Below are 72,089 nucleotides of genomic sequence, written 5' to 3'. Positions count from 1 at the left end.
AAGCAAATTGTATATAATGGTGTGGAGTTTGTGTGGGGTGCATAAGAGAAGTTTGTTGTTGGAGTTTACGTTGCACAGTTATAGGATAATAAAATGCATTTTATATGATGTGTAATGTGGTCGTGTGAGGCACAGATGTCTGTAACTGTAACCCCTCTTCCTTAGTTCACAGTTTAAGCAGTGATTAAACCAGCTTTTTTCCTTTCCATCGTTATAAACTCCTTTTGTGGTGAATCCAACATTATTCTTGTTACTTCAGTGCAGCAGCTCAGACCTTGCTGTTTGGGAACATCAGTAACAAACATAACCACTGTTAACATTGTACTTTCTTTTTTCTCCAAGAAAAGACTTAGGTATCAGAGTTGGCATTCATGATTGATTTTTAATTGTAAAGTCAGTTTCCAGGTATCTTTCTTCTTTTTTTTTTCCCTATATTTAACTCATTTTTATTGCTTGCTTTCTTCTCTTTTATTGCAGGTGGAATTGGGTATTCCCCTGAAAAGATCACAAATTTGAACTCAAACCCTGCCCACCTAGGGTACTGAGAGTTAGCAAGAAACAAGGACCCTTAGGTGAGTGTTTCCTGCAGACTTTCCTGTCTGTGCTTGGGAGCACCACAGCTTGTTCAAAGCCACGTGGCAGGGCTCTAGAAAGATGGAGTCTGTATTGCTTTTCAGCTGATGCAGTGCAGCAGTGTACATAAGTTTGTGGTTGGTTTTCTCCTTTGTTTTTTTCTGTGACTTCACCTCCTGATCTTTGGGATGGAGTAAAAAGGAATGTGGGGGTGGCTGACTCCCTTTTCCCTCATGCACAATGTTGGTGCTGGTATGAGAACACAAAGATATGGGAACAGCCTGAATTGTTAATTTCTCATAGCCTACAACTTCTGGGTTAACTGTACTGCCCAGCTGATGCACCAGGGTGTAGTGCTAAGCTTTCTCAGCCTGGGACTTCCCACAGTTTGAAATGTTCCTTCTTTTTTCCCCTGTGTGGGCCTTGGGATCTTCAGAGATTGCAAGCAGGCAATGGTTTGTTCATTTTTTCTTTTGAAAACCACTGAGTGCTTAGAATCTGTGGCACTAAGCAGAGCAGAAGTATGTGGAAAATAGATGTAGTTTGTGACTGAAAATTCACCAAGCTCTGTTTGTCTACCATACTGGTAGTTTCTCTTGCTCCAGAAGCAAACAGTACATTAACAATCCACATGTTGTATTGAAGTGAAGGGGAGACGACCATCCTTTAATGCATCGAACTCCGATTTATTGATCGATCGGTCACTTTAAATAACAGTGCTAATTAACTTCATGCATATTACAAAATCCAAGCTCATGATAGGCTAACAGAGAAAACTCTAACCACTCCTTTTGTTTTACAATACTTATGATTGTTTATTAAAAACAGAACCAGTGTTCCCACTGTGATATGAAAGGTTCCCAAAACTTCCATATCTGCTCCCAGGGTGCCATCTTTTCCCAGAGAGGGTGTTTTGCTTGTTATGGGAAGACTGTCTGAGAACCTTATTGTTTATAAAGTGATGCATGAGAGAGCCTAATTGTTTATAGAAATCAGCCTGGGAACTGCTTTTGGAACTGCTTTGCAACTACCTTTTACTTTTCTCTCCACTGTATGCCTTCATGGCCTTTTTCTTTAAGCCATGCTTGAACTAAACTCTCCACAATGTTGTTTTGTTTTTGTGCATGCAGGTCAGCTTTGGAGGGAGTTGCTGCAGGTTACAAGGACAGTTTCAGACTTACACAAAACCAGATATACCTTTGTGGTCTCAGTGCTGGAAGCCACGAAGTTGTGTTGCAGATGTGGTGTGTGTTCAGTTTTGCTTTCATTTTGAAAGGTGAGTGGCTGAGAGCCTCATGCAATGTATCAGTGATGTTCAGATTGGAGAAAATAGTCCAGCAGCATGGAGTTTGATATCCTGCTGCTGCTGTTCAAGGGCATGGGATTTATGCAAACACAGACAGCCAGACTAGCTTGCCCAGGTGCCACTGGCAGCTGTCAGGCCAGCTGAGACCTTACAGACTTTCATACAGATTATAAACAAGTTCTCATGAAGGCATAATTCAGATCCAAGAGTTGCAGTTGGGTCTCCATGGGGAACATCTGGTTACATTTATCTGCAGAGAGCAACCCAATGCTTCAGAAGAAAGCCCTGAGCACTTGCCCTTTTTAGGATGCAGTCCTGCCTAAATTTCTGCTTGGCAGCACTGAACACAAGTCCTGCCTTGAGGTTTCTCAAATAATCAAAGTGAAGCTTTTTATTCCTGACTTGCTCCTGAAAGAAGAGAGCTGGAGTGAGGAAAGCCTGGCTGCATCCATACACATCAAAATCAATGGAGGGGCTTTCATGTTTGCCTCAAAAGGCTCCTGTACCTTCCAGAAAAACCCTCAGCCAAGTCAGTTAGAGGAGGTCCCTGTGAGGCTCCAGAGCTGTGGGATGAATCATGGCTCTCTGTGTCTCACAGAAGAGTGTCTGAGAGCATCTCCTGGAGGAATTCCTTCTTAAAGGCTCTTACCTCTTACCTGAATGCCTGCATGACCTGCTGCAGCCAGGCAGATGCCCCTGAGAGGCTGCAACCCTGCCAGCTCAGCCTGCCTTGCTCTTCCCAGGAGATGCAAGGTCTAAATAGCCACCTCTTCCACTGTGCTGGTCCTTGTACCACCATGCTAGACTGGCGTTTCAAGTAGAATAAAAGCTTTTCACATGTTTGGGGCTGAGTTTTTGGAGCTATTCAGACAGACAAATCTTACAAGTGAGCTGAAAGTTGGTTTGGAGCAGTGCTCATGCTTAGCCCCGCTGGTTGATTTAGAAGCATATTTATGTGTCCTTGAAAGCACAGATTAGCCAGAGAGGTGGTGAATCAGCTTTTGTTAGCACCTCTCCCTCTGACAGTGGCTTGTCTACAGTGAAAGCAAGTCTCCACATGCATGCAGTCAGTGGTGAAAGGCTGGAGCTTCTAATCCTAACCTAATGCTATTAGGACACAGATTCTTTGTGTCCTGGAAGTGGCTATCCTCTCCATAAATCATAAATGGACACTAGTTACCAGAGTGGGAGAGAGCTCTGTGTGTGGCCCAGTCTGCTTTGAGGTGGGAAGAAACACTTAAGGTGGAAGAAACAACATTTTTCAGATTGTTCCCATACTCTATTCTGAAGTTTTCTACAAGTGGATTTCAGCTCTTTTTGCAATACTAAAAGGAGGGAGGAGACAATGGCCATTCTTGATGCCATGTGAGGAATATTGAAATGAAATGCTTCATTGGAAAGTTATAAAAAAGAAAAACAGCCTTTAAACAAGACTAATGTTGTCAAGAGACACATCATCAACAAAACTTTGAGGAGAAGGGGGAAAAAGATGGTGGGAACCCTGTGTGGCTCCATGTTTTGTCCCAAAACAAAACACAGGGTCTTGTAACAAACAGAGCAGAGATGGGAGCAAACCAGGACAGGGATCCTAGGGTCTTCTCTGTGCCACCTCCTTCTCCCAGAGGCAGCAGTTGCTTTAGTTGATTAAAATAAGAAAGCTTCTGTCTAAAGCTTAATCAGGCATTCTCTCTTTAATTTGAAGAAATGGAAAAACCTAGGGAGAACTTTACTGTTACAACACAGGCACTTTTAGTTAGACTTACCTCTTCCTCTCTGTCCATTTTGAAAGGGTTGGAAGTACAAGATGGGAAACATCCTCAGCCATGAACTGCACTCTCAGTGATATCCATGTTTTTTTTCCTTCTCCTCTGTGCTTCAGGCTATTTGATAATGCTGGAGGCTTTCTAAATGGCTAAGGGGAGGGTGAGGATTATGTGGTGAAGCTTCTTATCCTGATCCGAGAATGGGGTTGGTCACTTCTCTCCCCAGCCCACCCCTTCACCTTTCCTGCTGTCAGGTTGCTCATTCTGAAAACTCAATTGGTTTGGGTTGAAAAATAGATCCATTTATTGTTTTAAAAGATTTATAACTTGCCGGTCAAGTTTTTTGGCATGTGTTTAAAGTTCTGAACATTGTATTTAAGTGTGAAGTTTACTTTTTCAGGCATGCTACTTATTTAAAATTGCTTTGAGGCATTACTGCCAGCATTTGGTCATGGTAAAACAGCTGCAGAAAGAACTATTTTACAAATTTGAAATGCTGTTCATATTGCCTGAGTGAAAGTGTTTCTTATTTTGTGCCTGATTTTTTGTTCTTTATGATGGCTCTCCTAGCACATGAAGCATTAGTCAATCCTGCTGGGTTTTAATTGAATCCAGAATTACCCAAATCTCAGCTTGCTCTCACAAAAAGTATTTTGAAATATGTTTCAATTTGGGTTTCCTGACTCCAGCTACTGCAGCACGTTTTGTGCAGAGATGTGCTTTCTTTTGGTGTGCATAAAACTGTCTCATATTATGAAAAAAATTACTCTGCAAAATGCAAGACTCCAGTAGAGAATGGTGGTAATGACAGAGATATCTATCAAGAAAATTTCATCATGCTCAGTGTTGCTTTGCAGTTTTTTGCTAGTCTGTGAGGGAAATCACTCCTGTTTTCTTTACCTTCTGTAGTGTCATATTAAGCCCGTTTATCAGCATAGAGAAATTTAGGTTGGAAGGGACCCCTGGTGGTCATCTGGTCCAACCTCCTACTCAAAGCATGTTTGACTAGATCAGGTAAGCTTTTCCTTTTATCTAATATGAATTTCTTGTTGCCCAATTTTTGTCTATTCCTTCTTGTCCTCTTACTGTGCACCTCTAAGAGGAGCCTGGCAGTGGCATCTCTGCACCCTCTGAGTGCAGACAGCACTGAGGTTTCCCTGCAGCTGTCCCTTCTCCAGGCTGAACAAACCCTTAGGCTCTTTTACCTCCCTAAACATCTTGGTTGCCTTTCTCTGGGCCCCACAGTCTGTGTCTGCAGTTAGGGGAAGGAATGGGAGGGGATGGGGCAGCCTTGTCTGAAGAGGCAGCGGCTGCTCTTGGGAGCAGGGGTGGGGAAGTGATCCAATAGATGAGAAAGAGCAAAAACCCAAAAGCTGTGCTAGGTGTATCTCCATTAACACATTTCATCTCCACAGGTCTGTATTTGCTGAGGTGCAGGATGTCTGCCCTGAGGCTGATCTCTAACAGGACCTCCCAGCAGGCCTTGTCCAACTCTGATTACACCTGGGACTACGAGTACTATGAGTATGGACCTGTGTCATTTGAAGGCCTCAAGGCTCATAAGTGTAAGTTCAGTGGAGACACAGTTCATGCAGCTCAGCTTCCTGTGTTCCTGTTCTTCACTTGTGACTGCATATTGTACAAAAACATTCCTCTCCTAATTCCTAGGAGTCTCTGCAATTAGCAGTGTCCCTCTATTAGATCATCATTGTTGTTTATTATTCTGTATCCTTTTGTTGACTTGTACATGAGAGAACCATGGATTTGTTGGCTGTGGTAGGAATTTGTCAATACTGAGGAATATCTCACTGTCAGGGAAAGTTAACAACAACAAATGCAGATACATTGCTGCTTCTGGTGGCTACTTGTTAGATCAGTGTTGCTTTGTTTTGGTTCTATTTGTTTGTATTAATGGTAACATTTGATTCTGTTAATGGTAAAAAGGCAGTGGTGGGGAGCCTTACCTGCATTAGCTGTGTTTGGTTTTCCTGATAGAAAATAAATTTTTGGTTTTTAAAATGTTGAAAATAAGAGAAGAATTTTCTCCTTATGAACAAACTTGCCATTGGTACTTTCTTCATAGGAGGAGTGTGCTAAATTCACTTCTGTTAATACTGGAGTTGTTTTAGAGTAAAAGCAAAAAATGGAAAATGGGTACCAGAAAGATGAAAACTGTGGATTGGAACTTGGAGAAGGTGTAACTAGGACAGGCTAATACAGCTGGACTAACATTTTTCTAAAAAGTAGACAATGGATTTGATGATCTTTCCTTTTAGAGGAGATGATTGTGAAGGACAAACAGTAAAAGGGGGGGGGGAAGTAACAGAAACCGATTCAATTACCTGATGTGTCTTGCAAGCACTTTGCAGAAGAGAAAAAACCCATCCTGTTTCTTTGTTTCTGAGGTAGATACACTGTGGAACGGTTTGATTCCCAGACTTTAAAGTTCTGGGGAAGGGTTCCCATCCAGTGCTGGAGCACTGGTCCCGGATGAATTTCGTACTTTGTCTCATTTGTCCCAATGAGCATTCAGCCTGGGAAAAAGTAGTGCCTGCACTGGCAAACAGCAGCCCAGAAAGGCAAATCTCCCTTTCCTCTACACAGTCAGAAGTTTTTGGGGAGGCTCTGCAAGGGATAGAAGAAATTTGTTGAAATTACTAACATGTTTGAAAAAACAATAGAGTAGAATTTACTTTTTATTTTTTCCCCTCAAAAAAGTCTGCTGATTACTGCCTGTATTTTTACAAGTGATAGGTAATTGAAAAACGTGGGCTAGCTTTCATCATGTTTTTAATTTATCTTCCATTCTTACACTTAATCAGAGGTTAGACCTGATTGCAAAGATTACTGGTTGCAAAGATCAGCTGGAATGTTATGTAGACTTCTTCTTTTCATCTCAGCTTCTCAAACAGCATGATGGGACAAAAAGGTATAAATGACATCTGCCTCTGGATTGCAGAAGGCACAGCTGCAAGTCAGGTCTTGGATTGCCACCAAAGTTATTGCCATGCTGAGCATGGCAGCTGAGCTTCCCTGTCTGCTGTTCATAGAGCAGAAGGTCCTGAACAGGTCCTAGAGAATGGGACAGATGTAAAAACTGCTTTTCAGGTGGACTTGATGAAAGATGTCATTAGTAGTACTTGAATCAGTGATCTAGGCAGTCCCTCTAGTTAGGGTGGATTTTCTTTAGTTTTTGTTTCTTTGTTTGCTTTAACTGATAGATTGGAGTTGCCTCTGTTTCCTTCACGGTTGTTGCATGCATTCTCCAGAGGGCAGAGTTTAATCTGCTAAAGGAATAGTCTGTGCTGTGTATGGGATGATACTTCATGACGTGGTGTGTTCTTGTTCCTGCTATTGCCAGCTCAGCTGGGATTGTTGTGAAATGTGGAGGCAATGTGACCAGACGTGAACTTCTCTGAAATCCTAAACTGGGGAGAAGGACAGGAGATTAAACAAGGGTTGTATGAGGAGGGAGACCTTGAAAACTAACAAAGAAAAGGTGTCAATGAATGCTTGTAACTTGTTGGAAAGCTCAACAGGGAATGGACTCCAGCATAGGTGATTTGATTTTAATATAAAGAAATTCAGAAGCCTGTTTTCTGAAAGCAGAGAAAAATGTATTCAAAGTGACCTGTGAGAAAAAGGATTGACCAAATAATCTACCAGACCAAAAAAAAAAATGCCACAGTGATGTTTCAAATATATGACTGCAAAAGGAGAAAAAAAAAAGGCAAAAAGTATGTTCTGCTGGAAAAGAAGTGAAGGCATGTAGTGGGATAGAATATAAGAAAATAAAGATAGTGTAGAAAGTAATCTTACCCCTAAGGAGTTGCAGCTGGGCCAATTATCAAAGATTAGGAACAGGCCTGACTGTACCTGGCCAGAGCTGTAACCAATGGGAAGAAGATGCTATAAAAGAGTGGAGTGGCTGGGTATTGTAGTCAGTTGGTGGCTTTGTGAAGAATAGAGAGTCAGTGCTCTGAAGATGCCCACGAGAAACACCAAGAAGGTATGAAACTTTTGTGATAAGGAGACAATGGTATGGAAGCCCTGTGATAAGATGAGAACAAAGGCAGGAACTAGAAATCAAAAAATCTGGAAAAGTAGGGACCAAATATCTTATACATAGAAGCTTTAGAAAGTAAATAGACAAAGATAGTGAGGAGATACTTGTGACTGGCAGAGATAAGAACAAAATGACATTTTGTGCCTTTGAAAATGAGGAAACCTCAGCATGTTAGTTATGCTAGTGAGAGGAAAAATAGGTAGCAGTGATCAGAGGATTGGAACTGCTGCCAGGATGTTATGAATCTGTGTAATGAAGAAAAGAAAGGTCAAAACTGCAACTTGATAATGTAAAAGTATCGTATGAATATCTGCCTGTAACTTTGGGCAGCATAAATGTCCTTCATACCATATTTTTTGAACAAAAGTTAGGTTATGTCCTGTTAATTTTGAATAAGTGTTTAGAATTTAGTAGGTTTGAATAATTTCCACTGAAGTGAGTGAGACCTAAATCAAATATTGAAGAGAACTCAGGATACCTGCTTGAATTTTAAATTAATTCAAACAATGTAATTTATGCAGCAGAGAGTTGGAAGTGTGTCAGGGGGCACAATAAAGCAAGGAAGGTGTAGCATTAGGCTCAGTAAACTTAAGAATTCTGTTGGGAGCAGGGGCACCAAACCAACCAAAAAACAGACTTGTTATTCAGCACACAATAGCAGCTGTGATTTTTGTGGGGAGCAGTAGTTTACTGGAGCCTTGACTTTCTTTTTTTTCTTTCTTCCTTTTAGTTAAGTTTTTCAGCTTGATTGAAATAATCTATGTGCATATTTTTTTAGTCATCTTGATTGCATTTTACATTCTGGTTGTTAATGCAGCTGCATACCATCCAAGCATATCTGACTAGCTGGAAGGTACTAGTAGCTATAAATGCTTAAATGGTATTTTTTAAAGGCAGTACTTATTTTTAGATTAAATCTTCAGGTACTACCAAGTCTAGTAGGATCAGCTATTTTGTATTAGGAAGGTAAGGTACATCTTTAACCAGTGAATACAGGCTGTGCTTACAGAATGATTCTGAAAGTAATTTAGTGCGCATAATAGATGGAATTGCAAAAAAAAGCTCATGGCAGAATGCTTTAAGCAGAAAGGGGTATTAAAATCTCCTCACCTCCATCACAGAGATCTATACTCAAGCCACATTCCAGTTATTTTACACAAGGTATTGAGAGGGGAAGATATGGCATAGGAGAGATGGAATGAATATTGCAGTGGGAGACTTGAAACTTAACCTCCTTAGCTACCTAAGAAAGGGATTAAGGAGAGACTTCATTGTGATAGAGTATTTTCTCAGGGAGAAAATCTCAAGTTGCAGCAGGCATTTTGACTTTGCAGAAAAAAGAGAGAATGGTTTGAGTTGATTTCCGGTTTCCACATCTGCCTTTTAGCATGGGAGATATTCCACAGTGGGAGCATGATTAACAGCTGGGGCCAAGCACCAGGTAGGATAGCTGATTCCTTGTTTTTTCAGTGCCTTTAATTAGTCCTGTAGGAAATTCAGCAGTTCAGTGCTGTGCCTGCTGCTCTGGGTCAGACATTACAGCCAGTGAGATCTCTGAGGCTTGGTAGTGGCTGTGTCATGAGAGGTAAGGGTAGGAAGGATTCCTGACCAAGCCTTCCCTCCTGAATGTTTGTATGTTACTGTTTTTTGTCTTCTACAGTGGAAGTGTTGAATACTTGTATAGGTAAAGAATAACTAACTGAAATGACAGGTGAAAAAAACCAGAGTGCTGATGGGTTCTGGGCCAGGTAATATTGAGTGCTGGTGCTCTGTAACTTTGGTCCATGCTAATCAGTTGATTGTGTCTGGAAATATCTTTGTTCCACTTGAACCTCTCTAAATCAAATTCCTGGAAACTCCGAACAGCTTGGAGCAGCTGTGGACGCACCTTGAAGTTGTAAGTGGACATAGATTTGTTCTTAGTAGTGCTGGCAAATTGCCTACATCCATTTGCTGTAAATGAGAAGAGTAGTTGGAGTTGAGGCACACAGGTAAAAGGCCATGCTCTTCCCAATGGCTGCTGTATTTGCCTACTGCGCTGGTTTTCCTATTGCTTAACTGCTGGTTTGACTTTTTTGTCTAAATCTGTTGTGCTCCTTTGACACTGTGTTGCACTTTCCTGTACTTAAGTTGGAAACCCAAATTGAAACTTATTCAAAAACATCTTGTATCTGTTGGTTATTGATATTTATTGAAGTAGGAAAGGGTTTTATCTGTGGTTCTGTTTCTTGCAGAACCCTCTGTCTTGCCACTTAAAGGTCTTTTTAAACATATTTTGTCAAAGAATTATATTTAAATCCAGAAACTTAATGGTCTGGGGCAGAAATAACTTAAAATAGCAGGAGTTCAGTTCTACAGAGACAGAGGATTTTGAGGAAAATCAAATAATCCTCCCTTCCTAGTTCTAGCACTGGAGTTCCAAAGCTTGGAAATGGGCCTGGCATCACAGAGGGAGCTCCTCTTATTTTACTTACCAAGAGAATTGTCTTCCCTCTGTTATCTACTGTCTGGTTTGCATAGATATCAGTAAGGTTTGGTCTTGAAATGAGATTTGCAGTGGCAGCTTTCTGTTTAAAAATAGATAAAAATAAATTTGATTTTCCCTTTGTCACCCAGAAATAAGCTGCAAATTGTTTTGGGTTTGCACTCATGCTGCCTGTAGAAGGCAACTTTTTGCAAGTGCAAGTAAAATATTGATCATTTTGTTTCTTTTTCTTTCACCAGATTCCATTGTGATTGGATTTTGGGTTGGTCTTGCAGTTTTTGTCATCTTCATGTTTTTTGTCCTGACCCTGCTGACGAAGACAGGAGCACCACATCAAGAGTGAGTCTGGAAATGGGAATAACAAATCCAGGCTGCTGAGTGGCACACCTGGGCTCTTGCAGCCCCCAGACCAGCAGTGACAGTGCTGGCACTCTACCATCTTGTTACAGTCTGTTCTTATCAAACAGTGCAGCCTGTCTTCATTTCAAGAAATTTTAGCATTTTCATTGTGAAAGGATGTTTTGGGTGGGCTGCCAAACAGGTGCCTTTAGTGGGATGGTTCTAAGTAGGCTCAAGTTTTCATGGAGTGATACTGTGAATATCAACAGAGTAGGAACAGATAAAATGCAGTGCAGATGTTGAATTTGGTTGGTTTCCAAATGTTTGTTTGTTCAAGTCCCAGGATAGATTTGGGTAGTGTTTGCAAAATCTTCCCTTAACCCCTGAGACCGAGTGTCAGTTTCTGCTGAGAATTTGCAATAGATGCTGAAGTAGAGACCAGCTCAACATTTCTTTCTTTCAGGTTTTTATTCTTTCTGGCTGATAAGTATGTGCAGACCATGCCTTGCCTCAGTGGTTTATCTGCATTTGCAGAGGATGCAGGCTGTCAGTGTCCCTTCCTCTGACAAAGTGTGAACCCACATCTCCTCTCAGGCTTGTGTGCCATAAAGTGGAAATAAAAAGCCTCTCTGGAGTGTGAGATTGCTTGCAGGCAGGTAGCAATGATGAGAAGATGATTGTAAAAGGCAATTGCTGGTGCTTATCACTTCCTAAAGCAGCCTGTCTCTGCCTCCTGGAGCCCCTTTGCTATTTAATCACATGTAAACTGGCTCTGGAACTCTGTGTAATAGCACATCTCCAGGGACAGGCCCATGTTAGGGATGGCTGATGTACATCCTCAGCCTCTTCTGTGCTCCTGAAGTTTTGCTCCTGTGAGGAAAAAAATAGAGTCAGAAGAATCCAGTTTACCAGAACTGATGTGCTGGTATTTTTGCTTCCCCTACAGAGTGTTATGAAGTAGCCAGACATTGGTCCCAAACAGATTTAAAATCCCTGTAATTGTTGGTGTGCTGCCTCCTTTTCACAAAGATCTTACTTGTTAGCTGAGCATGAGTCTGGATCCCATGTGGACAATCTGAAAGGGGAAAACATGATGAAGTCAAAAATACAGTGATAGAGACTTTAGAGAGCATTTAATATGGATATTTGCCAAAAATTTTACACTTGTAAAAATTTACTTTCAGGTAACAGAGGCCTGCTTGATATCTCCCACTTTTTTCTGCTTTTTTCATCAATTTTCTCAGAACACTGTCCTTAAGAGTTTGTGAAATGTCCACATTTGATCATCTTCTACATCCAGATAATGTAATCAGGATTCAGACTTGCCTTTCTTGAGACTTCCAGAAGTCCCTTCTACACCTTATTATAATTTTTCTTCAGTTGCTGGAGTGAGACCAATTATTCCTTTTAATATTTGTTATGGATCTGTTTGCAGCTTTGGGAGCTGTGTGCCTGAGTGCTTGCCCACTTGCCATGCATGCTGAGCTGGCACCTTTAACAAATTTGAGCAGTTTTTTGACATTTGGTAATGAAATTCTCATGGTACTGAACATGGATCCTTTGGGAATATGCTAAGGGCAGGGAATACAGTTGGGTTCTCTTATTCTTGATACATGTGTGTAAAAACTGGAGAACAGCTACCTGTAAACCACTTGCTTTAGTTTGCCTGCACCTTCTATTTCCATGCCTGACTGGATTCTTCATGGCCTGGTGTTTCATTGGTGGGCTGCCTTGAGCCCTCCTAGGAAATAGAAAATAGATGTTAACAGGATTCCCAGGTCTCTGACTTCAGGAAGGCTATTTGGCTGCTCTTTGAAGTACCATTAATGTGAGAGATTAGGTGTGTCTGGGCTCAGATGGATGGATCCAAAGTAGAATACTCTGATTTTTTTTTTTTCCTAGTAGTAGGCTTTTCTTAGCTCAATATAAGGGGCCATGATAGGATGTACTTTTCAAAATTATACAAGATGTTCAGAATTAGGTACATTCTCAGACCAGAATGGACAGGGTATGGATGGGGACTGGCAGAAATTTAAAGAAGTTATGGAAATTAAGTCTGTTGCATTTATCTTTTGTTTCTTTGCATGCATGAGTATGTGTGGAACATTAGCTTGTTGCAACTGAAAAAAAAAAAATTGGCAATATCTGAATTTCCAAAAAATGTTTTTATTCATCACTAGGAGAGGAAAGCATGCCATGTTTGTTTCTGCATTTGAACACATCCTTAAGAGCACATTTGTGCAACAAATGCAAGAGATCATGCAACTGATTTGTAGAAAATAATGGCTGGTGTAATCTCAAAGCAGTAAATGTTAGATAACATTTTTTTTAAGAAATGAGTTGATCTTGGTTAAATAAAGCTGGGATTTTTGAGGCTGCTTTTCTTGAGTGGGCTGAAAAAGATACCTGCTGAGGAATTATTGCAGATTGTAATGAGCAAGACTATGCTAGTTTCTAGTCTAGTTTAAAAAAAATGTAATAAAATTGCACTCAATTTCAAAGATGGTGTTTGTGAATTTCAAAATCCAAAACCATCGCTGTATATTAGATCATGTCTTCCCTGCTCATGAACACAGGTTTATACTTCATTATATAGCCTTGATATTCTGGGGCATTGTAAAATTTATTTTACATCTTCCATTAAAGTTAGGTTGCCACTGCCAGTCTTGTGTGCCCTTCTGCATGGTCAGCCTTTGCTCCCTCACACTTCACTGGATTATGAAGCACCTTCCACACCTATGAAGTAATTCTGCTCCTGCAGTGGATGCATTCTAAACTTTCTTCTGCAGTCACTTCTTCCTGGGCTTACAGTGCTTCTCCTTCTTTCTGTCCTTATTTGCCACTTCTGTTGCCTGTGCCACAACACAGGCAATTTGCCAAATTATATATGAAACTTAGAGTGGTGCTTTTTACTGCATTATAAATACATAAATGTCAGTTGTCAGCTCAGAATTATTCCAGGCTGTTTGGCCCCTGCTGTGTATACAGCAGATTATTACTTGGTTACTGGTCAGTCTTACAGTAATTGAACATTATTCTTCTACCTGGTTCACTTTGAAATGCAGAGTGAGCCAATACAGTTTTGACAAACGAGAGAACTGCTTTGATTTCTAGGCTAGTGGAAGTGATTTTGTGAGGACAGAATTCCCCCATCATGTAATGGAAGTAAATTAGCTTTTGAGAGGCAGGGATCTTTAACTGTGCCTGAAAGACTAATGCTAGGTATCCTGTGAAAATTTTAGTGGGTGGATTTCTGAAGGTGTCATCTGAGGCACTTACCTCCCTCTGCGGGCTTGAGGAGATGAAATTTCACTGAAAAACTCTTCAGTGCTGGGTGGACCTTTAGGTGTCCAATTATCTGACTCCAGCATCATTTGCTACATCTCCAGATGTAAACAGTATGACTTATTAGTTCTTAAAAAAATTCATATTCTGAGAACATGTTTCATTGCTCATTCTCTGAATATCTCTACTAAATGCAAATAACTTGCATTTTGTGATTATAGCATGTAAATTCAGCCTGACAAAGAATGAATCTGTAGAATTGCTGTCTTGCTTGAGCTCTTCTCACCCCCAACTGCAAATGGCTCCTGCATGAGTCCATGCAGATTGGTGCTGGTTTGAGCTAAGGTTTATAAAGAAAACTGCCAAAAAACATGTTAAACTATCCTTCCTGGCTGCTGGGATTGTTAAGACTGCCAGTGTCTAAAGCAGTCTTTAGTTCCAGCTCTCCTAATTTGGAAATCTGAATGTCATTGATTGATGTCAGTGGAAAAGAGGGTTTGATGTCTGGACAAGCAAGCACTCAGTGCTCTCAGCGAGAGCAGAGCTGCCTGTGCCTCAGAAACATTTTGTCTATCAAGGACTTTCTCAAACTGTTCTTATGAGCCATTTAAAACAACTGTTACTACTTGAAATCAAGAGTGTTTATAAACTCATTCGGTGAGGTGATTATTACAGTCTGTTGATTACTGGAAGTGCCATTTAAGAGTGCTGGCATTAACTTATTCCCATGGAAAATTGTCATGACAAATGAAGACTTAACATTGCTTCAGCTGAAAATAGTAAGTAGTGCTGGCTTTCAAAGTCTGTGGTAGCTAAACTGTAGGGTTTCCTTTTCTCCTGATCATAATGGTTCCTGAAACCAAGCTACTTGATAAGAATTCAAATAGTTTTACTTTTGTGTTTACTGCATTTTTCTTTTTCCTCTATAGCAATGCAGAGCTTTCTGAAAAAAGATTTCACATGAAGAGCTTTGTGGCAGAATTTGGAAGACCTCTGGAGTCTGAGAGGGTCTTTTCTCACCAAATGGCTGAAGAATCCCAGTCACTTTTCCATTTCTGCATTAATGAAGTGGACCATATGAACAAAGAAAAAGAGAGCCAGAAAGGTCCAAGTCTGGAGGGTAACACCCACTTCCAGGAGGTTCCCAAGAACAGTGCAATGTTTGAGGAAGACCTACATTGTCTTACAAAATTTAACATTCCTAATTTTGTGAACACTGAGCAGAACTCTTCATTAGGTGAGGATGATCTCCTCATCTCAGAGCCACCAATCATTTTATAAAGCAAACTGGTTATGCAATCTTAACATTGGATCCTTGATTGAAGAATCCTTGAAGGTAAACATCTCCATTATTGTCCAGTTTGAAGCCTTTCTTGGCCTCCTGCTCCTTTGACAGAAAGCATTTCAGACCTGTGCTTTTTATTGTATGTAAGAGTGGCTGTACTGAGAGCTCACTTTAGACAAGAAGAAAGACACTGAATCCTTTATTCTGATGCCTTCTGTGGTCTAAAACTTCTGCCCAGTATTATTTTTGCTTTTTGATTTTTTTTTTTTTTTTTTTGTTTCTTGCACTGTTCTTCATTTTTTAAACAACTACTCATGACCAGCTTCTGAAGGATAATAATTCACAAGGACTGTGAAGGCTGAGCCTGGCATTGGGAGGTCTGTGAAAATTCACTGGCCAAGAAAAGTGTAAATCTCCAAGGAGACTGAAGAAAGGAATAAACAGCCCCTGGGGATGCTCTGTAGTTTCTGCTGCTCCCAATAAGGATGCCTGAAGCTGAGCACCACAATAAATCCTACTTGGGACTAACTTCACTTTCTGATCCCTAATTGCTTTTTGGTGCAGGTTAAACCCAATTTTACAAAGCTTCCAGAGGGAATACCTTGCAAGTGAAATTGTTTGGTTACAGTGTTTACAAAATGCTATCACCACCTGCTGCTGAGTAAAAAAAAATTGATGCCTGTAATTATAACTCAGAATGACACCTCAGCAGCTGCCCCTGATGACATAAATTAGTATTCTACACACAAACTGTGATTTGACTCTTTTTTTTTTTTTTTCCCTGCTAGTTGCTGATGTGAAATTCTAGTTCAGTAATTACAGGATTCAGTAGCTAAATCATAGGAAATAAGAAAAAACCTATTTTTCTTCTGCCAATAAAGTTATTACATGCAAATGGTGGTGGTATGTTAAGCTGGTGTCATGTGTTGCTAACAGGCTGAACCTCCCCATGCTTTTTGCCTTTATAAAAGGTCATTTCTTTATTCATTGGCCACTGAAGTGCTAGCAGGCTTTGAGCTGAGAGGACCAACTCCAAAAGTACAGCTAAGCTATGCCTGCTTCATCTTCTTTTTATGTTGCAACCCTAGCTGTTCTCCAGTGAAAGATTTGGTAAGGATTTGAATAGGTATAGTTTCAATCTTTATTTTTTTAGAGATGGAATTAAGTTCTGAACCTTTGAGAGTACTTAAAATTGTATTTCAGCTTTCTTCAAATGACTGAATGGTTTTAGAGCAAGCATATAAGATGCAGAGGTACCAGGTTCAAACCCTTTGCTGGATTTCGATTTGCTCTGCAGGAAGTCCTTAATTGAAATGAAAAAGAATGGATTCTGGACATGCCTAACTGGATTTTCTTGAAATTAACATGCTTTGTATCCAACACATCTGTGTTCCAGATTAGAGACCTGCTGATACATTCTTCAGTCACTAAAATGCTGATTCATTCATCCCTTCTTCACCTTACAAATAGGAAAGAGTGAATGGGTTGAGCATTTAAAGAATACAAATTGTGTAGGAAGAGTACAAGGAAATGTTTTTTGTTTTTATGTCCTGTGCCCTTATTACACACCACTTACAGCACAATTTCCTGTTTTCAAATGTGATTTTTGCAGGACTTGCTGCTGTTTAAAGCAGCAGGATTACACTTAAAACAAAGCAGACACTCTTTAAGACTAGCAGGTTATTGCTGAAAATAGTTCCCAAAGAGTGAAATGAGCCCTGCTCTGAATGAGCACAGCTCCAGTAAAATGTCTCCAGTGCAGAAAAAGCCGTGTTTCACAGGAAGTACATAACTACAACTGTGAAGGCTGTAGGTGTGGACTTTCCTTTTCCTGAATTTGGGAAATCTGTCTCTGAATATGGCATCTACTTCCTGCTGAGGCACCTCAGTAACTATTGGCTGATGGTTAAACTTTGAAGCTCAATGTTGTTCTTGCTAGCATGTTGTGGGACTTGTCCTAAATGGGGTTTTTATAGCTGATTTCTGGATGTGACCTGCCTTCAGTAATGTTTGAACTATTATTTTTCTTTTGTTTTATTTTATTTTTTTATTTTATTTTTTCCTTTGCTGTGCTTGAAAACAGCAATGCTGCCTGAAGGAAGGGCAAATCTATATGGAATCCATCTCCTTTGCAACAGAGAAATTAAGGGTATTTTTAAGCCATTTAAGACCATTTAGGTTGGAAAAAGACCTTTAAGATCATAAAGGTCCAACCATTAACTCAGCACTGCCGAGTCCCCATCTAAATCACCTCACCCTGTGGCACAAGGCTTTTCAAAGCCTCTAGGGATGGTGACTCCACTGCATCCCTGGGCAATCTGTTCCACTGCTCCACACCCCCTTGGGGGGAAAAATTCTCAAAAGTTTCAGAAGTTCCCAAATAATGCAGATGGGGTTTTAGAAAAAGAAAATGCTGTTATTCCCTGTAGGCTAGACTATGCTTTTCTTCTGCTACCTTAAATCTCAGTGGCTTTTCTTTGGGTACATAACTACTACTTTGGGGAGAAAAAGGAAGCATTCTGTGTATGGATATTGGCAATAATGCCTAGATGAAAGGTACTAGATAAAATGACCCAGAGATGCTGCCAACTTAAGTTACAACACATTTGCATAGTTAATGTCCTTCTGCAGCATGTATTAATCCTGTAGAGCTATTTAAGTGTTTGGTTCCTGCTTCTGTTCTTTCCTGATGACAGACCTACTTTTTTTCATCTTATCTCCCTTCTATATTTAAAGTCCTTCATGCTGCTTTTCTCAGAACAATAACCTGTCAGTCCCCACTGTAGAGCTCCCACGCCACTCCAGAGACACTTTGGCAGCAATATCTGATTCAGATTTTTGCTCTGCCTCAAAGCAGAGCCAAAGGCAAACGCAAAAACGTTCCGCAGTCTTCAGAAGCAGCTATTTTAAGGCTGTCCTTTCTTTTTTTCCCCTTTTAAATAAAAACACATATTTTGCCTCAGGGGAAAGGGCAATATGTAACCTGTTAAAAAATCATCTTTTCTCAGAAAATCAACTCATTGATGCACTAGAAACAGAATAGAAAGTGTTCTAATCAGAGTAATCTTCAAAAGGAGTACTTGGAATATAATGGTCTTTGAAAATGAAATTTTTGTGAGGTTTTTTCAGTGCTTGGCCTCAAGCCTCTTCTCAAAACTCAATACAAATGCATCACCTGCAGCAGATTTAACTGCAGAGAGACATAGCTCCTCTAAGCCAGCTATATATATTTGTTTGCCTAAACATGTCTTGTATTCTGGAAGAACTTACTAGGTCAAGTTATTTATCCCAGTTTTCAAAGCTAAATACTTGCAAATGATCTTCTATATAAACAAGTTTTAGTTGTGTATTAAAAAAAAAAGGCAAAACCCCAAAACCTATAATGTAAAATCAGTAAATGCCTGCTCATAGAGAAGAGAAAGAGAATGGTAAAACTGTGATTGTTTCCACTCCAATCCAGAGCCATTCAGTCTCTGAGACTACCAGGTGAAGTAAACAGGGTATATTTGTAATAAAATTAAGTATTTATGCACCTTAGCCCTGAACCTTGAATACTGTAACACTGACATTTTTGGCCAATTTTTAGCCTTGGATATTGACAGGTAGCAAGGACAGCAGAGAAGAACCTTCTACCACACATTCTGCAATGAGAGCAAGAGAGGCCTGTGCTTTCTTATTTCTGGATGAGAGATAGGTGGTTAGCTATATGAAAAGCTACTTTCAATTCAGATTTATCACTGGAGTTCTGTTCAAGAGCCAGGGCAGCACTTGATACATGACCCCTCATTCCCTGCAGAAGTGGATTTGCACAGCAAGTGCTGGTGTATTTGTCCTTTTTCCTTGTACTTTCCAGAACAGGTTAAATATGGGATAGAGGGGCAGACTTGAAAATGTATTATGTGCTATCACATAAAGTCTTCATTCACAATAACCTGTTGAATTTGTTAATGAACAATTCTGACATGTATTTCAGAGAACTTGAAATGGAATACACTGCTGCCTCAGGTGCCATGATGAAATCTGATCTTTTTCTGCACATCATGTTTCCTCTCTTGAAGCAGTGTAGGTCACTGAGTCACCTAGCCAGCTGTTCACATGATTTCTTAAAAACTTCAAACAGGACAATTCAAATTATTGTACTCCAGCTCTTTGCTGTAAACAGATGAAGTCCAGCTAAGCATTAGGCAATGTTTTACAGATACTACATTTAATTCTTTAAATCCATCCATTATGCCTCCTGGAAATGCACGATGAAACAGAATGGCACAAGAAGAGGAAAAATATACATGAGGAGTGTATAATTATGTAACTCCTTAAAAGATCACACTGAAATCCTCAGAGAATCAGTAACAACTTTAGAAGAGAACTTAAAACTTGCACCTTAGTTCTCTACAAGGACACCCTAACTGCAGCCACTGAAGCCCACAGAGTCTGTTTCTGTGCAGAGTGACCACTTCATGGTAAATGCCTAAAAACTGAAGACCATGCTTCAGTGAGTGTACAACTGCATAAATACTTGTAGGAAAATGGTATAAACCATCTCATAGCTTACAGTAATGGTAAATAACACTGTCCCTGCTCAGTAAAACACGCTCAGAGAGAGAATTTAATTCCAGCTATGTAAGAAAACAGCAATTGCTGAGAACTGACTGTAAGAATTGTAAAAAGTGTTTGAACGAACTGCATGAACATTAGGGCAACCCTCTGTTGGTGACTTAAGCACCACACACATGAGAGAGTTTCCAGTAACTAGAAATGCTTCCTCCAGGATTCCTGTCCTAGGAACCCCCATCCAGGACCTGGCCTCTCTGGGAACACAAGGCTTGCAGTAGTTGAAAAAACATCTCTCACTTCAGGTCACACAGTTTAATACAGTATTACACATACAGCAAATTATACAGGAAATAAATTAGTTGAAATGATTCAATTTTTATCCTTTTCCTTTGCAAAACAGACCCAAATCAAGAAAATCAATAATATTTATACATAGCTGATATTTTATATACAAAGCGTTTTTATATTTACACATTTTATGAATGTAGACTAATACTTTGTTAGATGGGGACAAAATAAAAATACTGATAATACCTGAACGTGAAACAATCAAGATTACCATATTAACTGGCAACTGACCATCCTTTTAAAATATCTATATATATGTGTATACAGGCTCATTTTATGTTTGTGTATGTGCCAAAAAAGAAAAAAACCTTGCACTTAAGCACTGTCTGTGTCTATACGGTATGATTTGTTGTACTCTTTTGTTTTTTATGCATGCTATGCCACATGCTTGTATGAGAGAAAAATGCAGGTTTACTTCTGGTCCCTGAAGAATATGCTACATAAACAGACAAGCACAGGCCTGAACTATTTCACATCTGATTTAAATGCTAGGTTCAACCAATACTGCAGGTGCTCAGGGATCTAAGGAGTACAGTCTAGCTTTCATCTTCTCCTTGCCCTAAGTAAGTAGAATTGATTGAGATACAACCTCAATATATGTGCTTGGGAATTCTTAAGGACTTGCAGCCACTGAAATTCAAACTAATAGTGTACTGATTCATTGGGAAAGCATGCCTTCCAACCACCAAATAGTTATCATCATCTATTTTAAATTTCCTTTATTATTTATTAATTGCTGCTTCTTGCTTTTAGCAGCAGGTTTTTCATATATGTTAAGTGCAATAGCCATGCTCATCATCCCCCCCCGGCTCCTCTCTGGAGCAGTGTAGTTCCTATGTCTTCACAGGTTCCTTGAACTACATTTCCTGGAGTGATGAGTCTTCCTTCCCTCCACTGGGTCCATCTCTTTCGTAAAAGAAGAGACCAAAACTGTAGCACCCTCAGCTACACATTTGTTACACATTTGTGCTGCAGCAGGAATTGCTCCTGTGTGCCAGCTCTACAGCACAGGTGTGTAACTGGCAGGGCCTGAGGAGAGGGAGAAAGCAACAGCCTCCAACATTCAGGGTGTTACCTGCCATGATGCCTGTCAGTTCAGCAGAAAGTTACCTCCCTGTTTGATGTTTTGGTCTGGTTTTTGGTTGGGTGTTTTTGTTTTTTTTCCTTTTCTGTTTTTTTTTTTTTTTTTTTTTTTTTTTTTTTCCTGGCCCCTTTCCTAGCTTGCTCAATATTTTAACTCTAAATTTCCCCACCTACACATCCCTGAAGTCTGAGCTTTATCCCACTGTCTTCATATTTGACTGGTCTCTTAGCCTGTCAAGATCACCTAAAGAGGTACTTACTATGTCAGATCCTGAACAGCCCATTGTACAAACCTTATCAATACAGCCTTCCCTTTTAAAAGGGACACCAATAACTACACTCACACTGTATTTTATAGGTTTTTTCTGTATGGGCCCTGTAAGAATTCAGCCAGACCCACTCTGCCATCATTCTTACCAGCACAGCTGGAATAATCTGAAAAGGAAACAAAGAACAGCTTGAATGTGAGCACCACCAGGAATGCCTGCTCTGTTCCAGCCCTCCAATCATTCACTAAAGTGGAAAGTGGTCTTAAGGGAAGGAGTATTATATGAATTGGAGGGAGAGAAGCAAATGTTGGAAAAATACACTTTTCCTGCCCTATGGAATGAAATACATCAATGAAATGTAAAAAATGAAATACATCAATGCTATACAACAATGCTATATAACTGAACAGCTTACTACTAAAATTTTCACAAAGGGAATACTGTAAGACAAGTTAGAAATCAAACTTTAAAATATACAGGCATGTTCTACAGTCTGTGAAAAAGGAAATTTTCAATGGTAGTTGAATTTACAGAATAACCTCAATATTTCTATTATTAAAAAATTATGTAAATTTATTACTAATAAAATAGAAGACATACATTATGACTAGAGTATTGCTCATTGCAAATCTGCCTCTGGACAGGAGAGATTCCAGAGAAGATCAAAATGCAATGCAATTCATACATGGTGCAATAATGATTTTCAATAACATTTCTATACCATAACTTTGAATATTAAAATTCTGCTGCTCTGTTTAACTACTACCTAATCATGCCTTCTAACAGCTGCCTGTCACTGTGAATCCAGTGGAATCAGGTGCAGGAATCACAACCCCTTGTTTCTGCAGTTCACGTAAAACATCGAGTATTGAATCCAACTCCATTCGAAATTTCTCCAGTTCCTGATTCTTCTGCTGGGCCAGCCTTCGCCACCTCTCAACCTCCTGGGTTTGCCTTACTTCAGAAATGTGCTGTCTTAGTTGGGTAGCCTGCAAATTAGAAGAAAGCATTGTGATTTCCTATGCCAATACTCAGCCAGTGCTGCCACTTTGCCAAAATCTGCCACGTCATTTTATCTGATGCTCAGTCTCAAAGCTGAATGCTCACAATTAAATGGAAACAATTTGTTCTGAATATTACAAAAATCATTCCGATAGCAATGAATTCCTTTAAATATTTGCATTAATGACAGAAGGGTAGAATTGATTATTGACTAATGAGCCCCAGGAGAATTTAATTTATCCTCTCCAAAGCAGCAATTAAATTTGAATATTTAAGGCAAAGCTGAGCATATAACATAAAACCCTCTATAAATTAAAATTAATTTTTAAAATTTCCACTTAAATGTGGTAATTAAAATAATGCTCTGCAAAACAAAATAAAACCTGAATGACATGTTGTAGCCTACTACTCTACTTTTAAAAACCACAAATTCTATGAATTATCAGAAAATGTCCTGTAATCACAAAGATCTGATGCTGCTGTAGATAAAGGTATGAATAACTTTAATGAATCCCGAACATAATCCTATTAAGTTACACAACATAAGAAGTATCATAAGATATCAAAAGCTCCACAATTAATTTTAATAGATCCTTTAAAGAGAGGTTATAATTATCATATTAATGATAGGCCATAAATTATCACATTTGCAGTTTGATACTAAGGATAACCTGTTAACTTCATGCTCATTAATTTCCTTTTCAACACTATTCATTTTGATATAATTCATTTGGGCAACTGTTCAATGCCCCAGTGCTGATGGTTAATGGAGAAAATCTGGGACAAATCAAAACCCAAAGCATAATACATAACAAGGACAGGAGCACCACAAAAAGATGAAATTGTTTAGTACTAAATATGTATACTATTATTTCTTAAAAAAAAAACCCCAAACATGACAAAATATCTTAGTAAATACCATTGGTATTCAGTGGAGCTAGATCACAGAATAGGCAGCAGCAAACACTTCACAGAAATGGTAAAGACATCCTCACATCATATAAAAGCAAATTAATAGCAAAAAATGAACTGTATTACAGTCACCTTTAGCAGGACAGAATGTGAACAAAAATAACAAAAAAAACAGTGGCAATAGGATTTATTTTTAATCCAATGACTTGTTTTATGCATGGGTCTTTTTTGAAAGAAAATAAAGATCTGATATAGGAATGTACAAGAAGAAATCCTTCTACAGCAAAAAAAATCTGTACATTAAAAGCATATTCCTTGAGATCTGGTTTTAAAATTTAAAATAAAATAAGATATTACTATACTTTTAATGTAGCTTTTCTGAATAGGGCTGCCAGGACTAGATAATCACAGTTCCATTGAGGAATATATCATAGGTTAGACTCTGCACTCCAAACTCTTTGTCAGTTTTCAGTAGCTTGCTTTCATTGTGAAACTGAAGTATGAAATAATGATATTGACTCCAAAGGTTTGTCTGGAGTCCAACCCTCTGGGACACCAAGACCTCCTCAGACCAGGCAGCAAGGAAGTTACCCAAGTAATCCTAATTAGCACAGCAGGGTCAAGCTGACCAGACCAGCACCTACACTCACTTGCATTAGAGGCAAAGACAAAACCATGGCTGCATAAAAACTACTTTCCTCCTGCAGTGTGAGCTACATAAGCCTGAATAAATACCACAAAATTACATTTAAACCAATAAATTGCTCTTGAGAAGTAAATGCAGCTATGAACTGGTATACCTTTTGAATTTCATGCTCCCTTTCTGCATGTCTGCTCTCTATATGCTTGATTTTCTTTTCCAGGCACAAGAAATGTTTCATTTCAGGACTCTGGCTCTCCCTAGCCTCTCTCAGTTCTTCCAACAATTTTGTCACCTACAGTCAAAAAGAGAATTGATGAAAATTGTTATAATTGTGTTAGGCAGTGTATAAACCAGATTCCTTTAAAAATGTATTTGCATTGTTTAATTGTTACATTCAAAAGCTGTAGAAAAAAAGACATAAAAGAGCAATCTCCTTTGTTCAAAAGCTTTAACAGGGACTCAGGGATTTATGTTAGGATTTTTCATTTCTAAGAAGTAGCTTGAGGACATGAAAGTCTAGTCCTCTCTGATAAATCCAGTGCTGTTAATAATGTTAAGAAGGGATTGTGTTCTGTCACACTTTTTACTTCATACAACAAAAGTTAACAGAGAATATTATGATTAGATGTTCTTACACTTTCCCTTCTCACACCCAAGATAAAGACCAAATATAAAAGATACCAATGTATTTCTAAGGACTAAATTAATTAGACATGCTGCTGAGAGAGATGATTACAAGCCTGCATGTAAGCTTAATAATTGCCAGGGAAAAATAACTTGACAATGACTTAAAACTGATTTCCTAATCCTCCAGAAATTCAGGGAAGTTTGCTTATAAAGCCCTACTGGTTTATTCTCATTCTTTGCCTGTTCTCAGTAACTTGATACTCCTTCATCCAAAGTATTTTTTGGTCACTCTTAATGTATATAAGTAAACTAAAGTGACAACTTTGATATCTTTATCCTTTATTATGATAGTCTTAGCTTCCCTTAGCCAATATATTTGAGAGCTGCTACCCCTCTTCAAGCACTCAGTCATCCTTGCCTCTCTGCTGTGAATTCAGGTAGCTGGCAGCTTTGTGTCTTCATAAGATGTTATCACTCTTACTGAGAAGTGACTCTGAGGCAGCTTACTATTACTTACACATTTCAAGGTGGCTTTCTAAAATAACAAGGCCTGTGTCAGTATGTTTTTGCCTGTCCATCACTCGAGCAGACAAAACTTTTCAGCCACGTTTTTCAGAGGAGCAGAAGTCTTAGTTTCAAACGATCTGTGCAAATGAGTGTCTGCTGCTTGGCTGCTGAGTTGCTCCACTGAAGGGAAGGGCTGATGTGTGGTCTCAAGTATATAATTAAACACAATTTAAAAATCATAGTGGAAAGATCTCATGAGAGGAAAAAAGCCCCAGGAGAAAAGAGGCTCTGTGTATTTTGCCAGCGACAGAACCACGTCAAATACAATGCAGTGCTATGTGCAAGCTGTTAAGGAAAGGAAGCACTCAGTTAATGGAAAACATCCATGAACAGCATTTCTGAGATTAGTATTCAAATAACAATCTTCCAAGAAGCCACAGGAAAAACTGCCTTTTTGGATGTTACCACCATTTTAGACACAGGACTCAACCCTATTACCAGTGAGGTGCTTTCCCCTATCACTGCTATTTCCATTTGCAGGTCTGGTTGTCTTCTTTTCTCAGCACAACTTATTGAACCATTTAATGCCAAAGATGTATTTTAAAAGCAGCACAGAAGTTGTGCTAGAGGGCAAAAGCAAGGCATAGATACTTCTCTCTGTACAGTCTTGCAATGATTTCTGTAACAAAGACACTCCTTTACATTTTCTTAAATACCAGCACCTTGAAGTTGGCCTCTGTCATGTGGGTCAGACTGGATGATCTCTTAAACCATTACTGTCAATAACCTGTAAAGCAGTCATAGAGGAAACAATAACATTTGTCTCATTGTACTCTTGCTCTGTTTTTCCAGGAAGAAGTATTACATAAACTGACACCACTGGAATGAAACAAGCTTTGTAAGGAAAGCCAACATCTATATGAACCCAAAGTCTCAGCCCCTATTCTGCAAACATAGAACTTGTTTAATAGGACATCTTTTTTCTCCCCATACAGACCCACAGTTTTATAGAAATACTTCACAACAGAGGTGGAATTTTGCACATGTAAGAGAAATACCTGGATGAGTTTAGCAAGATTAGGATTAATCACTTTTAATAACCCTTGCAAGTTAAAGTATTACCAAAATTAAGTTAAAATAGTGATCTTCATACATCAGGGAGATGGTGAATGAAGCACAGGCAAAATGCTGAGACAGGCTACATCCTCCTGGACAGGAAAGGGCAACAAAGACTGGCACTACTTCAAGAACAAAAAATGCATAGCCAGTGATTCTGAAAGCTTGAGCTAAAAGGTGGACAGCAATTTGATCCAACATTAACCCAAATGCAAAGATAGGAACAAGTGTAAATTTTAGATTTGCTATTGAATGAAGTAGAAGATTAGAAAAAAAAATCAGCCTATATACTTCTCTCAAAACCCATTGAATTTCACAGATTTTATAGCTAACTCTCCCTTCTTAAGACACATTAAGTTTCAGAGATAGCAGAGGAGAAAGCCAAGAATACAATTGCCTAAGTCAGTTTTACAGCAATGGAGGATGAAAAAAGAAAAGCTTTTGAAAACAGTAATAAAAAATCCCCTTAATTAAGAGGAATAAAGAATAAGTCCTGTGGTCTATTTACCACTACCCACCATAACTCTCAGAGGATATGAAAACCTGGATTAACCTACTGATCAAACTTCATACAAATGTCAGACATTTCAAACAAAATAATAATAAAAATATTAACATCAGAAAAGGTCAAAGTTCTGCATTCTGTTCTGTGTTGTTCTCCTGGTCACACTAGAAAAACTTTGCATTCTCAGGGATAATTGATGTAGAAGCAACTGACAAAGATTTTGTTTCTAAGACTTATTTTACTACATATTATTTCAGGCTTGACATGAATTATGATGAAAACTCTTATTAGACTAAGGTGCCCCCATTGAAATTTAAATATACCTCTTTTTGCAGGAGTTGCTCTCTTATCTGTGAAACTAAAAGAGCTTCTTGATGTCTCTCTTGTTCACCAAGTTGTTCTTGAAGATGTTTGATTAATATCTAAAAAAGGTTTAAAAATACTTTGTCATTAGCATATACCCCCATGACAACATGTGAAAACCAATGCAGGAGAAGTACAGAAAAAAATAAGCAGCACTGAGAAAGTTGGGGCCATTCAGCCTGGAGAAGAGAAGGTTGTGTGGACACCTCATAGCAACCTTCCAGTATCTGAAGGGGCCTACAGGGAATCCGGAGAGACTCATGATCAGGAACTGTAGTGATAGCACAAGGAATAATGGGTACACATTAAAATGGAGGAAGTTTAGGTCAAATATTAGGAAGAAATTCTTTATTGTGAGGGCAATGAAACACTGGAACAGGGTGCCCAGGAAGGCTGTGGATGCCACAAACCTGGCACTGTTCAAAGCCAGACTGAATAAGGCCTTGAGCAACCTGTTCTCGTAGGAGGTGTCCCTGCCCATGGCAAGGGGGCTTGTGAGTATGATCACAAGTACGTTCAATGATCTCTGAGGTCTATTGAACCCCTTAACATTCTATGATTCTGTGATTGCAGCACTGCAGGTGTAAGTGCTGTATGCATTAACAACACTGCCTCCAACACATGTGTGTGCATGGGCTGTTAAATAGCACATATATACCACATATGTAGTATGTGAAAACAAGCCTCAATCTTCAAGTTACTCTCCTCATTTTTAAATGTTAAATAATCTGAATGAAACAGCTCTTTCTACCCTTTATACCATGTGTGAAATAGCCCAGAGAAGTAGTGGAATTACCCTCCTTAGACATACTCAAAAGCCATCTGGATATAGTCCTGGATGATCCTCCTGAGCAGAGCAGTTGGACAAGATGACCTTCAGAGGTCCCTTCCAACCTCAGCCATTCTGGGATTTTATGAATACTGTGGCACAGGATGATTTTTGAAACAACAGGTCCTACCTCCAAGAAAGTAAGTTTATAGTAATACAGAATGAAATAACTTTTAAGATATATCTATATGTAAGTAATGTATCTACTATATCTTACCTCCTGTGCTGAAATTCTGTTCTTTAGTTCAGCTACTTTAGAAGTAGAATGTTCCTTTGCATGCTGGCAAACAATCTTCTCAACTTCCCTCTGGTGGGAAGCTTTCAGAGATGCAATGTATTCTGCTGTGTCTTCCTGTATCCTGAACAGAGCAAGAGAAAAGTGAGATGTAGTAGTGCAGCTACAGACAGTTCTTCAAAAATGCAGCAGCTTCTCACTTGAACACACAAAATAACCAAAATGTTAAAGGCAGCAGATATTGTATATTTCATAACAAAACCTTGCGAGACAGGATCACCATTACTTCTATTGCTCTGAAGGGAGAAAAGGGTGGGAAACCTACAGTGGTGGATATGTGCATCATCTAACTAGAGGCAGTGAGGATACAAAAAATTCAGTCAATCATCTTTGCTGGTTCCTCTTATTAAAACAGTGGCAAGAGAACACCTGCTTTTTAATCATAATGCAGCTACCTTCTTTCAGATATCTATTTTAGAAAAGAATGTGTTGTAATCTAAATTGCATGTCCATTTCTTCTGCTTTGATTGTCAAGGGATGTAAGGGAGACTAGGTAAAGTATAAGGTTTCTACTGTTGGCCAAGTAAATTCCACTGAAAGCACACTCCAGGTTTGAAGGAAAGAACATGGACCAAGTATTAATGCCGTACAACACAAAGCATGTAAGATATGATGATTTAAACTGAGATATTTTCTTAAAAGCGTAAGAAATTGTAGCATTAATAAAAGCATTAACATAGGTTTGCCTGTGGAAAGAACTGGGACAGTGCACTGCTTTTAAAAAAACCCCAAAGTCACAAAAGAACTCCCAAAACCCCTCCCAAAGCCAGAAACAGCACAAATGAAGGTAGAAGCAACCTTCACACATGGCTGAATGCTAATATGCTACTTCAATCCTATGTTTGCCAACACTTTAAGAAGGTTTTTAAAGGAATATATTGAGCATTTACCTTCGCATGTTGCTTTCAGAATAAGCTAGAGCTGCCTGAGACTTCACCCGCTGCTGGCTCATTTCCAGGGACAGTTTCTCCAGCTCCTCTTTCAGATGGGCATTTTCTTGCACAACTTCCAAGAGATGAGAATCAGAGAAGGTATGTGGTTGCTGTGTTTTGTCATCATTGAAAATGCTTAGACAGGCTTCAGTGTTGTTGGAATTCCTTCTATCTGCGGCTGAGGTATTCTTTTTCATGACCTCTGTAGAATTTCCATTAGTGTTTGTTTTATTTCTCAAATTATTATCAGACAACATCACCATCCTTTCTTTTTGAAGTTTCTCAACAGTTTTTGTGAGGTCTTGTATTTCTCTATTTTTGGTGACCAGTTCTTCGTTTAGTTTTAACAACCTGTCTTTTGTGCTTCCTTGTTTCATCTTAGAGTCCATGGAATCTAAGTCTTTATTATAATTTTTGCTTCTGAGTTTTAATTGGGAATTTTGACTTTTAAGATTTTCAATTTCTGTTTGGAGGTTTCCAACAGTGATCTGATGGGTCTTCTTTAGATTCTGAAGCTCCTGCTCAAGTTCTGCAGAAGTGGCTTTATCACCATTCAGTTTTGGTGGTTCATTCATAAATTCATAGGCAAGTAGTTGCTCAAGCTCTGCAAGTCTTTGTTCATACTGTATCTAGGAAGGGAGTAAAAAGTAGGGACAAAAAAGCAGTTTTGTAAGTGTACTGTTATTATTAGCTCTTCCTATTATTCTTTAAAGTTACTGCCCTTCTGAAGAAAGACTTCAGAAGACAAAATACAAATCAGGATTACTAACAAACTACTCAATCAGTTCAGAAATTAGTGAGTGAAATAATTAAGTCTGCTGTAAAATAGAATTACTTGAAGAATTTACTACAAAAGACTCTAATCACTCTAATGGATGCAAGTAATTATGGGATAGACAATTATACTGACAAGAAAATATTTCATTTCTATGCAATTGAGTTCTCTTCAGATGCTACCAATGTTAATTTTGTCATTATGTACTTGGTATATGTCAGCTGGCAAACATTCATGTCACATGTTCAAAGCTGTATTTCACATTTTTCAAAACATCCTAAATTTTAACAGAACAGATCTTTCTTTTTATGTATTTCTAAGTATGAAGAAAGAAGTATGAATTCAAAGAGAGACACAATCTTTCCCCCTAATGAGCTGAGGAAAACCTAACCTTCTTAATAGCTTGGATGGCCTTTGAGGAAAGTATGATGAGTGACTTATGGAGAAAAGGTGGAACAGCTGGCCAATGCTTTCTTTTCTTGCTCATTAAGCACCTGTGCAGTTCACCTTTTCCTTAAAGTAAAATTCCAGACTTCCAGGCTTCCTAACCCAAGTCTTTAGGCTCACTATCATGTAATTTTTGGACATGCGTAGTGGTTCTCAATGTTCCCTGCAGAAATGCTCAGTCAGTAGACCTCTGAAATCACAGCCTTTGGTACAACAAGGAATTAGAGAAGCAGCTCTACTCTGACCCACAGGGTGAAAACTACTTATCTTAATTGTAAGAATAAAATTATTATGCCTTGAGAACATGTCCTCTTCATTTCAACACTACCCTAACAATTTCAATGCTATTTTTATTTATCTTAGGTGCTGAAGGTACCGAAATTCCGGTTCTGAATTCTTTGAATAATTTTTTTCCCTTGAATGTGGTCTTTGCCTTCAGTTTTAACCACTACCCTCTGTTACACTTAGTTGACTTGTGACTGTTACTTGCAAAGCGGACTACTCAACTTTTACCTTTATTTTTTGAAACTGTTGTTCCATGGCACGAAGGCTTTTCTTAGCTTCTTCATCTTTACCTTCAAGTTCTGTTTCTAATTTCTTTATTCTTCTCTCTAAAAATTCAACTGTGTTTGTTTTAGCTGAAAGATCATTTGCTTTCTCAGCAGCAGCAGCAGCAAAAATCAAAGCAGGCAAAGAATTTGGATACCTTCTTTTTAGAATTCCTTCCATTTCTCTGATCTATTCATAAGAAAATTAAGTCAAAGGTTAAAAATAATAAAGTTCTAATAGAAAGGGAACAAAAGTAAGTGACAGAATGTTAACAAATTTCATTCCCTTAAGGTGGAAGAATGAAAACCGTAGATGCATATATTGAGAATTACTTTATATTCCTCCCATTTATGGTTTTGTTTACAGAAAAGCAAGACTCATTGTCTCTTACTGACTAACTTACACATGATCTTAAACAAAATATTGCTCGGGTCTTCAGATTACCTTATATCAATAGTCTAAAGAAAGTCAAAAAACATGATTTAAGAATGGCTTTTAATGCTGTGAATATGCTTTTTTTCCTGGATTTGCATTCACATTCTACTTTTCCAACTGTTAAGGATATTTCATAGCAATATTGGAATTATTCTCCCAATAACACATTATAAGTCTTTTATTTTGTAGTATGCAATCATGTAAAACTAACACTTTGCATGCAGCATTAATAACAAGTCCCTCTCTTATCTGTAGATAAGATATTCATATCAGAATTCTGCAAAGGCTCTTGTCCATGACTCCCACATCTCTAACCAATGCAACTGCTACCTCCTAAAATTCAGGAAGGCTCACTTCCACTTGATGTTTTTTTAGTAGAAATATGGATTTTAAGGTTTCCACTCCCCCAGTTTTCATGAATCTTGTATGAATCCAGCAGAATTTAAACCCCTACTCTTGAATCAACTTGGCTGAAATTCATCATACTGTTAAGGAATTACTGAATGTGGACAGGAGTCTTAGCAAGCTTTGGCTTTTGCCCTCTTGCCCCTTTTAAAGAAACTCTGAACAGTTATTTTAAAAGATTTTAAAAGGGATACCAGCTTGTTGAATATAGTAGCAAGAAGATTTACTTAGTCTAAGTAAATAATTACTCTTGTGTTGATGAGTGTCCAATAACATGAGTTACTTTATCACAGAACTTCATGCTATCCTTTATCCTTATCAAGGCACTGAGGTTTTAAGAGACTTTATCTGAAACAAAATTTAAATGAGAGAGAGTTCTTTTATTGCATACTTGTCGCTCAAGATCCTGAATTCTTTTAGCATCTGTTGCTCTGTCTCGCAAACGTTTCTTCTGTTGCACACACTGATCTCCTGCATCAGCTCTGAGCTTCTCAACCTGTCCAATTTATGAGAAAACAAATTGAAACATGTATTCAGAGACACTGTCCTGTAGTACAAAAACATTTCAAACACACATAGTACAATGGAAGTATGCTGCCCTTTCAAAACTCGTAATGGTAATTTCTGTACTAACTGATTCTTCAGACTCTAAACCTCCATGACAGCTTCCTTCTCCAAAGCAACTGAAATTAGAAAATGAAATCTAAAAGAGAATTTCAGCTCTGGGACACTCTTGTCTTTATACCAGAAATACTGGTCCTTTCTTTCATACTGCCAGTATACAGGCTTAATTAGTAAGCTGTCATATAAAGAGCTACTGTGCATTCCATGATTTCAGGATGAGTTTAGGAAATGGTTTGTGATTTGCAATGCTACACTATGCCATGAGATACAGAAACAGCCAAAAGGCAATGTTATGTTGTGCCTAAATAAAAGCTGAGTCCCAGCTGAGAATCAGGGCCTGGCTAACTCATGTTCCTGCATTCCTGTGATGCCTGTTCATGAGGACTCAAAGCTATAATCTAAAATTGAATTTCCTACCTTTATTAGCCACTATGATCTCTGTACAGGGATATTATATCCTGGATATTTAAAAATATTCCTATCTTGAATTCTCTCCCAGATTGGTAGTATTACCAAGTCATGCTAAGTCATGCTTTTATGCCAGCATTTTATAGTTTGACTGATTTGATTATTCCTGTGAAGTCACAGCTTATGGTACCAGAATTTTTAGACACCAGTCCAGCCCAGAGAAAATGCCAATAAAAATATTTTCTTTCACAGGAATGGTATCTTGAACAAAGGTTGATATGGTGGTGTCTGTCCCTGGCTGCTCCTTCAGAAACATCTCCATTCATCTGTGATCTCTCTAATAAAAGATCATAAAAGATTCCAAGATCAGTTGTATTTTAGCACTGGTAAAATGTCTGGTTTTTTTGTAACTCCCAAGTCTATTGTACTGACAAGTAGACAATGCAAATCTCACCAGTATCCAAGATTCATGTATTAATTTTGTTTAGATTTCAAGTGTTTTGGGTTTTCCCCCCCTGCCACAGTAACCAGGGAGCTTTTCCTAAGAAAGAATTTAGAACTGGTACTTAAGAGAATAAAAAAGTGTTGTCTAAGTTACTATGGAGAAAAAAGGAGGAAAAGAGAATGAGAAGAAGGGTGTTCCTGGTTGTTAACATAACAATATTCTTTCCCTTAGGTCAAGAAATGTGAAGACTTTAGGGAAGCATGTTACTTTTGTTCCCAGAAGCATTGGCAAGATGTCCAATAGAACCAATCTAATATACCAAAAAAAGTAATTATTATGAATAATTACATTACACTCATCACTGGAAAAAGAAACAATTTTCAGTTCCAACTTCTTACATAAAGCTAGATATTATCACCTCTAGTCTTAGTTTCTCAATTTCTTCTCTTGCATCTCTAAGACGGGCTGCATCTTTATCCAGAAGATCTTGATTTTCTGCATACCACTGAAGTCTTTTTTTTAAATGAGTAATTTCCTGTTTGTACGATTCTTCCATAACTTTAAATTCATAAGACTTCTCACCTACAAGAATAAAACATTCTCAGAATTGTTTTATTAGTAATTATGTATTGAAGAAGTAATTAGTCAACACTGTCTTCCTCAGCTGATTTCATACATTTACCATTTTTAAAACACTGTTACTGCAGTAGTTTTAAAACCAGATCCTAACTGGGATTTTAAAAGCAACAGTATTTGTAAAAAACCCTGTATTTTTCTCATACACAGCAGTACTCAATGGCTTACAGTTCACTATAGAATGTATTTAAGACAGAATCTCAGGGAGATCTGTTCTTGATTGTGCTCTAATAAACAGACCTTCATCATCAAGATGAATGACAACATAGAATATATGCTTTGATGTTTATTGATCATACTCCTCCCATTTAGGGATCAAGCATTTTCAGAAGAGACATGGAGGTAAGTATTACTGCACTTAGCATTTGTGATGCCTGACACTGGAAATGGGAGAGTCCAATTTTGAGCGTTCTCTCATTAATTCAAACTGGAAAAAGCTCTGATAAGAATGCTGAAAAAAGTCCCAAGGTGTAAGTTATAGGCAAAAAATGGGGAAGAACTAAATAGGAGACTAAGATGTAACACAGTAAATCTTTTCTTTTGAACAGAGTTGTCACATAATTGAAATAATTTTTTTTTCCACATCCAGTGAAAGATTGGCAAGAAATCAAACCTAACAAATCACAACAAAGAGTTTGGTTGGATACAGGAAGATACTTTCTAACAGAGTACCAAAAGTACTGCAGCATGTCCTTCACTGTATGCTTTCGTTAGAAGTTTAGACAGTACTTGTAAATGGTCTAGATGCATTTCACTAAGTAATACTTTAATAAGAACAAGCTTTTGTTACATATTTATTTACTGAAATGCAAAGTAAGCAAAATTATTCAACAAAATGAAGGTGCTTTACTTGATGCAGATGCAATCTGGACTTTGGCTAAATCTCTCTCTTTCTTGGCTTGTACCAAGTCTACCTCAAGAGCTTGCTTATCTTGTTTTAGACGTCTTATCTCTTCTTGTAATTTAGCTTCTTCTTTCTAGGTTATAAAGAAAACAGTAAAACATGAAAAACTAAACACATAATATCACACAAAACCCCTGAGCATGCTTTTTCATCACACAAAGATTAAATCACAACAGTGTTACATCCAACCACAGCAACAATAAGGTATTTTAATTTTGGTATTATTGTCAGGCCCTGCAATAGAAGACCATGGGAAAACATAAGCTAAGCATTAAAAAAAATCCAAACTCCAGATTTTTTAAGCCTTACTTAACTGTCATAGAAGTAGAAAATCTCTGTCTTTTGAAAGGGTCAGTAAAGAAAATGGCTTGACTTACTTCTGAGACTGAAGACTGTAGGATAAGTGGTCAAATGTATTGTCCAACAGTTCACCCTACTACATTCTACTTCTTGCCATTTTCTGCAGGCAGTCTCTCTTTTTGCTACACACAAACACTAGGAAACTTCAAGACCAAGTAGGACAAAAGGTCTTGGTGCCAGAACCACCTCTAGAGATGGAGCCCCTTGGTCCTAGGTATGCACAGGTACAGCAGAAACCAGCTGGGGGGGGCTGAGATTTTGGGAGCAGCCAGTAAACAGACCGAGTGTCTAGGCATGTACATGTAGGTATGTCACTGCTAGTGAGCTCCTATCCTGAACTGCTAAGCAGGCCACATCAGGCTGTGTGCATTGGGCCACACGTGCTCCTTGTGTTTCCAGTGGTATTAGTTGTATTTGTGTGCTACATGCAAAGGCACTACACTCTGTTATCTTACAGGCTTGGTATATACCTACCTGTGCTACTCGAAGCTCTGAAATCAATTCTGTGAAACTCTGATTTCTGGCTGGTTCAGAATCCTGCATGACTCGTGACTGGTTGTTAATCTTCTCTAGCTTTTCTCTAAACAACAACAGAAAAGCAGTTATGCAATGTGGTGATTCAGCATACTATCAGTGGCCACTGAAAAACAAACACAATCCCCTGCCCCCCAAACAGTAGCACACAGTCAATCTGGGCAGGTTCAAAACAAAAAGAGAAACAAACATACACAATATTTATACACAAACAAAATTCACTGTACAGTGAAGTCTTCTCACCTCACACAAACTAGTTTATTTGGACTAGGAAGGAAAGGGAAGGAAATAAAGTTCTACCCTGCATCAGTGGAACTCATTTACAGGCCTCTCCATAGCAAAGATCTGTAGATTAGGAGTACACACAATTGCTAGGTTGTTTCTCCTTACTAGCACAGGATGCAAATCTCACAGGACCAACAATGCAGGGAATAGAATTGTTTCTCCACTAGCAGAACCTCTTGTGCCCCCTGATTTACTGTGTGTCTTACAACAGCATCAAAACATCTTAACAACATCAGCAGAGCCAAAATATCAGAACAAGTGCAGTGTAATGTATTATGTATTCTGATATGAATAAGAACACTGAAATATTTCCCAAGTGGAAGTCTCCAGTCTTCCCACAGGTTTGCAACACCATCAAGAAAACAAAGAATTAAGCGCCCATAATCAACACAAATCAATTCTCAAAAGAAGAAACAAGACCACGAACCTGAGGAACACCAGAAAACATGCCCCTGATAGACTCTGCAATGGTTCTTCATTAAAAAAAAATAACAGCAGAAAATTCTAGAGATTTTAGGTCAGATATGCAAACGAGCCTACCTTAACTGTATTAATTCAGACTTTAAGCACTGATTCTCCTTAAACATTCGTTCCTCATTTTTTTTGTTCTGGATTTGTAGCTCTTTCATTTGTTTGTATAACCTCTCATTTTCCTAAGTTGAGACAGACAAAGTTAAAGAATATTCACAGATTACTGTTTTCTTCAGTTATAAAACAGTTTTCTATGAATCACATAGTTTACCTGCTGAAACAGTGGAAGAAAACACTGAATATTTAATTACTGAGCTTCTAAAATGGATATCTACTTTCACTATCTGCAATCTCATCCAAGTGTCTGCTCCCTCTGCAGGAAGGAGCTAAGACAGATCCTCTGCTCACTACCCCAACTATATTCTAGAAATGTGTTCAGGGGTGAGTGTTGATAGATCAGAGCTCAGCCTGCCCATGCTCCAGTCCTGGGGACACAAATCATCATTGTCTGGGATGCTCACAGACATATGTTGGCAAGACACTGTGTTTATATCAGGGAATCATGCTGAGCAACAGCTGGAAGCTGGTTGAGCTACCCACTGGATTTTTACAGCTGCAAGTATTCAAAAGGATTATTAAGCCTGAATTATCTATTTCTCCACTTGACTAAGTAATACAAATCAGGCATGCTAATAAGGTTACCTTGAAATCTGCTGCTCAGATCTTGAGAAAAACATTTTAAAAACCAATTTTTTTCATATTTCAAATGCTGATTAAAAATACTAATTTTCAGCTACTTTTGGGAAAAAGTTTGTGGTTCTCACTGACCATAAAGTTCTCAACTGTAAAGTTACTGATTTTTACAATTTAGAACATTTACAGGGATCTGTGGAAAAACTTAGTCCAAACTAGACGTGTGAAAGACTTTTTAAATCTGCAATATGTTTGCCTTTCACACCCAAATTCCATCCACTTTTCAGAAAACAAGATACTTTTTTTCAACAGAAAAGTAGTAATCATTAAACAATTTTGTTTCTGAAACTGGATAGAACACAGGTCAACATATATGTTGATATGTGGTGTTACCTGTTGATAACCTTGAATAATGACCTCTTGATCTTCAATCTCTTTTTGTATTTGGGCCAGTTTTTCCTCAGTTATAGAAATTGTTGCTGCATGGGTCCACCTCTTTTCTTGGGTAAGCTCTTCCATACTTCTTAGCTTTCAGAACACACAAACAATAAGAAAGTTTTGTTAGCAACATCGACTTTTCTACAAGACTTACAAGACTGTGGTCTCTTCATTATGGTATGAGAGCAGACCAACGAGTGGCTCTAACTGGAGTTTTACAGAAGCATTATGAAAGAGAGAATGTTTGGGAAAAGCTAGAAGTTTCTGTTCTTATGTCTCTAGACAGGAGGGTATGTTATGATGCAGGGAGTTATTCTCACTAAGGGTAGAGTGGAATAAGTCTGGGAGTATTTCATACAGACAAAACACAACACTGAAAAATGCATCAAGAACTATAAACAATATCTCAGCATACAGTACTTACCAGTAACAAGTGGTATCTGTGGGAGTGAATCAAATCTGCAAAAACTTGCAGCAAGACTCTCAAAATAACAAAGTAAAGGAACTCAGGATAACATGGTTTATCTCCAGGAAAAAAAAAATCATGTCTTACAGGCACTAAATGTAACAGCAGGTATGCATTACAGGGTGTCTGTGTAAATTTGGATTTTCTCCTCATCAACACCTCATCTGAAGTAACATTGATTCAATTTTCAGAAGCAATGTTTCCTCTCTTCTATAGGCACAGGATACATGATGATAAAGTACCTTACTCTGAAGAACATAGTTTTCCTGACCCAGACGGGACAGCTCCTTTTCATGCTGTGTTTTCAGTTCTACTACCTTGGCCTCCATCTCCTTCTCTTTTTGTGAAAGCTTGCTGGCCAGCTGCTGAATCAAATCCCGAGCTCTGCTCAGGTCCTCCTCTGCTGTTTGTAGTCGTTTTAACAAATACAGCTCTCTATCACAGCTTTTGAAAGGGGAAAATGATAAGTCCTAGGGCAGACAATTCAGGGAAACATTACACTGAGCTGATTGTTTACCAGAACTCTGCTCATCAGCTTTATTTAACTGGTTTGTCTAGCTCTCAGCAACAACACAAGGCGCTTGAAAGAACAACCCAAAATACAACCCCCCCCAACACTTCAATAGCAAAACATCCTATATTCATTTTAATGAGTGACCTCATTTGCAAAATATATATGAGGAAATCAAGACAAAAAAATCCAAAAAGAAACAAATACATCTCATACGACAGCCACTATATTGCTACCATAATTATTATATTATGCATCATCTTATTTTTAGAAAAGCAGCAATGCTTTAGGTATTCAATGAATAGCTTTTTTATGCAGTTGATAAGGGAGAAGGAAAAATCATTATGGTACTGTAAATTCAGTCATCTTGAGAAGTCAGAAGGTACTATTAAATATTTAATGCAATGAAAATAGGAAAAATCCCTGAACAGTAGTACTGTTTAAACATTCATAGCAGAATATTATAAGTAGAAGTTATATTTAACCTTCTTTTACAATTAAATAGTAATTCTTAGAATTTAATAAGAGACTTTAATTATATAGACCCATCAAAGCAACAGCACTATCCAAGCAACTGAAAAGCAGTATAATTATATTTGCATATTTTAAAAGCAAAAAGTAGTATTCGACAAAAGGGAAGTCTTCAGTCACTGTTTCAGTATTTTCCAACCTTGTGATAATTGTTAAAAGCCTTGAAAAAATAGGCTTGCAAGCCAAGTTGTACATGCTAATATTAAGAGCAACACTGGTTATTACTCACATGATGATATTGCCTGTTATAATCCTCAGCCTGGTGTCCAAGATTACTAACAACTGATTGGCCAGACAAAACTCTGTTAATACTTCCCTCCAAAGTTGGTTCATTTGCTGCAGATCTTATTATCCTAGTAGCAAATAAGGCTTCTTCATTTAGGCAGAAAGTAAAATAGAACAAATTATAATCAGAATTTTATTTCCTTTAGGAAAAATATGTATTCATGTGATCCAGCCTGTAGGTATATAAATTATTCTACAACCTGAATTTTGAATGAAATATAGAAAGTTGAGAACACTGATATACTACGGAAAAGCTGGAGGGTTTTTTTTTAAGTAAGGAACTGATGACAAGATGAACAAAACCAAAGAGAACAACTGAAACATGCAGCTGGATAATAAATCCTTCACAAAACAAGGTTAATCTCACTCCTCCACTTTGGAAGCAGCCAGTTATCTAAGTATATATAAACACAAAATATTTCAAGCTACGGGGAAGATAAGACACAGCAATTTTCAAAACAGACTTTGGAGTGCAGACAGTATAGAAAGAAATGCAACATTTATTTGTTGCATCAAATAAATGTTGACTGGAGTAAGAAATCAGGCAAGATCCCTCCAGAGTCACTAACATACATGGAACTGTTCACATCTCAGCCTTCTGACAGTAACTACAACTGCCATTTCAACTGCTCCTGCTTAGGAATGTTACACCTGAATAAAAACCCCACCAGACAATGACTCTTTTCCAAATCTCATGCCTTTTTAGTGTCACACACCCCTCAGAAAGGTACTCCCTTAGCACTGATGACTTGGCAATTGCTTGATTCAATGCTATCCTCCTCCTAGCTATAGAAGAGGCCCCTGCAGAATGCAGCCAGGTGAGATTAATTTTCTAAAATCACATAAAATTGAACTATCACGAACACTTATAGCTAGAGAGGGAAGAGCAAGTGTGAAAAAAGCCTGTAGTCTTATTTTCTCAGTACTTGTCATTCACTTTACCACCTTCACCAGGCTGAGACATCTTCCTCAGGGAGAGACACATCAACGTACTGAGGAACTGAGGTCCCTCAGTTCAACAGCTGCCACTGAAGCACCTCCCTAAGACAGGTGAATAATCCTGAACTGCTTTTCCTGACACTTCCTGCAGGGCTTTTAAAAGCCCTGCATGCTAGAAGTGCATTAAGCCTGGGTACCTGTAGTGTTACTTGCTCATGCCTCAGGGATAGTAAACATTGTCTGAATTGAGCTGAATAAGCTTAAGATGAATTATCTCATGAAACTCTTTGGGCTTCACCCCAAAATAAAAAGTTTCCTTGCAACCCAGCTTTCACAGGATTACATTGGTATTCTCCTTTCCATAGTGTTTCCAAGAGACGTGAACAGAAAATAGGACTTCCTTTTTAGTACCTCTTTTGTACTCTAGGAAAGCAAAGATCAAAAGAAGCTCTGAACAGGAATTCAGCCTCAAACATATAAATTAGTGAGTCAGCAAATCTTTGCATTTACTGTAATGAAAAATGTCAACTTGTAGATATTACTTTTTGAACACCAGCTTTTTTTACTCTTTCAGTCCTGCTGGTGAATAATAGATGTCTCAAACACAGTGGTGGTAAATGTGAGTGGAAAAAAGATTCATATAAAAGTCTCTCTCACAGCTATTTCATGCTAATACAGAAAAAAATCAGTACTTAACTGCATTTGAGTTTAGATTTCTCTACGATATTTGGGGTTTTTTTAATGTGAAGCATAAAACGCAAATCTCTCTGGCTCTTAAACTCAGAATCAAAACTCTCAAAACTTACAATTACCTTTAGATTTTGCTCTGTCTGCAAGACTTTTGGCTTTCATAGAGGTCTTTTTGAAAGTTTCTTTTGGTGTTTTCTTTTCACTGACTGGAAAAGATTGCTTTGAAAGTAAACTGGGCTTCCCATAGCCAGAACTTCTAACCAGTCCATAAGGACCATGTGAAGGTTTCTTTTTATGTACAGGTGCTGGACTTCTAATATTCTTTGGTTTGATTGACATTGATTCTGATCTTTCATTCTTCAAGGAACAAGACCGAAGAGCCTGTGACAGAACACATTGGTTTAAAACAAGTTTTAGGCTCTGCTGTAAACTGAGGGTAGCATTCACCAGTGAAAAACATAGAACCAGTTACCAAAATTACACAACAATAAGACTCAGGGTGATGGCAAGCATTGTTTTTAAACAAATTAGTAGTAAGTAATTTTGCAGAATTGTACTACTTCAGAACTACACAAGGCAAGTACTTTGTACTGGCTCTATTTAATTGATCTGGGAAAATGTATCTTTATTTTAATTGTACTGTACATTACAGGGTCTTTTGCTTACCAAATAAGGTAGGTCATGACTAAAGGCTAATAAACACAGTGGATATAGAAACCCAGCCATGAATAAAGGAACAGTGGCAGGCAGAGGAACTCTGCTAAACTTGATCATCAAAAACAAAGCACACAACTCCCAAGACTAACAAATGAAAAAATTTAACCTGTTTGCCCTAAAGGGCAATCCACCAGGATAAATCAGCCAAACCTCTGTCCCTACAATGCCTTACACACACAAAAGATGATTGCTTAAAGGAATGTGAAGCTAATTTAGGGGATGCAAGAAGAAAATAATTTGGGGATACAAGGAGAAGATTTGGGATTACATGAATCTTGTCCTGGGATGTCTGAGATGATTGCAAGAATATGCAAAATTTACAGGATCTCTAGGGAAATAACAAAATAGAAGTAAGAAACAAGTCTGGAAAATAGAGGAAAAAAACAGATTAAAAAAGCTGGTGACATGAGCAGGTTGCTGGTCAGCACACTTGTCTGACTCAGCTGGACATGGACCACTGCAGCCCCTCCTATATTCTTACTGAACTGCATTTCTAACTGTTCTCTCTGTACAAATGCTCCCTGTTCTGAGCCTGTTGTGCATTTACACGTGTCCCTCCAATGCTCATGTGCTCAAAGACATCACTGTCCTGAGCTGGAGACATGGCATTGCAGCAGCCTTCCACATGTTGGGCTGGGACAAGAAGAATCCCACTGGACCCAATGTACACTGGATTTGGTGACCTCTAACAGTAGCAATGGCAACATGAGAATTTCAAGGAAAACAAACACAGTCTCTCAATTTCTTAACATCAGAGCATAATCAAGTGACAGGCAGTCTAAAAATACATACCTTTAAAAATTACTTCCATACAACAAAAATCTGGTTGGTAATACTTACTTTTTTAGTTTTGTTCCCTTGTGAAAGCAGAGAGTTTTGTCCTATTTTTTCTCTTAGTAGATCAGGCTGCACTTCACTGGTCTGAATTTCCTTCTCAGTCATCCTCTGAAAGTTATTATCATTCACGCTTGTCTGTAGAAAGATGCTTTCTTCTCTGCTAAACTTTTCAACTAAGTTTTTCTCCCAAGATGTATTATTCTGGGGGTCTTCCAAGGGTGAGTGGCTAATGAGGTCATTGTCTGTGCTGCCTACCAGTTTCACAGGACTACAAGAAAAGAGAAGTCATATATAATAAGACTTTTGCCTTTTGCTTTTCTATCACTCTGGAAAAAGCAGGACATTTTTTCCTTACGTATCAGCTGTAAAAACTGCCTGAATTTCAAAGAGCTACTAAGCCTCTTTTAAGACCCGTCTTGCAGATTTAGTCATACAGATTCACTCCCATGCTGTGTAAAAAGAGCTGCTTCTCAGCAGCAACTGTTTTTGTAGAGGTAGCAAAATTATCTACAAGATAAACATCTGTAAGCCTGCAATTAATGCTAATTAAAAAATGAGCAGTATTTCTGTTGAGTGCAGTTACATGATAAGCTCCCTGAACTCATCTGCTAAGCATAAGCTGTATTTCTGACAGTTGCCAGGCCTGTGCTGTCTGCTCTAGACAGAACAGTTGCAGCAAATAAGAGGGAGGTACGGAGCATAGGTTAGTAAGAATCACAACAGTGAGGTTTGATCTTAAGAGAATTTGAAATTAAGATTATGGAGTTTGGAGAGCTAGAATAGGATGTGGGCTGAAATGCTTGTATGGGGAAGGGGAAAGAGCAAAACACTGGGAAGGCAGAGATCCTAGCTGTGAGAGTGATGAACACTCCTCCAAATGATTTGACAAACATTGCTGCTTATTACCTGAAGTAAGTATGGGAATCCCTGGTCTAAACCTACTAACACTGTATAATTAATTTAACAGTTCACTGCAAATGCCATAATGCCAATGGATGATATAACAAAATTTCAGTATGTAATTAGAGAAAGATACAGATAAGTTATTTAGTGAGCTATTTTTCACAAATTGTTAGCAGCTTTAGATTGCTACAAGTCTTAAAATGCATCTTGAAATAAATACCGTTCAGGGTCCACATCAAAATTTCTGGTATTAAACATATGTCCTGTAATTGTTTTCATCAATTCTTCCACAGTAGGTAAATCTAAATTATGAGAAATAGATATAAAATAAATTAAAAGACAGCCTAGAAAAAAAATATTTGTTACAAGGACAACATTTAAAAATGTTTCATAAATGGACTATTATAGATATTACTGGTTCACTCATTTTACAAGCTTGTACAATACATGCCTTCCTTTGAGCTATTTACCTGAATCAACAGTTGACATGTTTTTTGCATAGATGTCATTATTTTGTGCAATGCTTTGCCCTAAGCCTTCTGAGACTGCCATTGCAGAACTGTGCAGTTTCTGCTCGCCAGTGTCCCCCAGAGACTGATCAATGTGATGATATGCCTGGTATAGTGCTTCCATGTCACTGTTAGCTTGTCCATAGGAAGTACCTGAGAAAAAAGCAGCTTTGTAAGAGACACTACTGGATTTTCTGTTTTGGGAAACAGAATCCCACTGGAGCCTGGGTTCCAGTTACTAGCTTGGTCTATTATGTGGGGAGAGAGTGATATCATGTGGGGAACAGTGATATCATGTGCATTAAAAAATAATTAAAAATCTAATTTTTCCTATAAAAAGAAACAGTTGCCAAGTTAATTAGCGCCTACTAAATTATCTCATCTACAGTTTGTGTTCCTCTCCCTCATTCTCCCCCATCTCAATATTTTAACAGTACCAAAATTAACAGCTTTTGTTAAATGACTATTTGAACAGGTGCCATCACAGCCATAATCTGGAGGTAAGTGGCCTGTACTGTTGTGTGAAGTTTGATAAGAGAATGCATTTAATAATTCAGTTCAATGCTGTCAAAGAAGAATTTTAGATATGAGAAATAACCAGAGGTGATGGTATTTAAATATGAAATTGCAGCATCAAAAACTACTTTTCAATAACCAAGTGTTTGGCAGAAACACCACTATTTCCTGAAGTATTTCCTCCTGCTTTCAAGATCTGTTGGCAAAAGCCAAGGGCTTAATGTTCCCCAGTAATCTAAGAACAAGTGAGTTACCTATTTTAAAAAGTCACCTATTTTAAAAAAGGAAGATTTTAGGTTTTGAGTTTTGTTGTGTGGTGGGGTTTTTTAATTTTTCATCTTTTTCTAAAGTACCCCTTACCTGCTTCATTCATTTCAACTGCACCGACTTCTTCAGGCTGATCATGTTCCCCTGGAGCTACATCTGATGCTTCAATGGCCTTCTGAAGCTCTACAGCAGAATCTTGTGAATCAAGCAATACAACTAAGAAGATAAATGTTAAAGAAAACAAAAATTCTCTTATTTATACTTCAAATAGAAGTATACCAGAGCTTGATGTCTTAAGTATACAAAAAATACTACATAGATTATTTTATTGCCATTAGTGGAAAACCAATGAACTCTGATTACAAGTCTGAGTTCTGAATAGGTGTAATAAATATAAAAATACATTGATGATCACCTTGAAGTGTTAATATGTAGATTATTTTAACTATTTAAGTTCAATGTATTTTCAGCAGAACACAATAAAATGAGGTGAAAAATATCAAAATAGTAAAAATCAAGTAAGCAAGTTTCAGAAAGTTCCATTTAATCTTCTTCCACTGAACAAAGTTTGTATTTTACCTTTAGCCAGCATGCCAGTGTTTGCTTCTTCCTAACACAAAAAAACCAAAAACCCAAACAATTACTTTTTGAATATCAGGGGAAAAAAACTGGACAAACTTTAGAAGTTGGTCCAATACCTAAAAACAGTTTTTAGAACTTAGAACTAACCACTCATTCATTCTCCAAGAATATGCGCTTCTCTAAAGTCCTCCTTAGAATGCCATAAAGTTCTCAACATCCTGTACTCTATAAATCTTTTCACAGGTGAATAGAAATTAAATGCTCCTCTGCATAGAGGAGCATTTTTGCACCTTCCTGGTTCTCTTTTATTGTAATTTGAGAAACAAAAGTTAAGTAGCAGTAAGGACATTATTTACAGCTCCATTCTAACTTTTCAAACATTTACTAGAAATACCACTCTAATAAATTTCTTTAAAAAGAACAAAAAAACCCAAATAAGTTTACCTAGTGAAAATGATTACATGATGCTCTATAGACTTCTTTTGAAAAAAGCCCAAATCTGAATGTGTGCTCCAGGGATGCAGCCATGTGCTTCAACCACATGGGCTACACATGAGAAATAAGCCAGTGGACAGCAGTGCCCTCACAGCTCATACATACAGTGAAGATTTTTGGGTCCTCTGTCCAAAGGGCTTCTCTGCACAGAATTATCTGCAGTAGTCTGCGTCACTCAAAAGCTCTGAGAGATTAGACACTACCCATCCTGAGGCTGAGTTTCCACCTGAGCTCATAATTTGTGCACTTCCATCTTCATTTCTTAACTCAAAGGAGGAGTAAGCAGGAAACCCTGTGAAGAACTTAACCCCTTCTATGACCTAGCACAGGGAAGTGCATATCCTTAATAGAAAGATATAGTCTGAGAGCCACAATATTCTTTCAGACAGTATGTATCATATAAAGGTTTACTATATTTAGTTACATATTTCAGAGCTTTTAAAATTCCTGCAAGTAACAGAAACATTTAGCAAGCTATACCTGTTCTTGAAGACTTAAATCAACTTCTGACATGATGTTTTGATTCACCTGATCTCCTTCAGTTTTAAGGGCAGGATTAGTATCTGTTTCTTCTTCAAAATCTTCACTGTAGCTACCTAAAAGAGTAAAAGTAAATGTCAAACAGAATGAATACTCAAGGAAGATAAAGCACTAAGAGACAGCTACTTCCTTTTCCCCAAGGCCTCATCTAAGAACAGCTACTGCTAATGTTACTCCTTTTACAAAGGCAATAGAAAGTTTCCAAAACTGAGTGTGGTACTAAAACTACAGTGAAAGTCACACATAATATCTCTAAATTCAAAGGAAGCTGCCTTGTGATCAGACATGCTTTGTCTCAAGGTGTACTTGAACTGACCCCTTTTATTCAATTACTCTCTCTCACTTAGGGGTGCAATGATGCAATTCCAACCCTGCAGATAAAGTACTCTGTACATTCACTCAGACAGTTTTGAGGCTCAGAATCTGTAATTTGGCTTCTTATGACCTGCTCTGGTTGGCCAAAAGCCACTCTTAAGACAAAGCACTATTTAAACCCACGTGTTTCAGAGAATGAACTTTACAAGCAAGCCAAAGGCTTTTCCTTCAGTTACCTAGATCCTTTGACAAGTTTCAGTTCTCTTTTGCTGTATCTCTCCCCCTCAGCTCCTGTGGTTAACAGGCTCCAGTGTCTGCATTATCTGTAACACTTAAGCCTAGAACCCTTGCAAAACACTGGATCATAATGTGTTCTTTATGTGTTTATGGTTTACAAATACATCCTCCTTATGCTTGGGAAATTCAATCCTGACAACAGGACCTCTCAAAAGTTCAGCTGAATATATACATTTGAAAATACAATCCATTAAATTACATGAATACACACTATCATATGACAGCAATGAAGCATAAAATAAAGAGACATGACAAGTGAAAGACAAATAAGCAAGAAATGTAGCATGAAAATTTTGTGGGGAAATCAGGTAAGAGTAATACTGCAGATTACAGAGATTAAATTCAGGTATGAGAAGATGGCACAAAATACAGACGACAAGACACTGGAGTAAATCAAATTTCAACATCAGAGGGTTTTTTTTCATTCATGAATGATGCAGGATTTTTACTACTTTTTTTCCCTTTTTTTGTCTTATGGCTCACAATGGATTAAAAATCCACTTCAGAAAAGAAAAGCACAGAAGCAAAAGTAAACACCTTAATCCCTCTGTATGAATAACAGCTGCAGTCATAATGCAACAGCAGCCTAAAAGGCTGATGTAAGAACTACAGGTGAAATAAAAGATTGCATTACCAGATTTCTCTTCATGTGCAGGTTCTTCTTCTTCTTTTTCAGCATTTTCATTTCTGAGAAATAAAATGAAAATTCTACTCTCTTTTTGGACAGCAAATAAATATACTTTTTTTCTTGGAACTCTACACTCTGATATTTCTTACAATTATTAATAAAAGAAAAAATTGCAATTTGTCCAACAAACCAAATCAAAGGTAAGAAAAGTTGTAAAAGTGTCAGAAATTATTAAAATAAAGTATTTCACAGCTAAAATTCTCAATCTAACTCTTAAAAACACTCCCTTTCTGCATTCTTTTCAACATCTACATTAACTTCTCAAAAAATATTTTTACCATCAAGGTTTGCTTCCTATTCTGACCCAGTCATTCTGGATTAACAAAATCATTTTAAAAATCACCCACCTCTCCTTTCTTTCCCCTTTTTCCCATAAAACAGAAGTTTTGCCCTTATCTAAAGCTCTCCAGAATTCTGTTTCTCTAACCATTTTCATATCAGAAGTTGCCTCTGAACTCAGCATTTTCACCAAGAGCAGCCTGAACTTCTCCTTCATCCATTTCTCTCACAGATGTTGGAACTTATTTTCACATAACTGATTATAAATGGGTTGCCCTAGTCTATGAAGATTAGGTATCTTTCCTCTAGATTCATTTGTAATATCACATCTAAAGTGACATAGAATGTTTCCTGATCTATTTTCTTGTTATTATCAGTTGTTACATCTTTGTTTAGTTACTCTGTACAATTATGAATGTTGAGTTGTTTCTACTGAGTTATGCCCAAGACTGTGGAGCTACATCCAATCATCACTAATTCATGCTCTCACTTTTATTTATTAAGCTCATTTCTTCCCTTGTCTTGAAGAAAAAAGCAAACCACAATAAACAAAAAAAACCTGTCTGAAATTATATACAGGATATCATCCAACAAAATCTCAGTGGCTATACCCACCCACATGTGCCCACTAATACCGTCCACAACCTTTCTTCCCCCTAAATTACCGTACAAATGGTGCTAGTACAACAGAATCATTGGAATCCAGCTCTTTATTTAATCTTGAATAATCAATAGTAGAGGAAGCTTCTTGTTCAAGCTTGGCAAAGAAGATCTCTTTTTCTTCTTGTTCTTCCAAGGTATCCAATCCAGCTCCTACAATACTTTGATTAGGCCCAGAAGCTAAAACTGAATCTGAATTTCAAAAAAGAAAATAAATGGTGTCTGTGCTGTATGTCCACACAGAATAGCCAAAATAGTTAACAACAGCTACAGACAGACTTATAAAGTACTAATGGTATCAAATCATTACAAACTAGTACTAGGAGACTTCAGTTCATGACACAGCTGACAGAAGCGAAGAATCCCATCTTGAAATGAATTAAGGTAAAAAATTTCATAGTAACTTATTTAGATTTAGTTAACTTGATGAAATGGTTGGGCTCTCAGTTCTCACCATTTGTTTCCAGGCTGTCTCTACTCAAAGAGACAGCATCTCCATTACTTTTCTCAAGCTGCATCTTTTCCACATCCATGTTTTCATGACCTTCTCCCACAGGCTGTGAAGTGTTCTGCACCTTGAGAAAGTTTCCATTGGCTTCAAGCATTCCTAGGAACAAAGTTGCAATATTCTTGACTACCATCTAAAAGTTACTTGCATGACACATCATTTTTCTAGTCTCATTCCAGAACCACCAGTTTTAATCACGCATTGCAACTGCAAAGATGTGCCGTCTCACAAGTCGCATTCACCTAATTTCCACTGATTCTACATGTAAATCTTGTTTAATTAATTAAGCTATTAAAAACATTATCTTTCTATCCTTCATATTTGCACACACACCTAAGGTTCAGCATGAGTCAAATGCACCTGAGTTACTGTCACATTACTCATGAAAGACAATCTCACACACAGACCCTATATAGAAATTGATATTTCTTTCTTAAAACCCAGCCCATTTCATTTGATTTACTACCTCAGATCACCATAGATTTTTTTAAACTTGCTAAGCCATTGGCTTGGCAGCTACATTTCATTTGCTGCTTAAAGGCTGTAAGGAAAAAAATAGTAATCAAAGTCTCTTAAAAGTCACTGATGAACACCCAGTTATGCCATTCTACACATTTATGCAACTACAATTTGTAGCTGCTCTCTCCTAATTGCAATTTCACTGTTGTGAGGGTTCAACATCACCTTAACAACTTTTTGCTGGCTCTCAGGCAGAACACTGCCGTATCTACTTCCTTACGGAAGACTAAAAGCCAGATATCGCAGGACACTCCTAGTTCAAAAACTCCCTTCTGCCTGCAAAACACACACGCTTATACTCAGATTCTGGATAAGTTCTCATTGGAGGAGGGATAGGAGAAAAGCTGCTCATGCATTTTATCAAATGACACATGAAATTATTTAACAGTTCTCACAGAAGGGAACAGAAACTAAGTCTGTTTTTTCCAACATGAATCCTCAGTTGGTAACACTCAGAATTTTTCATCCTGGCCACATGATGCTGAGATATAGCTGTGTCCTTGTACTGAGCACAGCAGAAGGGGTGAAGACACTGACAACAGCTCATTACCTGCTGCAGGAGACAGGAGATCCATACATCAATTACACTAAATCAGTCTTCCATGTGCTGACCAAGTGCTTCAGCTCTGAGATCTTCCTCTGTTCCCTACACAAGCCCATACAAGTCCCATTAAAAAACCCCATACTTGCCTATATCATGACAATGGACAATCCTTTCCCTTTGGTACTAAAAATACATTTAGGGTGAGGGAAGGTGGGAAAGTAGGAGCTTCAACACCTTTTCCCTCCCTACTGGGCAGCCCTCAGCATATTCATTCTGATTGTAAGAGCCTCCGTTTTAAAAAAACAGAATAGGTTTATTTTCTGGATTTTAATGATAAAGTCCCCTTGCATGTCTTTTTGGGAGGCTAAGCGCAGAAGATTCCACACCTTGGAAATCCACATCCCTGTATCTAACCTCAGCTCTGTCCTCAATATAGAGTTCTTACTGACTTGCCCTGCACGCAACAAACAATGTCAGAGACATTGTCTAAAAGGCAAGCTCCACATGCACAAAGGCTAATGCCAATATAAATACATATTGCTACATTGAAAAGCAGAAAATGGAAAGCTCAAAGTGCTGAACAGAAGTAAAAAACTACAAATAGCCCATTTCTCAGGTAGCCAAATGCAGTAATTTAAAGTAATTTACTCAGATGGCACTCTATTCTAGTTTTCAAGACAGCAAATAGGAGTCTGTTTGCAGCTGGGTGACAGGTTTTTTGCAGAGATTTAGATTAGCCAAACCCTCATCAGACCTCCAACACCCTGTTTTTGAATGAGAATATATTAGCAGAATCAAATGCTAACTGCAACTGTCCTCCTATGTAGAGATTTGCAAGAAAGGAGAAGGGATTATACAACAGTAAAAAAACCCAATTAGAATGTTCAATAAAACAAAAGTTTAAAGAAAACATTTTCCTCTGTTTTTTTAATTTAAATCATCTGATATAGAGTGAAATTTCTCACCAGATGTACATTGATCTTGAAGGCTTCACAGGGTTTATGCAAGCTATCTACTAATTTTTAAATATTTTGCTAGCCAGGATTTGAGTCAAATAAAGAGTTTTTTTAAAAAAGCAACTTCCTTAATAATCTGAAAATCTAATACTGTTTCTGCAGCCATTAAACATGGCAACTTAGCCACTCTCAACACCCACACACACTACTCGCTGCTAGTGAAGGCAAAAATATTTGTTTTCTCTCATCCTACACAATCTGAACTCTGGGAAACTTATCAAACCTGGAGAAAATATCGACTCATATGGATTTAAGTCTCTTAATTGTGTTTTTGTGTTTGAACAGTCCCATGGATTTCAGTGAGGTTAGCAAGAGCCATTTGTTTTTGCGGGGTGGGTATCTGTTACTTCTCTTAAAAGCTTCTTAAGTAGTTATCTTGAATGCCAAAGATTTCACTACCTGTATGTTTCTAAGCAACATTTTGTAAGACTAATGATATATGGTATTCTTTTTTCAAGTACAGCCACTTGAAATGAATTAAAATAAGAACCTGAGTTTCACTTTGAATATTTATAATGACCATACTTGCAGAGAAACATTTAAAAACAAAGGACTCAAAGTGGTAATAACAAACATCTACCTCAAAAAAGTAACTTATTTTTTTCCTAATCTGACCAAGACTGTCAGAATTGAGTTATTTTACCTTTTTAATACCATATAAAATACAGTAAATTTGTTACCCTCAGAATTGCATGGACTGTCAGAAGCGAGGGCTCCTTCTTCTTTGTTTAAGTATGAATCTTTCTTGTCCTTATGAAATTTTTCCACCATTTTGGATTTAGACAAAGCCTTGCTGCGAGATGCACTGGAAGATTTAGAGGGAACTACTTCTAAGTGTACAAAAACATTATAAAATTTAATGCATAGTGGACAGGGAATAAAGAGAAGAACAAGATGTGAGACTTCAAAGTGACATTTCTGAAAAAGTAATACAGTTCAGTTTCTTGTACACTGAATTACTTCTGATTTTCTACCTGTAAGTAAAAACTAAAGTTAATACTTATAATTTCTGGAAATAGAACTACTCTTCTCCATCCTTTTTTTCTTATTTTTAAAAAGATTCTTGATACAGGAATACTTTGTATTCAATTGCACTGTTCTAGGAGCTCAATAAATGACCTGAAGACAAAGAAAACTAGTAAAACTACTTCAGCAGTGAAAGGTTTTTACTACGAGGTTTGAAAGGAAGCATGTAGGTTGTTGGTACACAGAAAAGTGGGAAAACAGAGGTACATAAGTATAAATTACTACTGTCTTTATCACTGTCAGATATAAGAACTGCATTTGTTTGCTCTAACCCTTGTGGGGACCTGCTCAGCAGCAAAGCAAATTTCATTCATGTTAGCAGAATTAAGTTTTAGATAACAGCACCTATGCTGAAAACTGCTGTCATGATCAAAGACCCATAGAATGGTTTGGGCTGGAAAGGACCTTAAAGACCATCCAGCTCCTGAGCAGGGACACCTTTCACTAGACCAGACTGCTCAGAGACCCATCCAATCTGGCCTTCAACACTTCCAGGGATGGGGCATCCACAGCTTCTTGGAGCAACCCATTCACCGTCACATCAAAGAACTTCCTCCTAATACCTAACCAAAAGCTACTGTCTTAGTGTGATACCATTCCCCCTTGGCCTGTCTCTAAATGCTCTTGTCAAAAGTCTCTCTCCATCTTTCTTGCAGGCTCTCTTTAGTTACTGCAAGGGGGCAGTTAAGTCACCCTGAAGTCTCTTTCCTGGGCTTAACAAAGCCAATTCTCTCAGCCTTTTCTCATAGTAGAGGTCCTCCACCCCTCTAACCACCCTAGTGGCCTCCTCTGGACTCTTACAGCTACACTACAGCCTCCATATACCTTAGGCTAGCCAGACAGTGTGTGTTGGATTTTGACATGTTGAAATTGTCACAGTGGAAGAGGCTTCAGAATGGAGTAATTCTGATAAAACTCTTAGTTATGGGTCGTTTGAGTTCATCTTGACACAAGAGAGAGTAGTCTAGGACATCAAGCCAAATACTTCAGCTATTTAGAACAGGAATATGGGGATATGTGACCAGACCTTAACACAGCTCAAACATCCAAGATAACTAAAGGAAGCTGGTGCAGCAAGGAGAGAAATGGAATTCTCTCCAAGGAGAGAAATCAATTCTGATACAATGCATAGGTCCTTTATTACCTCAACTGATGTGTAAGTTCACTAATAAGGCACTACTTCTCTAAATCTATATTCTCCCACATTTACTGGGAAACTAGAAGTGTTTTCAGCATACCATCTATTATAAATAATGCAAACACCTGATACCTTTTAAAAGAGTAATTTGAAATAAGTACAGAGGTCCTCATATTGCTCATATTTAAAATATTAACCCTGATTTGAGAAATAAATTAATTTTTAGTATTTATCTCCCAGACCTAGATGCTTTACACCTATTCTATACAAATGAGACTTATGAAAACATATACATACATTTTCTAGACTGCACATACACTCTAGAAAACTAGCACAGGAGATGTTCTATAGTCTACAAACTATATCACCAATGTGATCCAAAGACCAAGTGCCAAATATTACATTTTCATGGCTCTCCAAAACATTACTGATCTGCTTGAATTTAACACCAATGCCACGCTTACATCAGGACAAGCTGATTGCTATTGTCTTTTATACAGACAATGTGTATGTGGCAGCTTGGTCAAATGGACAGTTTGCCAAGGATTTTCTACAGGAAACACACTAATAATACAAGGTTGATACTGAATAAATATATCAAAACATATTGAATCAAATACCAGACTGGGAATGGGGACTCTTTTGTTCAGTGTTTTCCACTACTTCGGCATGGCTTTCTGTCAGTTTCTTCTCTTTCCTCGCTTTAACAAATTTTATTTGAAAATCTTGAAAAGACAAACAGCAGGAACAAACATGCAAGCAAGACAGGACAGGAATTCTTAGTATCCAATTTCTTTTTATCATTTAAATGACAAAATCAAGTAGAAAGGGCATCACCTAGGTCTCCAACCTGTCCAATATGGAAGACAGTGTCTTGAATCATAATTTGCACATTTCAGTTTAAAGCTGAAGAGCAAACAGTTTAAACGTGCCTAGAATAACTCATGGAGTTATTTTAAAATGTACTTTATACTTCTCAGTGAAACAGGCTACCTATATAACAGGCTCTCTACCTATTTCCTGGCACTTCTGCAACAAGATGCCTTGGGAAACAAAAAGAACAGACAACAAGTGTAGAGCACATATTTAATCTTCTTCTCTTTGTCTTTCAAGAAAGTGTGATATAGATAATGAAGTAACACAAAATCAAAACTCAAACTGCAAGCAACTTATCAGCTTGGTGTATTACACAAGCTAATGATCCAGACTTTCTTCAGATAACATTATCTCTAAACAGTCACACCCAAAGACATCAACTTATACATATGGAGCATGCATTTGTAATGAATGCACTGCCACACTGTGGGTGAAGGTAAAATTTAAGCATTTATATAAGTTTGATTCATGATGATAAAACAACTTTAAAACCTAATTCTGTTAGCTGATAGTCTATTGACTATGTCCTATCTGCAACCAACATGAAGGGTCCAGCCTAGAACGACACAGAAGGGTCTCCAAAAAGTTTTGAAGCATGCTGACATTACACTTCCCTGAAATTAAATTCTGCTTATTTTCATGTTTGTTGGCATCACAGCAGTGTTATTATTTTCTCCCATAAGAAACTGTTTTGCTGTTTAGGAGATGTTCACATATAACCTTACAAAAAACTACAAGTCTAAATCATCTTCTCAGTCATCCAGTGCAGTAACTTACATTGCAACGTTGCTGTGCCATCATCCACTTTTAATAGGTCTGAGCAACACACCACACAACATACACATGCTGAGAATATTAGACATGGCAAAATGGTATGTGACAAAGTACTTGGAAGCACACAAGAAAAACAGAGAGATACAGAGAGGAGAACATGAGCAGTTCTGGAAGCCTATCCACACTGAACTCCTTACAGTCACCCAACCTGTCATTTTAAAACATCACAAATATGTCTATATGAAGTAAAATCATAGCCACATAAAACTGCAGAGGAAAACTCAATTTATCCCAAAGGTGGTCAAGAGGTGGTCTCTGCAAATGGCTCCCTTTTGACTCTAGGTTAATTGCCCTACAACTAGACCCTACCTTGCAGAAGGGGATTCATCATAGCATGTATTTTACAACTGATACCATTTACACGTGTCCAGTGTGACAAATACATCCCTTTCCTCATGGGATGCCACAACCAGGAGATCCACTTCACGCCATGGAGTTACCACCTTCTTGCTAAGACAGAAAGAGGAAGGCCCTCTAGCAGGAATTAAAGGCCCCTCTGCTTGGCAGTACTAAAGTAGTAGGTGGGATATGGCTTATTGCATATGCTCCATGAGTGTGGTATTCTATGCAGAGTGGTGACAGAGCAGTAAATTAAATAAAATGAATAATCTGCCTGGCAAAAACGGTGCTCAGGGAAGAAATCTGTGCACGGATCTGGCACACTTGGCGTTCACTCCTATATTCTCAGCTTTGTTATGTCCAACTGCCAAGATGTTGGATCTTGGGACTCAAACTGCATTACACACACATTACTTTTAACTCCCTCCAAAAAAAACCCCAAAAAGCAGTCCCTCATCAACAGTATGAATATGAACAGGCTAGCTTCTTTTGCATGTAAATTGATTCCATACTAGCAAAACCGGGTAGGCTCAGCCTTTGAATGTTTTTCCATTAAATGAGAAGCTTTTCTTAAGAGAGACGTTTAAAAGTTTACCAGGTATTTCACACATCAGTAAATTGTAGATAAAGCTTGTTCCAGCTCTAATAGCTTTACCTCTAGTTAACCTGCACAACTGATAAGATATTCTTAATTTTAAGAACAACAGTGGTAGAAATTGTTTGGATAGAACATCTCAATATAATCACATTGTTTCTTGTGACTCTGTTTTTAATTTTACTTAATCCACACAGGCACTGTTCTCTAAAACTTGTAATCACCCTGCCCTTTAGGAACCTATTTCAGTGTGTTTTCTACCATAAGTATCAAAGTTGGGTTGCCTCAAGCATCTCAGAAAAACCATGGAAACATGCTGAGCTTTTAAAGTAATCAAAATTTTCTTTGAGTATGTAGAAAAATGAGGTCATGATAACCTCTTAATTCTCACATTACCCAGCAAGAACACTCCATCCTTACATTATCTGAAAAGCTGTAAGGAAATCATCATATCTCATAACCAACTGATAAGAATTTTCTCATATCCATGTGAGTTTTACATCAACATCTTAAAAGGCCAAGACAGACAAGAAGTCCAGGTAGCACCTATTAGGATTAAACCTAAATGGCACAACTGCTGACTAAGATTGGACTCCTCACTAAGATGACACTGACAGATAGTCTTAAAATCTGAGACTATCAGCAGTATTTTAACTCTGTCAGATGAAAAAAATGATTTTTGTAACTTTCTGTTAGGGTCCACTTGCAATTAATACAAATCATGAAAATTAAGAAACCACCAATTACTACAAGAAGAAGAGGGCGAACAAACATCCTGTGGAAACTCACTACTATAGGTTTTACTATCCGACAAGAAGACAATGTAGAAATTAAAAAAAAAAAATAGAGGTGGAATGCTTGCAAACAATTATGTATTTTCTTCCAGAACTATATGACCGTGTCAATACTGAGCCAGCAATCATGTCATCACAGCCCATTTCGCCTTGAGCCACAGTTCTTGGCAAGGGAAATGCTGGGAATACTGAAGACATACATCTTGGATTCAGCTGGTGTTGAAAAGTTTTTCTGTCTTTGTGCTTTTCCAACCTACTACAAATATTGCAGTTAGCATGTTTATACAAACTGGTCTTTTTCCACTACAGTTTCGAAAACAGAAAGTTACAAAAAGTCAGTATAAAGAACAGGTTGGCTACAAAACACATATGCCAATATTTCTGTGAGTTTGTAAGTTATATTTTCTAACTATTTTACTATTTATAATGTGCTTATTTTTTACAAATTTGATTAATTCAAAAGCAACAGAAAAAAACCCCATCAAACAGCTTGCATACAACTTGAATATAAACCATTAAAAAATACAATTCTATTTGACTTTTATGCTTTACAAACTTGCACTGTAACATTCTAAAACACGAGTGGCACCAGCTTAATCTCAAACCAGGCCTAACATGCAGTATGAGAAAGGACTAGCCTGACCCCCTGTGGCCAAAACATTGCAAAACTTTTAATTTACCACCATCATCCGAGTCTTCCTCAGATAACCACCAGGGCATTGAATCCTTTTTCTTTTTTTCTTTTTTCCTGGGCTGTCCCAATTTCTCAAGAATGCTGGACTTTTTCTTTGAATTTCCAAGTGAATCATCTGAAAGAGACTGAATAAAACACATACAAGATTAAAGAGATCTTTTACATGTTTACATTGTTTCAGCCACTCAATTCTAGACTTCTGAGTCCAGATGCCTCTCATTACTCCCCACTGTTTGCCGTTCTTGTATATGCATGACAAAACTGATTAAGGAACAATAACTATATTCGTATGGAATAATACTGTATATTTTAATAATCCCACTGCCAGAATTTGGATATATTAAAAGTGGATCGCTTCAGAGAAACTAAGTTCAAATGAACAGCAAAATCAGCTCTTTTTCAATTAGTTAAGACATGTAAGAACCAAAATTCTGACTATATTCCTGAAGATAATGAAGTAGACCAGAAACAATTTTATCTTATCCTTGCTTTGTATGCGAACATTATTATTAAAATTCTAAAAATAAATGTGCACTAGCAACATTCTGGCTGCCAGCAAATCAGACTTCAGAAATTAATTTTATACTTTGTATTCATGAAATGTAATAGAAATGCCAGAGCCATTCCTACCCAACTGTGTATTAAACTTTCATATGTGTTAGTCATCCATGCTGATTTTGACTGATGGCTTGAATCAATGGAAAAAAAAATCTGAGTATGGACACCATATGAATTTAAGTTACTGATAAGTAACAGGAAGGAAAAGACAACTAACCTCTGCTCCTTTCTTTTAATAAAGCTCTTTATGGCCTACAGCAGGCTCAGAGTCACAATTAGCTATCCACACACGCAACAAGGAAATATTCATTAATCTGGTGCACTGCATCCCTATGTTCTACATATTTGTTGTGCAGCAAACTGGGGTTAAGGGGAATGGAATACTTTTAATCTAAATTTTTAGCTACAACTGTTAAAACCAATTGTCCTAAAATGTCTTAGAGAACATGGTGCACAGAGTTAGTAAAAGCCATAAATGGTAAGAAACAAAGAATTCACATATGAAATGCATCACATGGGAAAATTTCAAAAGCTTCGCTTTTGTAATAGTCACAAATAAGAAAATCTGATAGTATAAACCCAGTATTAGAGGCAACAGGATTGTGGATACTTAACATGGAAAACACAAGGGTATGTTTTATTAAAACAAGCCTCTGCAATCTACTGCCTACTATTACATTAAAAACACTGCCATAAAAGCCTACTTTTACTATATGACTAAAATTTCAACTTCTTCATTCAAATATCAAATGCCAATTATATAAAACTATAATTTAAAGAAAAATAATTGTAATAAAATATTCTTTTTAGTATCTCTGATGAAGAACATCTTTAGAGCTTTCAGTTTCACTAGAGAAAACTAAATGTCTGTCATACATCTTAGAAAGAAAGAAGTGCTCTGAGCCTTGCACTTTAAAAAACCCACAATTTTAATAAATTATGAAACTGCTAGACAACAGGATGTATTGCAATTTCTCTCAGTTGGCTCTGTGACATTGAACAAAACAGGCTTTAGATTTCTAATAAATATCCCACTAATAACAATTTCCTGACACTAGTCACAACACAAGCACTAGTGCCATTGTCCCCAAAGGTCAGACTGCCTCCTGCTAGCTGGAAGCACTGACAGGTGCTTGATGCAAGCAAACCCTGTTATCACTTGCTGTTTCTTTTACAACTAACAGGATCCTCTGCTCTGCAAGCAGAACTTCAGTGAATGCTCACTCTCCTTAGTGGATTGTAACTAAAGAACCTGCAACTCCCATAGGCTGTGCTCAAATTCTGGAAACTTTCCATGTCCAGCCATCTTGTCAACTGCAGACAGTAAAGGTGCAGCAGCTGGGAGCGAAACGCTGACACAAAAATATTGGTGTATTTTCCCCAACATATCAGTTGTCTCAACAGCAAAACTTCCAGATTTTTTTTCCTTCCTTTGAAATAAAGGTAAATCAGTCAATCATCAATCAACATTTTGGACTCGTAATGACTTCTCTGCACCAGTAAGTGGCACCAATTTGTTCTTTCCCCTCCTCCATAAGACAGCCTCTCAGCCTTTCAGGAACACAGACACACAAAAAGTGTCAGTTGTTTAATCTCAACATTGATAAAAGCCTAAAGAGGCAGTTTTAAGAACCAGAACAACTACAACGCACATCATCAGCTTACCACCTCCTCTGCATGTGAAAGAACTTAAAAAAGATGGGTAATACAGAATTTGATCTAAACTACTCGGACTTTCATGACCAGTTGTCCTAATTAATCCATGAAACCAGTATTTTTCAATTATATAAGTCTACTCCAAAATATGCTTTTATTATACAAAGATATGTTAATCTATTTGATCTTTTAATAAAAAGTTAAAATGCTTCTCTAACGTGGCTTAATGTGCAGTGTTTCTCTTCCAGATACAATTCTACAGATATTCTAATAAGGATGGTATAGCCTTTCCTTTTGAAAGTCTTCCTTCTCAAGTATCCATGAATATCAAGTAGAACAACGGTCAACTGAAAATACTAGAAGCAGACAACAGCTTTTTCACAACATTGCATTGAGTCATCAAAAAAGGGCAATTAATTCAATTAATTGAAGCACTGTGTATTAGAAAGACTTCCTCACAATAGCATATCCCAAGAGAATGTCACAGCAAACACTGAAAACCTGGAGCTAAACCAGTATGACAGATGATGCTCAAGGGAAATCCAGTTGACAACAGGGGGAAGCACACCAAAACAAGATACTGATGGTGAGGAGTGGATGGAAAGGAACACAGACAGTGGAGGAGGAAGGATTATGGGAAGAATTATGGATGACAACAGGGCATCTTGGCAAGGGGCTGGGAATAGGCATGACCAGGCAGAGGGAATAATTAAAGGATTTATCCTACATGCAGTCATTGTTATTACACATTTGTGTTTCCTTCTGTATAATAATAGTCTAGAAAATCCACTGATAGCTTTTAAAGTTCTGTGTATATGCCAAAAGACTTAGTTTAATCCTCCTATTAGACCTGCATGATCCAGCTGTATATACAGCCTTTCTTTTAACTTCATATGTTTTAATCACAAACATACATACATACACTCACCCCAAACATAGATTCATTAAGAGTTATTTAAAAGGGAAAAATCCTGCTCCATTTCCTCTTTGAAAGATTTGCTTCAACAATATTAAGTCTGCCCCAAACTACTGAGAAACAGATTTTATTATTCCCCACCTGCTGCGACACTCTCAACACAAACATCACCTAAGACAGGTTTCAAGAAATGGACCACATCAGTTTCTCATCTTTCTAGTATTAAAAGGCCAAACACTTTTTATAAAAAACAAAAGCAAGGAGAAGGGCATAGCAGAAGATGCCCGTGTAAAAATAACAGAGAGAAGAGAACATAATTGTTATCTGGGTCTGTATCTAGCTAGCAAAAATCACAGTGCATATTTTTAATAACTGGATTAGCAGTTTGAAAACAATTTTGGATTGAAATTATAAAAAAAATTAAGACATGAATTGTTAAAGTTACATTCTCTGGGACATTCCAAATGCCACTTAGAATAATTCAATAGTTATATGAATTTTTTTTATGAGCATCCTCAATGTGGGCAATAGCTGAGGGGGAAGAAGAGTGTGTCAAATGAGGAATGGAATACTAGAAGCAATCACATGCAGAGTTTTGCAAGATGTGCATAACAAATAAAAGAATAAAACTCTTTTCTCCTCACCAAAGCAGCTCCCTCTGTAACAACCGTAAGTAAAGAATTTTGAAGGAAATGCAAAGACTAGTTTTCTAATTTTACTAACATTAATAATTTCAGTGAGTTCAAGAGTGCTTAGTTACATCATTAAATTACTTTTCACAAGTCATTCAATTGTAACACAGCCTCTACTTAAAAAAAAAATAATTCATGCATACATTACATATAACAGAGACTCCACAAATATTCTCTGCCATCACTAGTTCTGCTTATATACAGAATTAAAATCTAGTGAAGGCCTTATGTAGCAGTATTTATGTTTTAGGGTTACCACACCGTGTTCTGACAGACCAGAGGGCAAGTTCTGAAATTAAAGGTCTATCTGCATTGAAAAAAACATACCTAGTCAGGGCATTTAGATCATGTCTGATTATTCTTAGATTAAGCCACAACCCACAGACTTGCATGATTTTGCCAGTACTCAAAACCATGAAGCACCATGAGGAATTAAAGGAATCTAATTCAAATTTTCTAATCACTACAACACGCTTCATTTTATACAAGAATTTTTAAATATAATTCAGTGAGAGTAAGCACTGCACAGAAAAATATAGAAATTTTAAACATGTAGCCTGTGTTTGTATACAGGCAGATTTTTTTTTACCTCATTTCCAATTATACATCAATTTGAAGCTTCTGGTACTAAGTAGCACCAACAATAAAACTGAAACAAAAATCAAGAACCAAGGGCTCTTTCTGAAGATACAACCAGGCAATGACAAAAATATTTATTTAATTACAAAACTCTTCCCTTGATATCTATACAGCAAAATAGTATGAATTTAGCTTAGCAATTAAGAGCAATTAAGACCCATAGATAAGACAGCTATGTTAATTATGTGATAAAAGGAGAGCTGAATCTTACATTTCATATTCTTCCATACTCAATTTTCCCCATTTTTAATAGAGAATAGGCATGTGACCTTGCTCTCAAACATACCTCTTTCAGAAACTCTTCAAACTGCTCATCTAATTCTTCCTTTGAAAATCGATGAGCCATAATTTGCAGCTGGATTTTCCTTCCAAACAACTGAGTCTAAAAACTAAAATTTAAATTGAAGTTAATTAAATGCATTCTGAAATTGATGTAACCTAATGATTTTCTTGAATAGAGCTATAAGAAAAAAAACCCCAATCCATAACTTGAGAGATGATAAACACCATTCTCCCATCCCTTATAAAACTATTTACTGAATGAGACAACCAGCACAAACGTACCTAAATCACCCAAATTCCTTACAAGCAAAATACTCATTTCCAAAACACCAGCTTCAGCATTTAAACTTTGACGGATAAATAAAATCTGATTAACTTCATCATCTTTACATTTTTCTTCAAAACTCAGCTCTCTTAGCAACCCAAGCATTTTGTTAATAATCAAACGAGAATCTAATGCAGTAATATTTTCATTTTAGGGTTTTTAATTCATTTCTACGCTTCTTTTCCAACACTGGGAACATCTGGCACTGTTAGTTTTGTTTCATCATCTCTGCTGTGCTTTGGATTTAGTAAACAATAAATACATGTAAATCTTTTTAAGGTTAGGGAATGGCATTTGGTTTGATCTGCCCTGATGGAGAAAGCCAATGACATTTGCACCCCTCTCCTTCCCCTAAGTCTGCATCAACTTCTCAGGTACAAAATATGCCCAACAACCAAAAGGCTGCAAAGCTTTTGTGTATCACACTGCTCAACACATATGGCTGCCTTCAAAACTGCAGATGTATGGCAGCATTAAACTGCACTAGCATCTTCCAGCCTGAGAAGTGTGATGTAAACATAAAAGGGCTAAACATTTGCAAAAGTGCTTTTACCATTAAATAAAACTTCTCCCAGTATGGAGCCCACTCAGTACACAGGACTGTTACCTACCTAGTAAATTGATTCTGACAGGCGAGTTGTGACAACTGTTTCCTGCTTTCACTCCTTATCCATCCATAGACCACCCGACACCTTGGCTTTGGCAGTTAAAAAAAAAGAAGTTTTATAGCAGACTGGCCAGGCGTTGAATTCAGCACGATATTGTTATATAAGCATTTGGACAATATCTCTGAAAACATGGTAAGGAGATTAAGAACGTTACCTCTCAGGGCACACATAATTCAGCATCCTTTTGTGCTTTCACATCAAAGCACACTCGATGTTAAACGCAAGATGCTTTAGCAATTTAGTAACTGTGCCAGCTACTTCAGCAGGTGGGGAATATTTAATTCTAGCCTTGCCAGAAAAACCAAGTGATTCTCCTGACATTATCTTTACTTTTTCCTACATTAGAATGACGGGCTTCTTCTGCCTACCCCCTAATTACATCTTTTATAAAAACTAAAAATATGTCACTTAAAGAACAACAAACATGTTTACAATTTCGGTAACAGAAGATCACAGGCAAACATTAACCTTAGCAAATATACTTTTCAGCCATATCTTCAGACCTGGCGGCTCACAAATGACTTCGTGCACAAAACAAAGGCGGCACTTGCTGGGATATATGCTACAACACCGCGCAAAAAGTGGAAGTTTTGAGGAGGTATGGCTAAACCACGGGGATGGAGGGAAGCTTAAACAGCCTAACACATTTCACGTAACCTTTTAATCATCCCAGCCGCGACCTGATCTTCTTCCTCCTCCTCCTCCGGCTTTCCCTGGAGCACACGCGCGGCGGGCGCAGGGCAGCGCGGGACTCGGGGGCGCAGGGCAGGGCTCGGCTCCAAGGCCCGATGGGCGCCCCGGGGAGCAGCGGGAGAGGGAACTGGCCGCGGCTCGGAGCCGAGCGCTGCCCGGGCTCCGGGCCCGTACCTGCACCGCGCCGGGCCCCGCGCAGCCACGGCCGCCCCGCTCGCCGGCGGCGCCGTTACCCGGGAAACCCTCCCGGCCACCGTCCCGCCCGCCAGCAGGGACCGCGCCACGTGATTCCGCCAAATCCACCCGCTTCCCTCGGCTCCGCCCGCTCCGCCGCAGGACACACGGCACCGGGGCGGCCACGCGGGACGGGAGGGGACGGGCCGGGGTGCCATGTCCGCCGCGGGACACGCGAGGGGACGGGGACAGGGACAGGGACAGGGACGGGGACGAGCCCGGGCGCCATTGACGGGGGGCACTGGCGGAAAGGGCCGGCCTGCGGAACGGCGCCCCCTGGCGGGCGGGGGTGGTGTCCATGAGCGGTCAGGACGGACGGGGATGGGTCCGAGAGTTCAGGAACCAGCCTGGGCCTGGGGGCATTTCAATGTCCGAGCGTTCAGGAACCAGCCTGGGGTTGGGGGCATTTCAGTGTCCGAGCGTTCAGGAACCAGCCTGGGCTTTGGAGGATTTCTATGTCCGAGCGTTCAGGAACCAGCCTGGGCCTGGGGGCATTTCAATGTCCGAGCGTTCAGGAACCAGCCTGGGGTTGGGGGCATTTCAGTGTCCGAGCGTTCAGGAACCAGCCTGGGCTTTGGAGGATTTCCATGTCCGAGCGCTCAGGAACCAGCCTGGGGCTCAGAGGTTTCCATGTCCGAACGCTCAGGAACCAGCCTGGGATTGGGAGGTTTCCATGTCCGGGTTCAGGAGCCAGCCTGGCCTCACATCTCACCACCTCAGCGGGCACTGGAGGCCCTCAGCTGCTCCAAGACCCCGCAGTCACACGGTCGGAGCAGGTTTCCTTCCGCCTCCGCCCCAAGCGCTTCTCCAGAAGTCGGGCAACTGATCTTCAGGAAAGGCAACAAGAAAAGGGTTAAAAGTGTGTTTAATTCCCTAATGCAAGGGTCAAACTCAAAGCATCCCTTCTCCCTTTTTCACAGAAATCCCTTTCTAAAGTTTTCCTAATGTTTTCAGCCTTAGATGTCGGCCGTTGTGCTTTTAATGCATTTTAGCACATCTCTGGAAATGTTTAAAACACGCAGGGAAATTAATGACCCCTGTTTCCCTGACCACTGCCTCTCAAATAACCACAGAACAATTGCAGTCTGTGCTTGCATGTGCTCTCCAGTGAGGGTCTGTCAGTTGTGTTTGTTGTGAGAGTCACGTTGCTTCAGGAATTTTTATGCCAGCATTTAGTAAATGGCAAAATAAAACAAGTTCACTTAAGAATACAAATGGACATTGTTCTCACACACACACACACACACACACACACGTTTTGATTCTCTATTCAGCAGACTTGGAACGAAAAGATTTTGAAAGGAAGTTTTCTTCAACAAGTGTTGGATCCTCATTGCAAGTGAGAAACCAGTTAAAGTCCTATTACTGCCTCTCATTTCCTGTTAGCTTGAGAGATAAAGACAGCGCTTCCAATATGGCCTTTATGTATCCCAGATTTTTTAATGCTAGCATAAATTGTAGTTTAAATTCAAAGAAACAAAGAAATATGGGCTCAGTATTTTTCACACAAGTCTATAGGAATTACTTTGCTAAAGGTGCTGCAGCACTTCTTTCAGTCAGGCCTATTGTCTGCAGATGGAGTATTATGTTTCCATTTGCAAAGTATTTTTTTCATCTTTATGTGCAACTTCTGCTGCTGTCTGTGGGAAATGTGGGAGCTGATCAAGGACAGAATGCCCACATAAACTAATATACTAGAACAATTTGTTACACACGACAGCCCACTGATGGTGAAAACATCAATTTCCAACATTTACTCTTTTCTCTTGTGGCGTGAAAAAGCATGGAGTGAGGCACGAGAATTAAAAAAGAAATATGGAAATTAATTAAAAGAATGTCAGTCATGCTTCATGCCTTGATCCTGCTCAGATTTAAGCCAATGCAAATTTTACTATTAACTTCAAAGTGATAGCTGTGACATCATTCATTGATCATGAGAGTTACTTCATATATGATCAAATAATCACATCAAGGGCTCAGTCCTTCAAGCTGCTAAAAACTGTTGCACATTGAAGCTTTTCTGTTTGCTGAAATATGTTCAAAGAGCCTTGTACAAAGTATAGAAAAACGTGCAGAGGGATCAATGCTGTTGGAAACCTCAGTGCCCATATGGGAAAGAAAAAAACCTAAACCACTCTTGATGACTGTGGTGGAGAGGAGGCATTGCCTGGTGTTGAAATGTCATCCAGTGCATTCAAATAAAATGCACAATAGCCACTTAAAAGATTTTCATTTCCTTCTAATGCCATCCAGTTGGAGCAATTTTCTCAAGAGCTCTTAACAGCAGAACTTAAAGAATGGAGAGTGGGGCTAGCCATGAATTTCAGCCAGGAACATGGCAATTTGGTAAACAGTGCTAATAAGGCAGAAGGATGGGTGCAAATGCTAGAATAGATCCTGCTGGACAGAGCCCCAAATTATAAGGTAAATTTCAGGCTCTGCTGACATGGGTGGGAAGCCTTTGTTGGCTTCTATGAAACCAGATTTTCCTGCTGTAGTCATTAGCTTTTCATTTAAATATGTGGCATATGTGCACATAGTACATATGGGTTTTTTTGCTAAACAGCAAAAATATGAGGCTTCATGGTTTATTATAGTAATTTCCAAAGATAAATGGCAAAATTAAAAGGAAAAAAATATCCACACTTTTATTCTGTTGTCTAATTTCAAGTTTGCATAATCCATAAAAGCCTATAGGAGAAAAGATACCAAATAAAAACCAAATAAAAACCAAAAACCTCTCCCACATTCGCTTTGGCTGAAGCATTGCATCAGATAGTATTTCAGTTGTGAGCCTACAAATATGTGAAATACGAGATTATGGTAATAAATATTTCACCATATTCTTGGTTATGTTTTTTTAAGGGTTAACAGTTTCCTACTGAATCAAAAGAAAGCAAACAGTGGTGGACTAAGAAGTTAAAATTGCATTCTCTGTGTATGCTCACCGGGATGACACTTCCTTAAGTGACGATACAATAAAAGCTCTCTCCAGTATGCACATCCGAAAAAAGAAAAGCCTTCCATAATTAGAAATTGCACAGAGAACATAAAGAATCATGTGGAACCATATTCCATGTGAGAGAAAGTGGTAGTCAAATTAGGATTATTTATAAAATAGTTCACATAGCTAGAATTGTAGTTTAAAAGAGCATTTTTAATACTTTCACTTTTGGCTCGCTGCAGGTCTCATTTTGTTCCGTCACTGATAGCAAGTCCTCAGATCCCAAGGGTTGAATTTTTGGTTGATTCAGTTACAGTAGCCTGAACTCAGTGTCTCACTGTAGGGTTTTTTCCATCATGAATTTTCTCCACGGGCTGAGAACTAAATTCTGTGTCATGTTTCAGATTATTCCAGAGACTCAGACTGGTCACAAATCTTGTTTCTTCTTGCATCCTTTGAAGGGAGCCGCAAAGTTGAGAGTTTGGAAGCTGGGCTGTTGCTGGCCATTTCCTGTTTTCTGGAAGTTAGCAGACATGCACTGTTTCTCATGGTTTTTGAAAATGGATCCTCCCTCTGGCTTATTTGTGTAAATGTTTAATTGCCTTAATGTTGTGCCCTGTACTGCCAAGTTTTCAGTTTCTGTGGAAGCGTGTAAAGTTGCTGTAATTACTGGCTGCAGGAATAAATCCTTCACCATCATAGAGGAAACTCTCCTACCGCCAGCAACTGTAAGCAATTAAAAATTCTTTCAAGAGGGTGATTGTTTGCAGTCAGTAATTAAAGGTGCTTATCACTCTCTCAGATTAAAGTGCATTTTCCAATGTTTAACACTGCCTTTTCTTTCTTCTCCTGATTCTCTATAAACTTGTTGGAAAACATTGCTCCACTTTGTAATCCAGCTAGTGGAGCAAGATCCCTTCTGTTGCTTTTGTGAAGTCCTGGGAAAATTATTGTGCAATGACTGTCACACTTTTAATTTGCTCTAATGATGCTGCCCTGTGCTGACTGTAGGTCCCTCTTTGCCTGTGAAAATTCTCAGTTCTTGGCATCAGGCAGCATGTTTACAATTTCTACTCTGTGGGACTGGAGAAATAACTTGGGTCGCTTCCACCTGAGATCATTTGAAGTGTAAACCCTCATCTGCCTTGAATATTCTCCTTTGCATATAGAGAGTTTTGTAGTAAGTTTTTCTCTTTGTGTGAAAACACACTGCATGTGTTCTGTTCAGAAAAAGTCAAGGTAAATATTTTTATAAAAATTTCTTGGTGGCTTAGGAAAGATCAAACCCAGAAAATTCTGCAGAGAAAAATTAAGTATTCTGATTTATTAAAATTTTTCAGATCTGTAACATCCTTCGTTGATCCTGACAACATATCTGCTTAGCACTGGCGGGAATGTTAGCTTTGCATTTCAGATTTTCACTTGGTTATTTTTAGTTCTTCTGAAGCCTGGGAAATAAGAAATATAACCGCTTTGAACAGTCTGAAAGAGCCAACTCTAGCAGGGCCTCTGAATCTGATTAGATAAAACAACAAAGAGGTTCTGTTAGGGCAGAGGCAGGAAGAACTAAGGTGGGTGGCAATATCTGTCATAACTCAGGGGAAATGTAGCCTCAAAGCACTCAAAAGTGGGTGAAAAAATAACATAAGCAATAGACAACTTTCCCACATCTTAGGTCACTCTCCAAATGCAGTTTGAAGAACTTTTTCTGCGCTCCACTTTTTTTTTTTTTTTTGTAATTTTAAAGTACAATAAACAGCACATGTATGTGTGTTTATATTAAAAAGCTGATTTAGGGGAACATCGTTTCTCTTCACATAAGTATCTGAAGAAGTACAATGTGGCAAGTGCAATTAGATTTGTTGGTACAGAAACTGTGTAAGATTTTAAGGGATAGATTTGCAATTTTCAGTGCTCTCCTCGGAAAGTTGGGTAACTTAGGGATGGACACAGGGGATTTTTCCACTAAAATACAACTAGTCATAACACCACATTTTATCATATTGTGCAGAAAAAGAATCAAACTGTTGTGATTAGTGCCAATGGGAGGTGTTCAGTTTTTTGAGGGGCTTGATTTAAAAATTATCTGTTATTGGAGGGGTGGAAACCTGAAACACCCACTCAGCCAAGGATTGTGCTTCTCTTCATTCAGTGTAGGATGCATATTTTGGGTTGGACGAGATCAAAAGAGAGATTTGTGCACTTCCTCAGAAAAATCAGACAAAACGTTTGCAAAGTTGCTGTGCATCCACAATGTTGAGCTTAGTCTATGTCAAAGGCTGGGAGTGTTACCTGTTTGAAGCCCACTGCTAAGTGTGCCCCAAATTAGTCCTGCAGCTGAGGAATGTTGTGCTTGTTCCTCATATTGGAGGTGTTGTGGTGTGCTGTAATGTCCCATTTTGGCCTTCCAGGTCACTTTCCCAGGTGTGCCTATACTCTCTCCCTTCCCCCTTACCCCCATGCTGAGTGAGTCCTGTCACTCAGACTTAGCATTCCAGCAAGGCATCGTGTGGTTGGTCAAGTTCAAAGGATGCCACTCAGGCCCAGGGGTCATTGGCCTGTCTGGGTGTCATCTTCCACTGGGCCCCTGCCCCTCTCACCTGGTTGGTGGCTCACCTGTACCTCCCCTCCCCCTGTCCCTGAGCTTAAAAAGGTCATCAGACCATGCGGTCGGGATTCTGTTGGAGCAGTTGCTCACGTTCAGACCTCTGTAACCATGGAATAAACCTCTGGACATTAAACCCTCCAGCGGAATCCTCTCCTTTTTCTCTTCACCATCGCCTGAAGCTATTCCTCCTGAGGTGAACGGGGTTCCAACAAGCCTGGACTTGTTCAGTGCCCAGCTGCAACCACCAGCTAGCCAAGGTATCTCTGGGGTGACACGCCGCAGTTGCTGCCTTTGGCCCAGCAGCGAGGGACAGACTGGCCCAGGCACAATCTAACTGGTAATATTGGGAGCCTTTTTTCCAATAGGAGGCATATGAGAAAAGTCCCTCCAAACTGCTCTTTCCCCTGTGGGTAACTGTGGCATTCCTGCAGTAACTGCAGGTCTGTCTCCCTCCCATGGGACAGCCGTGGTGTGGAACAGGAGATGCATCCAGGTGTGATAACCACTGCTAACCCAACACCAGTTTGCACTGTTCCAGGGGCTCAGCTGAGCTAAGGGGCTTGTAAGTGGTATTTGTCATCAGGCTAAAGGTAGTTACAGTGTACATTTGGGCAGGAGAGCTGGCGTGTGAAATTTATCCCTATTACCTTTCTCTTCAAGTTTCTTCTCGTTGTAATTTCATTAGAAAATTATCTCCTCCACAGTTTTTAATTTTCCTTGCTATCACTCTGTGAGGTTCAGTCTTATATTCCTGCACAGGGAATTGAGCATCAGATCTTAGAAGCTTGAGGGGGAAAAATCAGATTCTTGCCAGGAATTGTTGCCAATACAAGTTATGCTTCACCAGCTGATCTCTGGACTGTCCAGGTGAATGTATAGGAAGACTTTTTCCCATGATGAATGAAAAAAAAGATAGATAAGTGGACATGGATACCCCTTTTTGTCTTTGGCCAGTGGAGGAATAACCCCCTCACAACCAGGTTCACATGTAGTAACAAAAACTCCGGGATGTGTTAACCAGTATTGATGGGGAGGATAGGGTGACTATTACAAATCTGTTCTCTGTGAGAAGCACGTTTACATGTTTTGTCTACTTAATGTAGCTGTCCCACTCGTCATCTTCTCACTCGTGGAGACAGAGGGCCCAGTCCCATGCTGTTTGTGCAGATGCTGTTGGTACAGAGATGGGGGAGGAGGAAGTCAGGGAAATCTGAGGTCTCCTTCTCTGCAGCACATCCCCAGCTCTGCTTGGAGACATTTCAGGTAGGTGCAGGTCCCTCATCTTGAGCACATTTCTAGCACGATGCCTTTGTTGCCTTGTGCTGGTGTAAGGAGTTTTCATTCTGCACCAGGTTGTGGTGAAGAACATTCTGCACCAGGTTGTGTGAAACAACTTTTCTGAAGTCAGCATGTGACTTCTGCTTTTTTGGTTTAATTTTTCCTTACCTGGAAAAAAAGATAATCTAAACTGATGTTCTGTGTATGTGAAACAAGAGCCAGCCAGATAGGGACTATGGAATAGAAAACCTCACTACTCTGGAATTCAAATCTGGACAGACAGATTTATTTATTTATTTTTTTTCTCTATAAACAGTGCTTTAGGGATATGACCTGTCATTACTTAGAGATTTCCAGCAGTGGAACCTTTGGTGTCTGTCTACCACCCACCTAGTAACAAAAATGCCAAGAGATCAGCTTGTCATGGGACTAAAATAGTCCTTAATGCTTAGCCTCAAAGGACCATGACACCTGTTCTCCTGTGTCTTCTCTTTCTCTCCATATCTACCCCACTAATCACCTATTAGCTCCTAAGGTACCAGAAATAAACACCAGCACTCCCTAGGTTCAGACAGTGTATATTAAGACCTCTGAAAACAGCCTTTTGCAATCATTTGTCTGGAAAATAATACCTAGCTTAAGGATTTAAAACTACTGAGGTTTCTTTGTTATTTCAGGCTTCTGGGAATGGCCATTTTCTTAATGTGATAAGAAACTGGGAAATGTTTTCAAAGAAAAGACACTTAGATGTGTGGCCTGCCTGCATTAGTAAGGCTGGAAGCTGCTGTTCCACGAATCCCTTAATTTGACAAACCTTCCCTGGCAAGTTGCTATATTTATTTAATTGAATATTAGGCTATGATTTTTACATGCATACTAAAGGTATTTAGGTGTCATAATTGTCTCACAGTGTAATAATATTTGAAGTGATTTAATTTAAAGTTGGATAAACTTGGACTTTTTGTTCATTTCCTCCACTCTGAGGGATAAAATAGCATGGTGTGAAAGCCTTTTAAGATTCAACAATATTGTTCAAGCTTAGCATCTGCAACTAATAACTATATAACTTTGAATGAAAAAAAAGTCTAATTATCGTGGAAAAGAGAAGAAGGTTGACTCATCTTCTGCAGTTTGGATTACATGTGTGGGATTGTGTTTTGGATGGAGCACTCCAGAATAGCAACACTCCA

General features: G+C 38.4%; 2 protein-coding genes across 4 annotated transcripts; one reads left to right on the top strand and one right to left on the bottom strand.

Moving 5' to 3' along the window:
* The first annotated feature begins 5,040 nt into the window (after positions 1 to 5,040).
* MRAP2 (melanocortin 2 receptor accessory protein 2) lies at positions 5,041 to 15,997 on the top strand. The gene is made up of 3 exons (XM_059468244.1): positions 5,041 to 5,207; positions 10,433 to 10,532; positions 14,747 to 15,997. Exons 1-3 carry the CDS (start codon positions 5,081 to 5,083, stop codon positions 15,096 to 15,098), a joined length of 579 nt encoding a protein of 192 aa, XP_059324227.1. The 5' UTR covers positions 5,041 to 5,080; the 3' UTR covers positions 15,099 to 15,997.
* Positions 15,998 to 19,953: 3,956 nt separating this feature from the next.
* Positions 19,954 to 63,899, bottom strand: CEP162 (centrosomal protein 162). Of its 3 annotated transcripts, none has more exons than XM_059468241.1 (28): positions 63,800 to 63,899; positions 63,086 to 63,263; positions 62,154 to 62,256; positions 57,393 to 57,531; positions 48,978 to 49,130; positions 48,529 to 48,715; positions 47,531 to 47,583; positions 46,225 to 46,340; positions 45,247 to 45,277; positions 44,761 to 44,883; positions 43,846 to 44,037; positions 43,596 to 43,677; positions 42,476 to 42,740; positions 41,041 to 41,299; positions 39,234 to 39,376; positions 38,205 to 38,432; positions 37,452 to 37,586; positions 36,435 to 36,547; positions 35,550 to 35,655; positions 34,662 to 34,788; positions 33,594 to 33,757; positions 32,090 to 32,194; positions 30,823 to 31,047; positions 29,046 to 29,716; positions 28,078 to 28,219; positions 26,992 to 27,090; positions 24,071 to 24,205; positions 19,954 to 22,345 (listed from the first exon to the last, which is right to left on the bottom strand). In XM_059468241.1, the coding sequence occupies exons 3-28, from the start codon at positions 62,211 to 62,213 to the stop codon at positions 22,136 to 22,138; spliced, it is 4,263 nt and encodes a 1,420-aa protein (XP_059324224.1). In that variant the 5' UTR covers positions 62,214 to 62,256; positions 63,086 to 63,263; positions 63,800 to 63,899; the 3' UTR covers positions 19,954 to 22,135. The 3 variants fall into 3 exon arrangements, with proteins under 3 accessions (XP_059324224.1, XP_059324226.1, XP_059324225.1); XM_059468243.1 differs by having other exon boundaries at positions 63,086 to 63,171; positions 63,800 to 63,835; XM_059468242.1 differs by lacking the exon at positions 63,800 to 63,899 and adding an exon at positions 63,611 to 63,631.
* Between the last annotated feature and the right edge of the window lie 8,190 nt (positions 63,900 to 72,089).

The sequence above is a fragment of the Ammospiza nelsoni genome, chromosome 3 (genome assembly GCF_027579445.1).
Source record: "Ammospiza nelsoni isolate bAmmNel1 chromosome 3, bAmmNel1.pri, whole genome shotgun sequence".
NCBI classification, from domain to species: Eukaryota; Metazoa; Chordata; class Aves; order Passeriformes; family Passerellidae; genus Ammospiza; species Ammospiza nelsoni.
The sequence above is the reverse complement of the archived record's forward strand: the minus strand, read 5'-3'. Positions and strand labels throughout refer to the sequence as shown.

Excerpts from the sequence above, each read along its gene's own strand:
- MRAP2 (XM_059468244.1), top strand. The coding sequence starts at position 5,081 with ATGTCTGCCCTGAGGCTGATCTCTAACAGGACCTCCCAGCAGGCCTTG. Across the intron at positions 5,208-10,432 it reads AGGCCTCAAGGCTCATAAGT|ATTCCATTGTGATTGGATTT; the intron begins GTAAGTTCAGTG and ends TTCTTTCACCAG. Across the intron at positions 10,533-14,746 it reads ACAGGAGCACCACATCAAGA|CAATGCAGAGCTTTCTGAAA; the intron begins GTGAGTCTGGAA and ends TTTCCTCTATAG.
- CEP162 (XM_059468241.1), bottom strand. The coding sequence starts at position 62,213 with ATGGCTCATCGATTTTCAAAGGAAGAATTAGATGAGCAGTTTGAAGAG. Across the intron at positions 44,884-45,246 it reads CACTGGCATGCTGGCTAAAG|TTGTATTGCTTGATTCACAA; the intron begins GTAAAATACAAA and ends TTATCTTCTTAG. Across the intron at positions 44,038-44,760 it reads AGTTGAAATGAATGAAGCAG|GTACTTCCTATGGACAAGCT; the intron begins GTAAGGGGTACT and ends CTTTTTTCTCAG.